The sequence below is a fragment of the Malania oleifera genome, chromosome 4 (assembly GCF_029873635.1).
Source record: "Malania oleifera isolate guangnan ecotype guangnan chromosome 4, ASM2987363v1, whole genome shotgun sequence".
Taxonomy (NCBI): Eukaryota; Viridiplantae; Streptophyta; class Magnoliopsida; order Santalales; family Ximeniaceae; genus Malania; species Malania oleifera.
The window spans coordinates 53,640,067-53,712,155 of NC_080420.1; the positions used below are offsets into that span (position 1 = coordinate 53,640,067).

The 72,089-nt window shown below is 34.4% G+C and overlaps 1 protein-coding gene across 1 annotated transcript; it reads left to right on the forward strand.

Moving 5' to 3' along the window:
- Positions 1 to 10,930: 10,930 nt before the first annotated feature.
- On the forward strand, positions 10,931 to 38,932 carry LOC131152862 (phosphoglucomutase, cytoplasmic). The gene is made up of 18 exons (XM_058104799.1): positions 10,931 to 11,394; positions 16,986 to 17,067; positions 18,625 to 18,680; positions 21,574 to 21,687; positions 21,797 to 21,859; positions 24,213 to 24,332; positions 24,421 to 24,521; positions 26,330 to 26,389; positions 26,488 to 26,587; positions 26,777 to 26,934; positions 27,016 to 27,111; positions 36,269 to 36,332; positions 36,434 to 36,515; positions 36,615 to 36,790; positions 36,871 to 36,947; positions 37,680 to 37,812; positions 38,237 to 38,353; positions 38,463 to 38,932. Exons 1-18 carry the CDS (start codon positions 11,314 to 11,316, stop codon positions 38,532 to 38,534), a joined length of 1,752 nt encoding a protein of 583 aa, XP_057960782.1. The 5' UTR covers positions 10,931 to 11,313; the 3' UTR covers positions 38,535 to 38,932.
- The last annotated feature ends 33,157 nt before the right edge of the window (positions 38,933 to 72,089 follow it).

A 72,089-nucleotide genomic window follows, 5' to 3' on the forward strand; every position in this document is an offset into this window, starting at 1 on the left:
CATTTACTTCTAAATCCTTTTTATTTAAACTATTTTTATGAGTTTGGCCTAATTCTTGAGTTGTTATATCTATTTTTTCTTCCAACTTCTTAATACAAGAATTTTTTTATTCTTCAATAGCTTTGAATGATTCAAGTTGCTTCACTAGATCTTTATTTTGATCTTTCAAATTTATATTTCTCTTAGAAATTTTTATGAATCTTTTATGCAAAGAAAACAACTCAACTTGCAATTCCTTATAGGAAGGCATGTTGTCACATGACTCATCGCACGACTCATTTTGAGATTCTATAAAGGAATAGTAGGAGTTTACCTCTTCATCATTCACTATGAAACATATGTTTGTCATCTCTTGTCCGCTTGATTCATTTTTCTGTCTCTTTGGAGCTTGAATCATCTCATGTAGCTTTCATAGCTTCCTTCTTTTTCTTCTTGTCTTTCTTGAACAACGAACAATCTAGTTTGATATGCCCTAGTTTCTTGCAGTGATAACATATTGGAGGTTCATTCTTACTTTTATTTTCCTTCCTACTTGTCTCTCCTTTTTCAGGTTTCTTTTTATTGAACTTCCCAGGAAATCTTTTATTTCTTCTATAAAATTTTCCTAGTCTCTTAGTGATGAAAGCCAATTCATCTTGATCTAAGTCACTTGTCTCACTTTCTTCTTCACTAGAGCTGTGGCTAGAGGCTTTTAGTGAAATGGATCTTTTATGCTTTGGTTTAGTATTCCTTTCTTTTAAAGTCATTTCATAGATAAGAAGTGAACCTATGAGTTCATTTAAAGAGGTAGTCTTAAGGTTTCTACCTTTAGTGATAGCCATAACCTTTGGTTCCCATATTGAGGGAAGGCCTCTTAGGATTTTTCTAATCATTTCGTAGGTAGTATAAGTTTTCCCTAAGGCACTTATGTGGGTAAATCTGGTGTACATACTTGATATTGTTTCATCAAAATTCATCTTGAATGCTTCATATTCGCTTGTTAACATGTCTATCATGTTGTCTCTAACATCAATAGTTCCTTCATATGTCACTTCTAATTTGTCCCATATTTCTTTAGCCGTTGTGCATGCCATGACCCTATTAAATTCGTTAGCATCTAAGGCACAATATAAAGCATTTATAGCATTTGAATTGATTTGAAGCATTTTATAATCTAAATCGATCATATCCTTTTTTTCTTTTGGAATCTGTTTTCCATCAACTGTTTTGGTGGGAATAAGGTCTCCATCCATAACTACTTCCCATGCTCTCCAATCCATGTGTTGGAGATAGATTTGCATTCTCTTTTTCCAAAACGTATAATTATGTCCACAAAAGATTGGGATGAGTTGAGGATTGGCCTTCACCGAAGGGTGCTACTCCTCTATTTGCCATTTGATCTTTTTATAGTTTCTTGTTAAGAATTACTATAACTAAGCTTTGATACCAATTGAAATTAGGAATAGCTTCCTAAGAGGGGGCGGGGGGAATTGGTTTTAAAAATTTTCTTTTAGAACTAGTTCTTTTAAGTTGCAAATCTAAGAAACAATCACAATCAATCACAACAAGATCAAACTCTCAATTTAAGTAACAATATATGTGAAAATTTGCTGCACTCAGTTTAAGCCCTGTATCACAATTATTTTTCTTCCCAATGTTCAGCTTTTAAATAAACTTTCAAATTAATAGGTCAAGGATAATCAATCAACGTAGTCCCTTTCGGTTTCCGCAATCAATGCTGATTTATCCAAAATGAATTACCTTTCGGTCTATTTAACTACCAAACATTCAGAATTGAAATTTAAAATAACCACGCAGATTATATCCTTGAAAATTAAAGAGTAAAGTAGAGAAAGAAGAACACAAGGATTTTTACGAGGTTTGGCTTCAACACAGCCTACGTCCTTGCCCTTGGCCAAACCGCCAAAGGATTCACTATTACCGTTCCTTTATCAGCCGGAACAAAGCAATTACAAGCACTCCTTGGATAAGGCTAGAGCTTGCCTTCTCCAAACAATCTCCCCTTGTTTGGTCCAATGATTCAATACTCAAATCATCAACAAACCCTGTTACAATTATAGAAAAACAACACGTACAAACACTTGCTCCTCAAAGAGCTGATTAGTACAAGTTTAAAACACTAATGCACTTCTAGTAAATTCAAAATATAAATTTTTAGGATGAAGCTCTTAGAAATTTATCATTGTGGATATCTTTTAATGAAAGAATCAACAATTCAATGATCAAACACAGTGAGATTCAGCAAGAACTTCTTAATTTCGAGCAAGGATGAAAGTAATATGAGGCACTTTCAGAATTTCAGAGTGAGAGAGAGTATAACAGCAGATTTTGAGCTCTTAATAATCTTGATGTATAATTCAATGAGTCTTGGGGGTATTTATAGATGTATAAAACCTCTTTGCTTGTTCCTCAAAGGATACTCAGACTTGTTTTCATAAAATAAACTCATTTAAGTTTCCAAATTTTTGAATTTAAAAAATATATCCGATGGAAAACAAAAAATTTCCACGAGGCAGACGACTGTGAACTCTTGACAGTCGTCTGTCCATTAATTATAACGGTAATATTCATAGGCAGAAAGGTGGCAGTCGTCTGTCCCTTGAGTGGCAGTCGTCTATCATCAAAATATAAGGTGACAGTCGTCTATCCATATGATGACAGTTGTCTGTCCATGTGAAATTTTGAGCCTTTTAGTAACATATAAGGTGGACAGTCATCTGGTGAAACCTTCATAGACTTCTCACCTTTCACTGACAGTCATCTGTGAGAGCCTTGATAGTCATCTATCAGGCTTCTGTGTTTCAACTTTAAGTCTTTAATTTAGTTAGTCGTCTGCCTATAACCACACAGTCGTCTGTCAACTAAACAGATTTCTTCCTTAGTCACTTTTTGATTTCTCTCTCATTTTTACTTGGAATATAAATTTGTTTTAACTTTGAAAACATGTTCCAAGTTATTTTCTTATGGTCTCTAAGTCTCTTTATTTAATGAGCTTCAAAATGAAAACTTCATACTTGAATAAACTTCAAGTACTTTACAGAGACTTGTCCTAATTTTTCAAAAATTCTCCTTTGTTTTGAACTTTCTTTGTTGCTAATCTCTAATCTCACAGAATATTTTGAACTTTGAGCTCTCATGTTAATTTTCTTTAATCATTACGCTTTTATGGTCTTCAGACTTTGTTCCATGCTATTAGTTATTGATTCATGCTATATGAGTACCTTCAATCTGAATTCCTGAGAAAACACAACATTCAACTAAAGCATGTTAGATCCTACTTATTTGTTAGCATCAAAATGGAGTATCAAACCTAGTAAGGCCAACAACTATTGATGGAGCACACACGTCGTGCAACCCATGTTAATTTAAAAACAAAAAAGTAATAAAATTATAATTTATACTATACTAGATATAAAATAGCAAAGACACTAAAACATGTGAAAGCTTATATTTTTTTAATCAAAAGATAAAATGGGGAGTATATGTGAATCTGAAAAATTATTATTATTAGATCAATTATTTACAGAAAATGGGTTTGAAGGAGAGAATAATACGTCTGTGAACCCTTGATTTGAAATTGAAAATGATTCAGTCAAGTGGACTTGGGATAATGCTCTTGGTTCAGACAGCAGGAAGAGGGGGAGGGTAATCCTAAGAAGCTATTTGAAGAAACAAAGTTTGGTGTTCACTATTTGAAGAACAGTGACTTCCAAGTAAGATACTTGACTGAGAAGTGATCATTGTACCAATAATGTGTTCTTCCCACTCCATACTTGTTTAGATTTATTGATAATAACTTATTCCAAAGGGAGGAGTCACTGCTAGTAGTCCGTTGGTACACCAGATAGGGAGTGAGGGAGGTGATAGAGATCCACACTCTTAGAAGTGGTGAAGGGGGGAGGCGTAGGAATAAAGGTAAAGGTAGGGGGCACAAATGAGTTCAAATATGAGGATTATTAGTTGGAATGTTAGGGGTTTAGGATATGTTAGGGAGAGGGAGCTGATTAGGTAAGTTTCGGTTAAGATACTCCCCTAACATTTTCTTATTTCAAAAAACTAAACTAGAGAGTGTAAAACAGTTGTCATTGCTCATTCCAAAAAACTTAATACTTGAACACAAGTCCTCGGTGAGTGACATTTGGCAAGTGTATAACACCAAAAAATGCATATCACCGCATGATTAGAGTGCATGTTCGGAGCACCGCACAAGCCCCAACACACATATATGCGTACATCGTACCTTATCGAATATCCATTTGTAAACACCAGATTGCTATAAGAGGTGAATGTATTTAAATACCAACCCAATGACATCTTTCAAGTGCTCTGCGATTCAGTTAATAAAAATCAATGTCACTCTAAATAGTCAATTCACCTGTGCATATTTGAAACTGTGATATACCACACACACACACACACACACATACATAAAAGCAGACTTCCATAACTAAATTCAACATAGACAAGTTGTATGTAGTCAAGTTAAACAAAAGGAGGATAAAAAATCCTAACCATTTCTAGCATTAGTGAGGTCAATCGTCACTACAAAAAAGGAAAATTCAAGAGTCCAATCCCCTTCACTTGCATAGAGACTCACTACCCATCCTATGTATTTGTCATGAACATAACAAAATTGCTTAGGAACAGGGAAAAAAATCCAATGAAAGGTGTAACATGAACCTTCAAAAGCACAACAACAACCATGAAAAGTTTATATGGATAAAACAAACTCAGGAAAAAGCATATGCAGAACAAGGGTGCCAAATTTTCCAATCAAACAAGCAAATTGGTTGAATTTCATAAAGGTGGGCAAAGCCAATTAGTAGGAATCAAAAACTATAGTGAAAAAGGAAAACAAAATGCGAATAAATGCCACAAATAATAGCTGACTAGAACCCCATAAAAATCAAAGAAAAGGAGAAATTTTTCTAGAAAAAAAAACTTGCATAAGCATTAAAATTGTATAAACGAAGCTCGAAATCAAGTTACCCACCTCCATGATAAACAAATAAACTAATAAATGCCAAATGATCCCATATTTTCCACTTTACTGCTCCGATTTTGGTTTCCGAAACACTTTTTTCCTTCTTTCAAGTTTCTTCAGTAACACAGAGAGAAAAAGTGAAGAGGCGAAAGATGGGTAGGTGGGAAATGGTTCCACGCAAAGCCCATCTTGCACTCATTGCCCGAAAATCTCACTGAAACCATACGGAAGCTAGAGGGTGACTGCAGACTGCAGAGTCTCTACTTTTCCTCTTTATATTTGTACACGAGAGAGATGACCCAGAAGAGTGATAAGACTGGAGAGGGTGAAGGAAGGGAGGGAGGGAGAGGCGTGTGTGTTGTGGAGTAAAGTAGAGGAGAGAGCAGAGAAACGAATATGAAAAGCGCCAACCCCAAGGAGTACACAGTTAATGCCCGAAAAAAGAAATGAGGGAGGAGGGAAAGGAGGGGAACGTCATGGAGAGGGAAAGGAGGGAAAAGGAAGATTGGGAAAGGAGAGAGCAGATTGGGGAAATCGTGTGCGCGGAGAGGTCTTTTTGCTTGTGTTAGAGTATCAGTGGCATTTTTAAAACCCTCACTAAATCTAGACTATTAGTGACGAATCCTTGAACCGTCACTAATACCCTATTATTAATGATAAATTTGCCAAACCGTCACTAATATTCTTAACTAAATTATTTTATATTTTTAAAATAAAAATACTTTTAGTGACGAATCCTTGAACCGTCACTACTACCCTATTATTAGTGACGAATTTGCCAAACCATCACTAATATTTTTAACTAAATTATTTTTATATTTTTTTTAAATAAAAATACTTTTAGTGACGAATTTGTCAAACCGTCACTAATATTCTTAACTAAATTATTTTTATATTTTTTAAATAAAAACACTTTTAGTGACGAATTCTTGAACTATCACTAATACCATATTATTAGTGACGAATTTGTCAAACAGTCACTAATATTCTTAACTAAATTATTTTTATATATTTTTTTAAATAAAACACTTTTAGTGATGAATCCTTGAACCGTCACTAATAATAGACTAATAGACGAATTTTTGAAACCATCACTAATATAGTTAAATAAATTGTTTTATATTTTTTAAATAAATAAAATTATTAGTGACGGTTTATAAACCATCACTAATACTAGTTATTTCTATTGTACAAGACTATTAGTGACGGTTTATAAATCGTCACTAATAAGAGACTTTTAGTGACACATTAAAATCATCACTAATATCCCGTGAATCGTCGCTAATATTTTCCTGGGATAGTTTATATGTGAAAAGTGGTTTCTTGTGATTGTTTGCGCGGGGAAATTGAGTTTTAGTGACGGAAGTATTAGTGATGAATTGAATTTCATCACTAAAATGGCACTATTAGTGACGGTTGTCAAAATCGTCACTAATACTTTAATATTGGTGGCGGTTTTTTAGAAGAGTGTATGTGTAACGACCCGAATAAAATGGTATTTAAATAATAAAGAGAGGGAAATGAAAACCGGAAACAGAAGGAGGCCGTCGACTTCGTCGACGAACGCTTCGTGTTCGTCAACGACATTGAACTTTGGAAGGACTAAAGGAAAAAGGGGGGTCAGTAGGGTTTCATCGACGAACACAAGGTTTCATCGATGAAGGCTTTAAAGATTTCGTCGACAAACACAGGCTTCGTCGACTAGAAAATACCGAGAGGGGTTCTGAGGTAACCTGAATTTCGTCGACGAATACAGGGTCTCATCGACGAAATTTGTAAAGGACTCGTCAACGAAGGTTGGCCTCGTCGACGAAATCCTCTGTTTTATAAGTATGAAAAATCCAGGGAAAATATCATTTTTAAGAAGCCTCTCTCTCTCTCTCTCTCTACGACTCTCTCTCCCTTCTCTCTTCATTTTCGGCCCCACCGGTCGTCGGATTGACGATCCGAAGCCACCATGATGCTCCTGGCGGAGTTCTCTCCAAATCTGCTAAAGCGGATCGTGGGAGAAAGCTAGTTGGAAATCATCCGAGAGTTGAGGTAAGGCTTTTTAAGCCATAATTGGTCTTGCGATAGTTATAAGAAATGTTGTACACATGAAAATACTGAAGTTTAATACTGGGGGTTTTCAGTTTCGGAGTATTGGTCAGGAAACCCCTCAAGTGTTAAACTTGAATGCTTTTGGGTAAAAACTTTCTACTCAATATGTGAGTTTTTGACAGTTGAGGAAATATTGTATGCTTAGAAATACTGAACTTTAATTTTGAGATTTTTCATTTTCAGGGTGTTAAGTTAGGAACCCTGCGGGTGCGAGGTAGTTTTACTGGGGGCTTTCCAGGAATCAGGTGAAGGGATAAACAAAGTTAGTTTCCGTTTTGAGAAAATGCTTATATATATATATATATATATATTTATCATTTGATTTATGGAAAATGTATTTGTTTATATATATATATATGTTTTATATTTGCAAAATATTGTGAAAATGATCATATGTTGAATATGTGGAAAATCTATTGTGTGGCATGAGTAAAAATGTTGTGAAATACTGTTTTTCTGGGAATGCGGATGATATGGAATTTTTATGATGGAAAAATTGGCATACGGGCCGAGATTTTTATGTGATTTGCCGGCGTACAGGCCGTGCTATATGACTATGATTGCCGGCGTATGAGCCGTATGTGATTTGCCAGCGTACAAGCCGTGCTATGTGATTACTGTTTGCTAGCGTACAGGCTGTGCTATGTGTAGCTGGCGTACGGGCCGAGCTATGATAAAATGTGAAATACCGGCATACGGGCCGATGATTTTCATGATACATGTATATATGTGAAATGATATGATTGATGTGAAAATAAATGAAATGAGATATTTATGTATCACGGTTTTAGTATCTGTATATAATATCAGAACCTGGTTGGCTTAGTTTAGGCTAGCACTTGTACGGTACCGTTGCTATATGTCCATGATCCTCATGATCATGATATTTGTGTTAACGCCGCTGTAAGGAGTGGTGTGAGATTGGATGGTCGATGTGGTTATTTTCGAGAAGTGTGCTATTATCGCCCCTAGTGTACGGACCAGTCTGGGTAGACCCATCGGACCTACAGACTAGACTATTGACTTGGCAGTAGTCGGCCAACCATTGTCAGGTCCCGCCTTCGGGCCACACAACCCAGTCATGTGGGGGTAATACATGACAACAGCCAGCTAACATACCAGGATTGTTTTATATTATTATTATTATGACATGAGTTGAGATATGTTATGAAAATGCAGTATGTTCTGCCATGTTGATTTATATATATATATTTTCCCAGATTTGATGAAACAGTACTAAATGTGTTATATATGATATATGTTGAACACGAATTACTCATGTTACCACACACTAGTATTAGTTTATTTTCCTTTACTGAGAGGTATCTCACCCCTAAATTTCATTAACTTTTCAGGAGCTCCGGATAGGAGAGCGGGAAAAGCCCCGCAGAATTAGTGTTGTTTATCTGCCCTCTGCAAAGGGTAAGTCTTGGTAGGGACACTTAGATTTTTGAGGGAATTGTCCATAGATTTATTTTTGGGATGTATATACTGAGAGTTATTGGTTGTAGTACTCTAGTATGTATTGGGCACATTATGATGAGATGTATATAATTTTATACTTTTTGTTGCGTAGGCCTCTGCTATATGTTTTGTTATATCCCTGGTACCCACAGATCCAGGTGGATGGCGACCTGCTGAGCTGGATTGTGGGATATGTAGTATTGATCTTATGATTGATAATATAAAAAAAAAATGTGAAAAATGAGCAGGTCGTGACAGTATGCTAAATTGAATGATTTAATATAGCTTCAATAACATGATTTCTTGAGTGCATATGATGTCATTAGGTTTTGTGTGATAATCTATGAATGCTTATTTGGGTTGATAATAGACTAAATGAATGAAATTTGAACAACTCTTAATTAATGAATCTGACAATGGATCCTCGAATTGGCCAGTTATTATCCTTTGTAGGTTCTTGATGTGAGGCAAATCTTACAACTTTGATGGAATATCCGATGACTATAAGGTGGAACAATATTTTAAAAGCATGACAAATAAGTTTACTAAACAAATCTTTTTAACCTTGAGACCATATTGTTCTACATAATGCATGAATGCGTATGTATGTATGCTCAAGAGAAAATGCAATTGTATGCTTATTATGCTCTAAGATTAACCATAATTGAACAAGTTTCATAATTCACTTGGAGACTTGGAATGAGGTAATCTTGATAAAAAAAAAAAAAATTATAAACCTCAATGAATCCGGCGATGAATCCTTGAAGTAACATGTTTTTGTTCATCACGTGGTTATTGAGGTGAGGGAAGTTTTACAGCTCTAACGGGGTACTTGATAATTGTAAGGTGGAACACTATTTAAATGAAAGGTAAACTAAATCACCAAATAATCAATGACTATTCTTTATTAATGTTTGAACATCTCAAACTTATTATGGTACTATTCGAAAGACCGGTATGTAGGGAATGCTCTCACCTTTCCCTTGCATAACTGAACTCCCAAACACGACTTTGGAATGTAGATTATAGACTCTTAATTCCTTGAACCCTAGGATTAGTTAGAGACCAATTAATTGATAGTAATTAGGTGAAGTTAATCACACTTAGGAAAAAAGGGTTAGTGACAACTCTGTGAACTTATAAAGTGTAAGATAAAGGACAATAAACACATATTTGGATAACCATACTCATCGAGGCGTTGAATCCTCGATCCACACACGTTGATAGCAGGCAAGAGAGAGTGCGGGGGCAGGTTTATAGAAAAGGAGTTATGGGTATGGGTGGGGGAGGAAGGCGAGGAGAGGTTGTGAGAGAGAATGGGAAAGGAACAAAATTCAAGCTGTTACTATACGTGAGGAGAGTTAAAAGTTAGGGAGGAAGAGATTGAAGGTGCGAAGGAAGAAGATGGGAAGGTAGTGACTAGTGAAGATCAAGTCCCATGTTGATGTTGGAGTCAAAGGTTAGGGAGATAATTTTAGTCAATAACAACAAAATGCATCAAAATCAATTAATCAAATAATTAATATTTAATTAAAAAATTCAAAATCCTAGAAAATCATGATCATCATTGGGAGGCCTCACACTAACATGTTTTAATTTTATGATGTAGATGTGCGAGATATTTTTTATCTTTTAATACTTTGTAGTTAAAAGAATTTAATATAGTCCTAATTTTATTTTATTTGACAATCCTCAGAAGGTTTAGGGTTTGCTTATTGAGAAAAATGTTTCTAATTTTTAATTTTCCAAAGAATTGTAAAAATTCTAGCCTATTTTTTTTTGTTTTTCAAAGTTTGAATGAAAAAAGATGAAAAATATATGGTTTGTTTAGTTGCATGAAATGATTTTTTTTTATTTCTAAATTTCAACATAAGTAAAAAAAAAAAAAAAATGCAACTTGAAAAAGCGATGTCTGGGATCATGAATTTTGGAGTTTGGATTTGAATATTTTTTTTTGTTGTAAATTTTATACTATATTTTATCTAAATTCATTTGAATTCTAAGATCTAAATTTTATGCTCCTAAACAAAGTTTAAAAATAAAAAAAAATTATAAAACAATAAAAAGATGATTTCTACCATTCACACATAAATTTAAAAAATTTAAAATAAACGGTTGTTTTTGTAATTATTTGAAAAGTTAGAAACAACAAATAAAATTATTTTCAAGGTGAATAGTGTAATTTTTTTTGTTTATTTTAAATTTTTATACAAGTGTTGCCAGACAAAAAGATTAGTTATTTTTTTTTATAATTTTAAAAATAAAATAAATTTTAAAAATTATTTTTTACAACTAAATAATGACTTAGTGATCATAACAAATTTTAGAATAACTCATTTTTATTTTTATTTTTTATATTAAACCAGAAAGAATTTCCTATAATTTTCCTAATATTTTGATTAACCGGGATTTTTTTTTTTTTTTTCTCTGCTAAGCATTGATCCATCGGGATTGCGGTGGCGCAGCCGTGGGAAGCGCTCTCCCCCGGGCCCTGACAACCCGCCTTTGAACCGCTGTTGTCCAAGCACGCTTACTTGCGGTTTCAAAACTTCCCTTATTATCTATCCCCTTCCTGTTTTCGTATCCCCCTCACTCACTCTCAAAACAGCTCTCGCCACCTCCCTCTGCAAAAGAATCTCCTGTCCCTTCCTCTACCTTGTACCGACACTCCCCATCCTCCGCTCACTTCTGTCCCCCCCCTCCCTCCATCTCCCTCTCCCTCTTAAATCTCTCCCCTCTGCTTTTGAGCTCACGGAGAGGAAGAAATGGTGATGTTCAAAGTTTCTCGCGTGGAGACCACGCCGATCGATGGCCAGAAACCTGGAACCTCCGGTCTCAGGAAGAAGGTGATAGATTTTTATGCGTGGAATTGTTTTGTTTCTTGTTTAATGTTCGATCTCGTTTTCGTATGGTTCTAATTGTTTCGGTATCTTGCTTTGAAGTGTAGATCGTTCTGCTTATTGATTGTTCAGTTTGTGATTTGATCTCTGAATATGTAGATCGTTTAATTGGTTCTTTTAAATTGGGTTGTAATCTCGAGCTGTATACGATGTGTCCATTTGGTCTGCTGTGATTGCCGCACCTATCTTTTAACTTGTTTCTGCTTTCTGTTTAGGAGCACCTGCAGATCACACTTTTTGGATCTGGGAGTCTTTATGTTAATTGTTAAAAAATATTCCGATATCCATGATAATCAGAGAAGGGCAGTATAATAATAATAATAATAATAATAATAATAATAATAAATCGATGCAGCTGTTTTTAACTGTAAAAAGTTAGTCAATGGTCTTATATGATGTGGGAAAGAAACATATTTTGTGATCATCTCACTGCATTGATTTGTTTATATATTGGTTGAAATTCAACTTCTTACATTGTTTTGTTTATTGACTTTGTTCTCATATGGGAAACTAGGACGTCATTCTCAGGGATGATTAACAACCATAGCATGGAGTCTCTAAGAGAGGCCCCCATGCCATACACCAGGCTGAAAAATATGTAAAGTTAAAATCATTTTATTTAGCCTATATTATGTTAATTGTTAGTGAAAAAATGATGATTGATAATTACCTTAAAGATGTGTTAGATTGAAATGTTCAATTAAATGGTCATTTTGATAACTGCTTTATACTTAACATGAGTTAAATTATAATGATCAAATAGCTGAAACACTCGTATGATCATGAGAAAATTGAATAGAACACAATCAAAATTCCATAGATTTAAACAAAGTCTAGTAACTATTATCAAATCATGATCACCACAACAGAAATCTATTAGAAATTATATATAAAAAAATGCATCCGCAGATTTTATATCAATATTATTTAGGTCCCAATTTCATTGATTTAAGAAGTCTACTAAGAAATCTCCAGTTATATATTACATTAAAGTCTTTGCTACTTTTTCACTTAACTGAATTACAAAGAACACAATTAGAGCTCAACATTTGCTGCAAATATATTTTACATTTTGCTTAAGATATTGTTGAAAATATATATTTCACATTTCACATGTAATACTGTTCAAAATGAAGGGAAGTATTGAGATTGATTTTCTGCTAACTCTGATTTTGTTTTTCTGTTTTCTTTCATCTCCCCATCCAGCCAATTACAATAAATTTGAAACTTCAGTAGCGTGTTTGTGTGATTTTGTGGGAAAGAGCTCCATCCCCACACATTTACGCACCTCTTATGAAAGTTACAACTGCATATATATTTCATTTGGTGATAAAATACAATGATAAGTAAGAAAAAGTTAATGTTTACGGTCACCAGACCGTAACTAATACATGGCCTTAATGCTTTACAAACTTTTACTTTTTACAGTAGCTAGCCTCCTCCTTACTGCCAGTGGCACACCCACACTATCCAGCAACCATACTTTGAGTAATTGAGTACAAAGTAGCCAGCCATTAAGTTTAGTGATTCCCATAAAGATGTTGAAAAGGAAACTCTTAGTACTTCTGAATAAATTGCTAAAAGAAATGAATGTTTACTAAATAAAAAAATCCTAGATAAATACCTTTGTGTTGGATGGAAATAACACTGAAAAATGCCTTGGAGGTCCACTGCATCCTCACTGACAAGAAGCAATTGATCTAAGCCCCGATTCAAATACTTCCAAATATCATCATCTCATGCATTGCTCTGTTGATGAGTCTTCTTAGATTTGACCAAACACAATAAAGGGACAAAACTGTAAAGGACCTAACTTTATCCAAAATCAGTGAGACAAATCCTTGTCAAATATCCAAAATTCAATGGATTACATTATGACAAATAAAAAAAGTCCATCTTAATTAATTTTGCAAAACAATGCTTCTTTTTTTGTAAGCACAATCTCAGATAAGTGAACAACAGCCTATCCTTTGGATGAGGCCAAATTAATTTTTCAGTTTTGAAGATGAAATCATGAATGAATACCTTGAATCAATGAATCTGATTTAGAAACAATGAATGATCACGATCAAGCCAATGGAGAGCCACAACTTGGGAAAGTAGTCTAGAGGATAGCTACTGTCTGAGAAGGAAAAGTTAGATGCACCCTAGAGATTTATGTTTTGACATGGACTTTGGTTTTCTATCCCCATAGTCCCATACTGTCTCTTTTTCTCTCTCTTCTCTCTTAGAGCTCGCTTTTGGGGTTTTCTGAATTGGTTTTGAATGGAAGCACAAGAGACAAAGGGTAGGGAACTGCTTCCTTCTTGGACCTTCAACTTTCATGTTCAGATTTGATTTTTAGAGGGAATGATGTTTACCATAGACACGGGCATAATCAATTTTTTTTTGGATTTTATTCTGCAATTTCAGGGATTTGATCTTGCTTCCTAATTTTGTTTCCTTAGTTTTTAAAGGAAGTCCTCTATAAAGCCTTCATCCTGTAACATTTGGGATAGCTGGCATGATTGAGAATTTAAAAGAAATAACCAATTGAGTTTTCACCTTTTGCCTTTATTTTCCCTTTTCCTTCTTTGTCTATCTCTCTCTCTCATTTTCAGTCTAATTGCCTTTAATTCCATTGCTTTCTGTTATTTTCCTGCCAATTTTCTGTGCTAATGAGTCTTTAATTAATTGGTATTAGAGTTTTGGTTACTCCACCCTCGTTGCAGTCACTCACAACCATCAGCCTCTCACCCATCAACACCACATCCGCTCATCCATCAACACCATTATTGAGCCTTTGTACTGACATCACATGCGACACTCATATACTAACTGTTGATTACCAACATCTCCTCACCATCACAAGCCCACTATTGTTGGAAATCAATCCTTGCTAGAGCAAGCAGCTGCGTTAGCATGTTGTTTTGGCCATCATTGCGTGTCAGCTCTCACCTGCTTCTCTTACTGCGTGCCACATGGTAAAGGAGACTCGTCTTCATTGTAGGCATGTTGAATCTATTGAGGGTGATTGCAACTTCACCTGTATACCCGAGCATTACCCAAAGCACTTTTTTAAAAGAAATTGCATACCCTGGGCACACGGTCCTTTTGACATTATGTATCATCTCGGCTTTAATGCTTTTATACTTGAACTATTTTCTATTTTGAGCATTAGTGCTATATTTGATGTTGATGACTACACCTTATTGAGGTGCAATTGAGCTTTTATTTGTGCATGCAGACGGTTCTCCTTGTGGATCAGCTCCATCATCATCTTTGGTTCCTTTATCCATTTCTTTTGCCTCAAAATTTGTGTTAAGATTATTTTAGAGGATGAGCATGTTGTATCTATACATGGGGGTTATACCATGTGAAGTGGACCGATCACCCACTTCCGAATCCACCTAGTTTATCAAGGATGAGTTGTGTTGCCTTGTTCTAAATATTTTTGAATTCTATATCCATTTTTCCTCACTTTAGGTGAGTCTTTTCCCACCTTGGGGGAAATGATGGGGATCATACCTGATATAATTTCGCGTTTATCATATGTGTAGGCATAATTTAGGACTTAGTTTGTCAGATTTTTATTATGTAATCTTTCTTTCAGGGATTTGGAATTGTCTTCTAAGTGTGTTTCATTGTTTAGTTTTTGGGAAGAAATGACATTTGGGATAGCTTGCATGATTGAGAATTTAAAAAGCCTAATGAGTTTTTATCTTTTCCTGTAATTTCCTCATTTCCTTTTAACTTCTTTATTTTCTGTTTTAGTTTATATACATGTATACTTATATTATTTTTCTTGTTTTTTCTTGATATTTGAATTCTATTCTTGTATACATTTTTATCAGTATTCTGCATGCAAAAATTGAGAGGCCAAGGAAACAACAATTGATCATTTAATGTAAAAATTTCTTGCTTCTGTGGTTGTGGAGCTTGAGCTTGAAAGTCAAGGAAGATTGGCTTGTACTCTATAGTTGAGAGCTAATTCACATTATATAAATCTTGTGGATTTTAAATGACAATTGAAATGGTTCATCTTCACAATTCACTTGCTAGAAGAGATAGAAAAGGAAACAAACAGGATAAAACCAAAAAAGAATTAAAAAAAAAAGGCATTGTTCCATTTTGGTATTTAATGTCAATGACACTTCCAATAATTTGCTATATTTGTGTGCTATCTCTGTTTTGCAGTATGAAACCATAATACTAATAACATTTCACTCAAGCCTTTTCGTGACATGATCTAATGACATAATGTTATTCCTTTTAAAATATGTGGCATATCTTTGTGATTAGTGCATCATTCAGCAAACTGTTCTAATGAATTTTCTGAGCAAGAGTGAGAAAGTAAAGAAAAGACTTTAGTCAGTGTGCTGCAAGTATAATGAAAGAGAAGTTTGAGCAGAAAATGATTCTCCCCTAGATCAGGGCGGAATGAAGAGGAATAGATTCATTCCTTTCAGTTCGGATTGTGGAAAGAAGTTGAGAGAAAAATGGTGAGGGTCACTTTGTTTCTTCCACAAATTGGGGAAAAATGGAGAGAAATGAATAGAAATTACTAAAAGTTTTGAATCTCCAATAATTTAAAGAAGTGGGCCTGTAGCAAGCGTCGTTGTATGTAATGGTATATTCTTGTTTCTTTCCACACGTCTCTCCTGTTGAGCCAAACAAAGGACAGAAATAGGTTTCTTCTATACTTCCCTCCAACCAAATGCAATCTAATTGCATCCATGAAATTAAAGCAAATAAATAAAAAAATAAGCAGACCTTCGAACAAGAGAATGCAAAGTCATAGAAGCAGCAGCCATGAAGCAGCAAGGATGAAGCACCAATCAAGATCTTTGGACATTCTGAGAAGCTGCAACCATAATGTTTGAGTAAAGAATAGCCTTCAATGATTGTTTCAGTCCATTAATTATTGAAATGGCAGTGTTCTCTTCAAAATTGAATTAAAACAAGACCATAGCGCTTTATTTGGAACTGTTGAATTCTCTCCTAATCTGGAATGATGTAGACATAGATATAAGTCTAACAGCCTAATTTTTCTGGAAAAGCAATTTGACTAGGTGAAGTCCTCTAAATTAAGAACTCCGGCCATAATGAGAAGCGAATCCAAGAAAATCCAGAAGCAAACCCATGAATGTTTGAAACAGCAGTAAGATCTACAAAGTTGTTGTGACATTTGAAGAGTGTTGAAGACCCTACTAGTCTGATGAAGACCCTACTAATCTGAAATGATGAAGACATATATGTGAAGACCTACCTGTTCTGAAACCAACATGGTTCTTGCTAAATATTCAAGAAAAGTTCCAACCATTCCACTATTTTTTTTTGTGAAAACCAGAAAATAAGGCACCATCCCCCTGCTCCCCCCCCACCCCCCCAAAAAAAAAGAAAAGAAAAGCATTAAAATATAAACACCATTGAAGAAAGATTGAACGCCGGGCTATGTCTATCTAAATTTTTGTAAGGATATTCACTTCTGTGTTTTTATTTTTCTAGAACAACTTCCTATCTCTCCATCTAATCTTGTGTTGGCTGGACTTTTGTAGGTTAAAGTATTCTTGCAGCCTAATTACCTGCACAATTTTGTTCAGTCAACATTCAATGCTCTTTCCGCAGATAAAATCAGAGGTAGGGGATCTTTTGTTAATGATACAGCTGACTAGTATACGTATTAAGATGGTAGGGTATCAGGTGATGTTTTGATTTCTTACAGTTTTCATCCAAATTACGATTGCAAGGAGATGTTTTGGTTTTTGGGGGCTCATGCATTGAGTTGAGGTTTGGCTTGAAAGCTCAAATAGCACATACAACTTAGGCTCAAATGTTGAGACATACCTTCTGTTTGAAATAGTGCCTCTTCCTAAATTTGTGATTTATTTGCATCTGATTAATGATTTCTGTGTGAATTCATTGCCTGAAGTATCTAAAATTTTAGAGTAATAGAATGTTTGTCAAAGTCAATGTCTTAAAAAAAAACTAGTTATAATAGAAATTAGTTATTAATTCTTAATTTTTAATTCATCTTTTATATTTTTTATTGCCATATTTTTCTAGTTAAAGAAATCATGATATGTACCTGAATCATTTTTGAGAAATGTTCCTTGCTGATTGAGATGACTCTCTGTGCGTGCGGCTGCATGCGTGCACTTGCATGTATAGAAATATATTTTGCATCCACTTATTTCTCTATTATTTTTAGAGAATTAAAATCATCTTCCTTGTCAAAAAGTAGTAAAAAGATTCATCTTTGCTTTTCCTCCCAACTTGATAATGAGTATAACATCTCTTGGTTATTCTTCTAATTTTCATAAAATTTTGTAATGAATTATGCACTATTGGTCCCCATTTTTGAATTCTATATTGGTTACAAAATTTGTTTCCTTTATTATTAATTTCAAAATTCTCCAATTTTCCTGAAATGTAATCAATGAAATTATGTAATAGTGTTCCTCCATTGTAGTTTATATTGATGAAAAAATTCATTATCTTTTTATTTTTTATTTTTAAAGCCATCATCTGCATCGGAAGAATTTTATAGCAGCTTTTTCTATAGAACTGAATCTGCTATTTTCAATACTGAAGAAAATTGCTTTGCTTTGTGCAGAATTAAGTTTTTTTGGTTTGAGAATATAAGCTTACTAAGTTGGATGGTGTACATATGTTATCAGTCTATGTCTGGCCTATGGTCCAGTCATGTCTTGTAGTTCATTTTTGTTACATTTCTTTTAGCCTAATTGTAGGCAGCCACAGCCATGTCCAATTTTTCTGTGAAGCTTTTCACAAATCTCTGGGCAGTTTCACTAAATCCATATTAGTGCAAAATATGGAATTGTTGTTTAATTGTTAAGACTGGAGATTTTAATTAAAATGAGAACCATTGTTTTCTGGCTTGCAACTTATAATTTCTTTTGAGTTTAGTACAGTCCATATACTGTTGATTTTGATTTTTTTTTTTAAATTTATTTTATGAGTTGATTTTTATTTAATGTTGTCTACTTTGGTAAACCTTTCCACCCTTTTGGACTCTGAAGTGCTAAAAAAATATTTTAATTTCTTCCATTGGGAGAAGGAGATTTAAGTTTGTATTTTTGTGTGGAATGCAATTTTTCGTCTTACTTTACTCATTTAAATTTTCTTGAACACAGGAATTCAATTTTCGATTAATCTGAAATTGTATGAATGCAGGCGCAACAATTGTTGTTTCTGGTGACGGCCGCTATTTTTCAAAGGATGCCATTCAGGTAGTTTTGTAATATTGTTTTTAAATAAGCATGTACAGTTTGTTTATTTATTTATTTATTTTTTAATATGATTTATGCTTTTATCTTTATTTTGCTGAACCAACAAATTTGCATATGCATATTTCTAGTTTAATGTCATGTTATTATTAGCACTGTTGTCAGTATTGAACTTGAATAATGGATTCTTACTCGATACTTTTCAATGGACGTATAAATATACTAATGCTCAAGCTAAACAGTCTTTCATGTTATTTTATGGAGATTTCTTGAATAGATTATTTTACTTCAAACAAATTCAATCAGATGTGCACGGATTGTCATTTTTTTAACTTATCTCTGGGGGTTGGGAGTGTCTCAAAATTGAGCTGGGTTTCATTGGGCATTAGGTTAAGCAATTTTGCGCAATTCCATGATAATATTTATGCATGCATTCAATGTCACCAGGCCTTAATCCTGTGGTATGCATGGGAACATTCATGGAACTTTAATTTAATATAATTTGTATATTAGTTGTGTGGGATTTATAGAATAATTTATGTAATAACTGAAAAATCAAAAGTATAAACTAAATCATAATTGAAAAAGCAAAATAAAATAGAATCACTTGTGATTGAATTTCTTTTTATATTGTTTTAACCAAAAATTAAATATTTGTATAGGTCTACTTGCATAGAGAATATAATCAAATATAAATAAATTGACTATCTAAAATAATCATTTTGCAGTAGAATTCTGCCAGCAATATAATATTTCAACTTTTAGATATGAATTCTGCTAACATCGAGTAGAGTTGAGAGGGTTATGTCAATTATTTCTAGAATAAAATTTTAAAAATCCAATTTTTTTGTTGGTAGAACCTTTGAAAACAATGACAAGGACTTGAATTAGTATTAGAACATTTTAGGATGAACAAAATTAATTGATAATAATGAATAGAGGGCTTTAAATGCAGGAAATAGTAACTCAATTAGGTTAAGAATAAATAATATTAATTCTTACTGCTTGTAGTGTACCTCTATACCTACATACACAAGTTTAGCAAGATACATGGAAAGAACATTGAAAAATTAAGAGTATGAGAAAAAACATAAAAACAACCATGTGAAAAGTAGAATATAGTTAATAGAGCAATTTTATTCCATTCCCAACTTAGATTTAATTTAGAACTTTGTTAATAATTAAATAGTCTTCCAAATATTGTTACTTTATTATTTTTATTGAATTATTTGAGAGAGAGAAAGAGAGGAAAATAAATGTAAAAAAAAAAAAAAGAAGAAAAGTCTCCTATTGACATGTGCCCATACTTTATTATTATTTAATTATTTTTGAGAGAGAGAGCATTAAAAGGAAAACAGAAAACAAGGAAAAGAAAAAAAGAAAGAAAGATGAAAAACCTCATGTCGACGTGTGTTCACTCTCTTCTTTAGGTTTAATGTATAGATAGATAGATAGATAGATAATGTTCCATAAGTAAGGAATTACTTGATAATTTTAAACTAATTGGAGTAATAGAGAACTTTAAGAAAATTAGATGTTAAGCACTTAATCTTTTCAATCACATACATTTCCTATTTAGAATTTCATATTTGTGTGTTAGTATTCTGATTCTTAATTTTGGATTATTTGCCTAATGAGTCTTATATCAACGACTAAACCTGATGTTCCACGGGTGGTGTCAGCATTATTAATTCTTTTCTGACATTCTGCACAACCTATGACAGCACCCTTAGTAGGTTGGAGTGTTGTCAAATCTTTTCTCACTACATCGTGCTAGGTTATTCTAGGTCCAGGCTACCCTTCCTATGACCTCTAGCGTCCCTAAATCACTCTTTCTTATGGATTTAATGAATACTAGCCGTGCACACATAGCTCTATGGTTTTTTTTTTCTTTTTAATTTTTTTTTTAAAAATATAAAGAAAATAGTCAAGGGTTGAAGAATATTTTAATTTTTAATTTTATATTTATTATAAGGGTATTTTAAAAATTATAAGGATAGTTACAGGGGTGTTTTAGGATAAATATGTGTAGCTATAGGGGTAGATTTGACATAAGAATAAGGGCGTTTTGAGATATTTATAAGTAGTTACAGGGTTATTTTTGGATAATTATGGGTAGTTATATGGATAAGTTGACATTTTTGAAAGAAGGCACGAAAGGAGGAATCTTCTTTATAGTATTTAGAGACTATGTATTAGTAAATATATATTGAGCAATATTTTTTTAGTTGGTTGGTATATTTAAGCATATTTATTACCTTATAATTCCATTTCCAAATGCATTGCTTTTCAAAAATTTAAATTATGTCTTTTCTAGAAATGTAAACAAGATAACAGTTAAGAATATAAAATCAAAGCATATTTCAAGAAAATAAAAGTTAATTTTGCTTTCCAAATTCAGTGTTTGTTTGAAATTTTCTTGTTACATGTTATATTGAAGAAAATTTTGTCAATCTTTTCTTTTAATTTTTTTTTATTTCTTAAACTATTAATTGGAATTATCATAGTTGGGGCAATTGAGAAAGGAGTTGCCGTCCATGCCATAGTTGAGGCAGCAGTCATACACTTCAGCTTTTATATATATTAATGTATGATATTTGTATGTGCATTCTGTATTTACTCTCATGCGACAATGGTGGTTGATTCATTTGAATGACTTTGGATATGAATGGAAAATTATTGTGATGCCTCTACTGTGCCTGAATCCGAAGCCTAGTTATTGGGGCCTCGTTTTAGCATTAGTGGTAGCTAGGTTTCTGTTTATGTTATTTCTTGTCAAGGGTGAATAACCTGTTTCTAGGATTAGGCATGGTTGAGGCTCCCAGCCTTCCCTATCCTGTTATTTGCCTCTAAATGCAGGTTATTAAATTTATTTTGTTTTTATAAAAACTGTCAGATTATTGTCAAGATGTCTGCTGCAAATGGAGTAAGGGGTGTTTGGATTGGTCAAAATGGATTGCTTTCGACCCCTGCTGTATCAGCTGTCATACGTGAAAGGGTTGGGCAAGATGTAAGCCAATCTGCTTCAATTGGCTGTATCTACTTGTGCTTGCCCCAACAATTACACTTTTCCCTTTTTGAATATTTTAATAATGTCTTCTTGTTACCTCCAAAATCAGGGATCAAAGGCCTCTGGGGCATTTATACTCACTGCAAGTCATAATCCAGGTGGTCCACATGAGGTAGGTGCAATCTGGCTTTGTCTCCTAGTTTTTTTTTTTTTTTTAATTTTTTTTTCAGGAAAATAGTTCTGTTTGTAATTAGAACTGTTACTGTTTCACCGTTTTGACATAGAGTAACTTTACTTCCTCATAGTTCTTTGACCATGAGGCATTCTCCTTACTGTAGAAAAGCTGGACTCGATTGCTGCATCCTCCTGCAGTCCACATGTCCTGTTTGCTAATGTTCTAAATTTAAAAAGTAGGAATGCAAAAACTGCAGGGTCAGAAGTGTTGTAATAATAAGAAATCAGGGATCCATTCTCTGCTGTTGATTGAGAACTAGTCATCTGTACTGTCTGCTTCATATGCATGAAATTCACTCTGTAAAATGCGCCCACTCTTCTGTTCGAAATTGCACATAGTAGGATGAGAGAAATTCGCTAGAATGCATCTCTTACGGAACTTTATACCTTCAGTGTCCATGAAGTCATGAACTAACCAAATAAAAGAATGGGCAAATTATTAATGCACTTTCATGGTTCTATGCATGGATAATGTCAGTGCTGGCAATCACTGGAAAATGGAAACATTTGTTTTCTTAACATGCTTTATGATCTTTGCATGTCTATAGTTCCAATTAATCATAGTACATATTGGTGGCTGATGAAGATAGACTACATTAGCTTTTTATCAAACATGTCTTGAAAAATCCAGCAGTTGCCCCTTGGCATCAGATTAAATATGTCAATTAAAAATTATCAATCCAGACACTAGTGATAATTTTCTCCAAGCTCTAAATATCAATTACAAGCCTACCTGTTTCTTGTAGTTTTTCCCCTGTCAAATAGCAATCATAATAGAAATTCATGTGGTTGAATTTAAAGTGCTTATGCCCTAAATAAGGGTTGTTTACTCCTGTTGGCATTTATGAGTTACTGCTTCTTTTGTATAAAAATACATACAGATACATACAAGGATACAACAGACTATCCTATGAAGCATGGACACGACACAAATGTCTGACAAACACATTGACATGTCAAATAACAATTCAAGACAGGACCCAGCAATGCCATGGAGATAAAAACCATATATGAATTTTTACATGTTTAATTCTGGTCTTTGAAAAAAGTAGTATTAAGGCATCATTAACCTGCAATTTATGTTGACAAATATGGCCTCTTTGATTTTCAGACTCTTCATTGATACATGCAAGTTACAATATTATTTAGACAATATATCTTATTTTTTTGTCAAGTATAAGAAAAGAAAAGGGCAGCCTGGCGCATAAAGCTCCCACGTTTGCAGGGTCTGGGGAAGGGGCGGACCAGTACACAGCCTTACCTTACATTTGCGCAAGGGGATGTTTCCACGCCTTGAAACCGTGACCTCCAAGTCACATGGCGACAGCTTTGCTGTTGCGCCTAGGCTCCCCTTCTTATTAAATATAAGAAATCTCTCAAAATTTGATAATATTACAACAAGGCTCCAAAATTTTTTTAATTTTTTCCTTGTACTAATACCCATCATGTTATGCAAGTCTTGGACACTTCAAATTTGTTGTGTTCCATGCTTCTCCAGATATAAAAACAAGACTAACAAGCTTGAGAAGTGCTTGATGTGTGTCAGGGCTGTGTTGGAGTGTCGGTGCCCAGTATGTGTTGGACACCGACACTTCCCCTTGTTGAAGTGTCGGTGCTTTAGAGGTGCTATCACCATATGGATATTGATAATTTCAAAATGTTCACTTTTTTTTGTTTACTTATTTTTTTTGAAATAGATAAATGTAATTGTACGATGAAAAAGAAGCCAACTCTTTGTTCAAAAGAGAAAAAAAAAGGTAGCCAACTTTTTAAAAGCCGAAGACAAGAAGCTAAGCTCTTAAAAGGCTTTCACTCGTTTTTATCACTTCCATCACTCTTTCCCATTTATGGTTGTGTTGCTATAACAGTTACATTCCTGGGAATTGTAAATGGTTAGCATAAACTAGGTCTATATGTTGGCAGAAATCAAGATTTGTAGTGAGGAGATAGTGGATGCCGTAAAGACCGTGAATTTTGGAATGCCAATAAAATATTTACACCACCTGTGTTCATGGGATTACATACTAGTGAAAATGTATAGCTTTAACAGACCATTGTTCAAAAATAAACTTTTTTCCACAGGATATATCTCTTAATCTATGCAGTTCATTGAGCAAATAAATTGGATGGTAAGAAAAATTTAATGTCCTTTTATTAGTAGGAAATAAAATTTGAAAATGTTATTTGAAATGCAAAAAGTTTGTGCTGCTGTTTTGATTTAGAGTACCTAGATGCAAAACTCCGTTGACACAATGACAGTCATAATATTTTTTCTTTGTTATTTATTGCAGGATTTTGGAATTAAATATAACATGGAAAATGGTGGACCTGCACCGGAGGGTATTACTGATAAGATCTATGAGAACACAAAAACAATAAAGGAGTACTTAATTGCAGAGGATTTACCCAATGTATTACATGCATTATTAGCAGTTCATTATTTTCATCCCATGGCAACTGCTTATATTTTTCTTTTTTTGTGCTGTATAAATAATGCAGGTGGATATCTCTGAAATAGGCACTTCCAGCTTTGCTGGGCCTGAGGGACAATTTGATGTTGAGGTCTTTGATTCAGCAAGTGATTATGTAAAACTAATGAAGTAAGCTTATGGGATAAAAAATTCCTACCTGTTTTTTATGAACAGAATTTGTTAAATGCTCATCAATTTCACTAATTTCAATTCAATTCAGTTAAAGCAGTGAAGGGAAGTTTTTAATTTTTGGAAACCATAGTAGTTACTAAGGGCCTGTTTAGTTGTGGAAAACATTTTCAATTTTTCATTTTCTGTTTTTTAAATAATTTTAAAATTTTATTTTTTTTAGTGTCCAAGATTCATATTAAAAAGATGGAAAATAAAGAGTTTGTTTTATCATGCAAACATTTTTTTTTTATTATTTCTAGATGTTAAACTAAGTACAGAACTTTTTCCATTTCCCAAAAAATTATGTAAGGTAATATTTGGGAACATGGGTTTTGGGGCTTGGATATGGATTTGTGTAGTTTTAAAAAAACTCAATGCAATTTTATAGTATATTTTGTCATAATCCTCACAAAATCAAAGTCCAAGATTTGAATTCCATGCTCCCAAATGCAGAGAAATCTAGAAAAAAAATAAAAATACGTTTTCCAAATTTTCTACATAAATTTAGAAAATTGGAAAACAAGGCGGCATTTTTGTAATTATTTGAAAAATAAAAAAAAATTATTTCCAAGAGTAAAATGTGTCAAAACCTTTTTTTGTTGGTCATTTGTTTTATACAAAAATTAGCTAACTTTTTTTATACTTGTTTAAAAAATTAAATTGGAAAATAAGAATTGTTTCCCACAACTAAGTGGGCCTTAATTATTCTTATTTTTCCTTTTGAACTGCTTTATTTTCTTGCCATTGTGTTATCAATTCATGAATTTTCTTGTTTGCAGCTTATGCTTCCATATTAGGGTAATAGGTAACGTAATTTACCCTAAAAAAAAATCACTGAAGTTCTTTAAATGAAAAAGTCGGATCATTAATTCCACCTGGGTCCTGTTGGGCATCATAGGCTTAAATCTCTTGGTTTCAATCAGCCATAAGATTCGGTGGGACAGTGGCCAGGTCTCTATTCCACTGGGTCTTGTACTCGTTGTAATCAGCCCTTTCCACAGCTATGTTCTCCCCTTTGGTTGCTTCATAAATGTCTTCAGCACATAGAGTGACAGTGCTTCACAACCCATATAAAAGGACTGGGACTGAGGTGAAATTCATGAATGACTCTGCTTGAAATATAAAGTGGTGAAGATGTCAAGAATCTGGAAATGCACTCATTTTGTGTTGTGTGTGTGCCTGTTTTTTCCCGTCAAATATTTCAACTTTTTCATCCACAAAGCAGTGAAGAGGCAAAGTTTTTTCATGTTTCATTGCTTGAGATCTCTTGTCCCTTTCCAAAAGTATTTGTCCGCATTCACACATTTGGACTATAACTTGTGATTAATTCATCACAGATGATTATTTAACTTCTGCAAATGGAAGTATGGAACTATTGGAATCCTAATGAGGTACTGATATATCAGAGTCATCATGTGTAAGATCACTCCATACAGTGAATCCTTGGATAAAAATTTTCCATTTGTTGTAAAGTTCCTGGTGTGAGAGGACTGGTTGAGATATTCATTCACTGATCTTGCGGTAAAAGTGGCTACATCTTCAATTTAGTGGAATCCAGATTGAGAAAGTAGAAGAGCCTAGTGTCCTAAGTCGTGTCCAGTGGAAAAGCAAGCTCTCTTATTTAATTGTTATACATTTTTTTTTTTGGATGGTATATCAGCCATTCTAGATTTTCACTTGTAATATTTTCCATCCTTGTGATTTGTAGAATGAGCTTAAATAAATTATATACAATCTGATTCTTATTGTTTCTCTCTATGAACCAGGTCAATTTTTGATTTTCAATTGATCCAGAAGCTGCTTTCATCTCCAAATTTCACATTCTGGTAGGTAGATGAGCCGGCATCATTTGTAAATTTTAATATTTCTGACATTTTCTTTTTGTTATCTATTGAATGCCATGATTTCTGTTCATTGTTTGAAGCTATGATGCACTTAATGGAGTTGCTGGAGCCTATGCAAAACGGATATTTGTGGAAGAGCTTGGTGCACAAGAAAGCTCATTATTGAACTGTATACCAAAGGTATCCTAAGTTCATGGATGACATCTTTGTCTGTGAACTATTTGATTATTTATTTAGCTATGCATGTGTATGTATATATATATATATATATATATATATATATATAATTGTGTATATGCATGCATGCATGTATTGTTTTGTTTGTTTGTTCTTTTTGCCCTTGTCTTATGCTTGACTGCATAAAAACAGGAGGACTTTGGTGGAGGGCATCCAGATCCCAATCTGACCTATGCAAAGGAGTTGGTTGCACGTATGGGATTGGGTACATCAAACACTCAAGATGAACCACCAGAATTCGGTGCTGCAGCTGATGGCGATGCTGATCGCAACATGATTCTTGGTAAAAGGTAGCATTGCACTTTTTATGTGAACAAAGTATTTTTTCTCTTGCTTTATACTAACCCGTCTAACATCTCTTGCTTTGTTAGATTTTTTGTTACTCCATCAGACTCTGTTGCCATCATTGCTGCAAATGCAGTTGAAGCTATACCCTATTTCTCTGCTGGTCTAAAGGGAGTTGCCAGGTTCTCTGCTTTCTGTTTTGCTTCCTTAGGAGTGTGCTTGTTTGTGGTATGTTTTCTTGTTGGATCAGGGAAATTTAAGATATTGTGAATACAGCAGGCCATATATTGACTTAAGTCATGATTGGAAAACAAATTATTATGCATTGTATTAATCAAATAACTCATGAGCATGGGATTGCGTTTCAGTGGCTCATCTCCTTACCTTCCAGCCCTTCCCACACAGGTTGCTAGGATTGGATTCCGTTTGTGGCCATTTGTTTTTTCATTTGTTTGGGTGGCCCGAGGGGTTGCATATTTATATACCAGAAAGAAGAATACAGATGATTTATTTTTCATTAAAGACAAGTATCTTTCATATGTGTGTGTGTGGCTATTATTGTTTGGTTGTGTCCAAATTAAGCTGGGGCACTTTTGCATGCTATTCTTGTGCTTCCTACTGCTGCCCATGTGACAGCCTGAGCCTTGCACCATACGGTAGCAAGTGGGGCTGTTAAAAAATATTTGAAAATCTCAAAATCCAATCTAAACTGAGCCAAAATTTTGGTTAACAAATTTGTTCAGTTCGGTTTTGAGTCATTTCTTTTACAGTTTTCACTTTTCAGTTCAGTTTCAGCTTTTATTGTTCATGAACCAATGATTACCCAAACCGAACTGATATATGCATTTATTTACTAGTCTCATTTTCCATGCTTACCGTGTGGTGTTTTTAAAAAATTTGCATTCCTTGTAATTGGTGTTATTTATCATGTGTTTATTTCTTCATGTGCTATTGAGCTACAAGTGCTGAGGAGTGTTAAAGCTGATATACGTTGTTTGCCCACAACCTAACGGCTTAAGCTTTTTAGTATGTACAAATATTTTTGATTGTTTTGTATAAGTAAAGTGTGATTGCACACACTAAATCAAAACCCAAGCAAAATATCTATTATTATTATTTTTATTTTTATTTTTTAATTTTTAAGTTTGATGTTGTGAGAATTGGTTTGGATCGGTTTCACTTCACAAAACACACTGAACTGAATTTTTATTCGGCCATTTTTAGAACCTTGGTTTGGCCATTCGGGTATCTAAACCATTAACACCCCCAATAGCAAGCATGCCGACGACATGATCAAGCTCTCCAGCCCAATGTGGATTAATTTGGACAGAAACTAAACAATAATAGCTACATTGAGGCAATTAAACGTTCAATAGCTACATTGATCCGACATGCATAATTCAGTGGCCTGTACGCACGAAACCCTAAATATGGTATGCACACAAGTTGCAAAATCTGTCAACCAATTAGTGTGCCACTGAGATTACAGTATCTATCTTCAATCTTGTATGGTTGTACAATGTGAAGATACTGACCATTTGTTCCCCATTGAATTTGGCATTTGAAATCTGTGTGCGCTCGCACACGCGTGCATGTGATTCATGTTTGTGTTACAAACAAAGTGCACTCAAATCTCTTTTTTGTGGTTTGTAAGTGTCACCACATGCCTTTCTACAATCATGCCTTGTGTATGCATGAATTTTTAAATTGTTGTCGCATTTAAATGTTGAGGGCATGCTTTTAGCATCAAAATTGTAAATCTGTTTCCTCAGAATCTATTTTCAGTTTTAACCATAATTGTCAAAAGGAATTTCTTTTGTGGGGAAAATAATTCATGAGAAAATGGTGATGGGGAAAATCGTATTTTATTGTGTTGGAGAAAGGAAATAATTAGTGGTTATAGGAAGATATTCAGATTTTTGTTCAAAAAAATTGGAGCATCCATGGGTGAAATCTCGGAAATCATCCAGTTATTTCATCCTCTTGAGATCTTTGGTGGATAATAAGAAGGAAGATTTCTCTCTCTTAACTCCTTTAAACTGGAAAATCTCAGAACATTTGGCTGCAGTATAGAAATCTGGGGTCAGGGTGGTGGTTGTTTTATCAGGCAATTCATTATGCACGTTGGAAAGTCACTGCCAGCAATGTTTCGTGGCATAGGCTGTAGACAAGGGAATGTTATTGGTTTTTGGTTCTTACAATGAAGGTCTTCAAATGCGGAAAAGATTGAACAATGAAGAGTTTTATGAAGGGAGAAGGATGATGGTCAGTTTATGGTGAAGCAAATTCCTAATGTGGAAATTTTCATCAATCATCAGAAACAAAGGAGGTATTTTGGCCATCCATTACCAGTGTCAATTAGGGGGAATAGTTGTAATTGAGGAAAAGGAAATCACTGGAAAAGTGGGCGAGAGTGGGCTAGGTTGTCGCCTCGAAGCAATGCGCCATGTAGAGTGCGGGTATGGTGTCAAATATGTGAGGGTTCCCGCATCATTCTAGATGTGGGCGGTTAAAGAAGTTAGTTTAGGAGAACAGGATTAGATTAGCAACTTGGAATATGGGGTAGAAGCCCGGAGATAGTGGACACAATGATTAATAGAAAATTTAGTGTAATCTGCCTCCAAGAAACTTAAGTTGGCAGAGGAGAAAGCTAGAGAAGTTGCAGAATCAGGATTTAAACTTTGGTACACTGGAAAAGAAAAACATAAGAACAGGATAAGAATCATCATAGTCAAAGACTTAAAAGATAGTGTTGTAGATGTCAAAAAAATGGGGAATAGAATCGTCAAAATCAAGATGGTTTTAGGCCAGGAGATAATAAACATCATTAGTGCTTATGCTTCTCAAATAGGCCTAATAGAAAAGCTTAAGAGACAATTTTGGGAAGATATGGATGGCTATTTCACAAAGGATATTTAGGATTGAAAAAATTTTCATAGGAGCTGATCTAAATGGACACATTGGAAATGATAACAAAGGTTATGAGAGTATACATGGAGGAGATGGATATGAAGATAAAAATGATTCCGGAGATATGATCTTAGACTTAATTATGTCACATGATTTTATTAGAATGAATACTTGCTTTAAGAAGAGAGAAGAACACTTAATAACTTTCAAGAGTGGACAAAATAAATGTTAAATAGATTTTTTCTTAATTAGAGGGGTAGATCGTTTATTATGTAAGGATTGTAAAGTTATTCCAGGTGAAAGATTAACGTCACAACAATAGAGTTTTATTGTTGGATATATGTATTAAAAAATGGAAGAGAAAGGATAATATAAGTGCAAGAGAATTAGGTGGTGGAACCTAAAGGGATAAAATATAATAAAATTTAAAGATAAAGTGATCGAAGATGGTGATTAGACAATAGAGGATGGTGTAGATGCAAACACTCTTTGGAGTAGGATAACTCGCTCTATCAAAAAGTAACAAAAGATATTCTAGGTGAATCAAAAGGAAGATTCTCAGTTATCAAAGAAAGTTGGTGGTGGGATTAAGATGTCTGAAATGCTGTAAAGAAAAAAAGAATTTAGTATAAAACATGACAAAAATGTAGAAATATGGAAAACTTTGAGAAGTATAAGGAGGTGAGAAAATAGAAAAGGTGCAAAAAATACTGTTAGTGAAACTAAACATAGATCGTTTAACAATTTATGTGCTAGATTAGATACAAAAGAAGAGGAAAGAGACGTATTTAAACTTATTAGAGCTAGAGAAAGAAAGAGCAAGGACTTAAGTAATATAAAATGTATAAAAGTGAGGATGATATTATCTTGATTAAGGATGAAAACATAAAAGAAAGATAGTGAAGTTACTTTAGTAAGATATTTATTGAAAACCAAGTAAAAGGCTTAAACTTAGGATTGACAAATGAGGACAATATTAAATATATGAGATTTATTCACAAAGTTAAAATGAAAAGACTAAAAATATGAGATTATTCACAAAATTAGTCTTTAAGAAGTTCAATTTGCATTAAAAAAATGTAGATGGAAAGGTTGTAGGACCGGATAACATCCTAATTGAAGTTTGAAGATGCCTAGGTGATAATGGAGTTATGGTTAACTAATTTATTTAATACAATTATAAAAAAATTAAGAAAATATCAAATGAATGGAAGAAAACACTTTAATACCTAGATACAAAAATAAAGGAGATATTTAAAATTGAAATGATTATCGTGGAATTAAATTTATGAATTATACAATGAAACTGTGAGAAAGGGTAATTGAACAAAGATTAAGGTTAGAAATGAGGGTCTTAGAAAATCAATCTATTATGCCTAGGATATTTACTGCAGAAACTATATATCTTTTAAGAAGACTAATGTAAAAGTTTTTAGGGAAAGAACAGGGACTACTTGCATATGGTTTTTATTGACTTAGAAAAAGTTTTTATTAACTTAGAGAAAGTGTGTCGTAGGGTACCTAAGGAAGTTCTATGGTGGATTTTAGAAAAAGATGGCATATGTAGCAAGTATTATTGATGTCCTTAAGGATATGTAGGATGAAGTAATGACTAGCATTAGGACTATAGGTGGGAGGGACTAGGGAATTTCCATAGTGTATGCTATTTGCATATGATATTGTCTTGATTGGTTAAACTAGGTGTGGAGTACAATCTATGTTAAAATTATGGAAAGATGCTTTAGAATCTAGAGAATTTTGGGATAAACAAAAATAAGATAGAATATATGAAATGCAATTTCAAACATAGTAGAAGGAATATTGGACAAAAAGTTAAACTTGGTGGTCATGAAATCAATAACACTAGTAGATTTTGATACCTTGGATCTATTCAACAAGTTGAAGGAGAAATTGAAGAAGATGTAATGCATAGAGTTAAAGCAAGTTGGGTAAAATGGAAAAATGCTTTGAGCTTGTTATTTGATCGTAAAGAATAGTTTAAATTAAAAGGAAGTTCTATTAGACGACTAGAAGACCAGTTGTGCTATATGGAGTAGAATGTTGCGTGACTAGGAAGGAACATATCCAAAAAGTAAAAGTTGCTAAGATGAGAATACTTAGGTGGATGAGGGGCATAATATTAAAAGATAATTTAAGGAATAAACATATTCACGGTAAGTTAGGTGTAGCTCATTTAGAAGATAAGATAAGTTAGGGACGACTTAGATGGTTTGGACATCTACAACATATGCCACAAATAGTGCGCCAATGAGGAGTGAGCTAGTTATTGCGAGGGATTGGGGTAGGAATAGATCTAAAATAAATGAGCTAGTTACTGTAAGGAGTAGTAGAAGGGCTAGGAGTAGATCTAAAAGTAACTTGGAATGAGATAGTAAGAATTTAATTGCTCTGAATTTTTAGGAGGAAATTGCCCATGATCGTGTAAATTGGTGGAAAGGATTCATGTTGACTCCACCTAGTGGGTCTTAAGACTTACTTTGTTGTTATTGTTTTATTACATTTCAAAATTCACTTTACAATTTTCTTTTCTAGATCTCGAATTTTTAAGTTCTTCAGACCTTTGTAAACATCCTGTAATTTCACAAATTCTTTGGTCATGTTGTTTGCTTTACGTTCAAGTTCTGCAATGAGAAGATCTTTATTATTATCACTTGAAGTTTGAAATCTTAATGCATTCAACTCCATTTCCAACTTTTCATTCTTGTTTACTAACTGTTTGATTTTTAAATCATTTTCCCTTTCAACAAGAAATTTTGACTCACATTCTTTCAAAGATGCGTCATACTTGTTTTTTCAATGCAGTAATATCTTTTGTTAGCTTTAACAAGTGACTTATGAATTCTAACATATTCAACTTGCAATTCTTCATAAGTAGGCATGCTTTCACTACCAGAATTATCACATGATTCAATATCAGATGCATCATTAGAATTATCACATGAATCATTACTAGGATTATTTGATAAAGTAGAAGGCGACGAATTTACCTCATCGTCGGTTAGAGCTATAAAGCACCATTTTTCTCCTTCAAGATCCTTTGAGCTTGAGTCACAAGGAGTGATCACATTTTCTTGCTTAGTTGCTCTTTATTTCTTTTCAAGTTCTTCCCATATCTCTTTAGCACTATTACATGCCATAACTTCATAGAGAATGTTAGAATCCAAAGCATGCAGCAAGGTATTCATGGCATCAAAATTATTTGCATTAAGGTCCTATCATTATCATTTAGCTCAATTTCAGACTTGGGAACATTAATACAATCAATAACTTTCACTGGTAATAATTTTCCAGAACCTCCAATTCAAGGCTTTAACAAATATAGTCATTATAAATTTCCATTCGGCAAAATTTTCACCGCAAAACACTGGAGGATTTGTAGATAACCTTCCCTCATAAGATGGGGATGCACCAACACCAGCCATTATGATCTTTTTACAAACTAACGAATAAGTCTAGGTAACAAGGCTCTGATACCAATTGTTGACTTTGGTGCAATCCCAAGAAGAGGGGGGGGGTGAATTGGAGATTAAAAAATTTTCTCTTAGGTTCAACTAATCCAGCAGCAGTATTACACAACCTAGGGGCAGTTTAAGTATGTATGAAATTGCAGATATGATATATTAAACAATTTTCAGTACATGCACCACAATTTCAGTATTTCTCAACCAGATGCAATGCCATGTTAAATCAAGCATAAAGGTGAATATAATGCAGGAAATGTAAAAGTGATACCAAATATGATATCAGGGTTCGGCCAATACTGCTTACATCCCCCCCTTGGCTCACAAGTACAAAGATTCCACTAAGGCTCACTTTATGGGTGGAGCGGCACTGTATACAACACCTTACCAGGATGGTGTACCTAGCTTTTCTAATCGGGTCTAAGCCAATTCGGGGCTTTTCCCAGAGCAAGTCTCCCTCTTCTGAACCCACGTCGGGAATACAACAGATAATCAAATAAATTTTTGCGTACAGACAAAGTGCTTCTAAACAAGTAGATATGTATCACTATATAGTCCAGATAAATATGCACTCACAGATGATAGAATTTATGCTCAGTGCAAATGAAGTGTGCTAACACTCAAGATATTGTCTATATTCAATCAAGCACAAGAGTGAATTAACAAGTTAATCTTTGAAACATTGTATAGATGTAAATCTCAATAACAATTAAGGATTTCAAAGACTTTTACCAAGAGTAATCAAAATATCTTAGAAATGATTTTCTCAAAATATTTGCTTAAGAGATATTTGAAAAATCAGTAAACTTGTGAAAAAGATTTTACACAATAAAAAACACACAAGCTTGATGAGTCTTACAACAATGATGCAAAGACTCACTAGTTAGAAAGGTTTTCCCACACAAAGATTTATTAGTTAAAATCGGGGGAAACACCTTATGCTCAACTCTCAATTTGAAAATTAAATATACAATACAATGGGAGTTTCCTAACAAATGAAAATAATGTATAACCACTTAAAGAACTCTCACAAGGATTTATTTAGCAAATGAATGGTAGTATGTGAGGGTGTAGATTTTGTATTTGGAAAAAGCTCTCTCCAAAATACAGAGAGTATTTTTGTTAATCAAAGTGCTAATTAGTTGCTAATTTGAGCAAATAAACTCATATATATAGGCAGGGCGATATATAGTCAATAATTAAATTTGTTTTAAAATAGTTTAAGAAAATTAACTCTGGTAAAATTTTGGCCAACCCGAGAATTTCGGTTGATCGAGCCATAGGTTCGGTCGCCTGAACAGACACATGAGAAAAAATGATTTTTGAAATTTGGGTGCCTGATCAAGGGTTCGATTTGCTGACCAAGGCGATTTTTCAATCTGTTCGGGGTTCAGTCGCCTGGTCTTAAGTTCGGTCTACCGAACTTGCACATTTGGTCGCTCAGGGGTATTTTGAACGTGAAGTTTGGGCGCTCGAGTTGTTGGAAAAAGTTAGGGTTTGAGTTCGGTCGACCGTGGACACTCGAGCAATTTGAGTTCGGTCGCCTGAAGTCATGTCAACTTTTTGATCAGTCAACAGTTCGGCCTATCAAGGCAATTTGACTTGCCTGGTTTGGTCGCTCGGAGCCCTTATGATTTTAAGTTTAAGTTCCATTTTTTAATTTAAATTTACCCCTGATGACATGTGAGTGTAGTGGGGTCCTGTGCACTAAGTGTGTAGGAACCTAAGGTCAATCTAGGGCAGCCTGAGCATACACTCCTATCATGCATGATGCAGTTATTACAGACCATATTACGTTACAGTCCGAAATGAAGAATATAAAAATTACAAATACAAATTAAGCACAATATTCTTCATTCTCTCTTGGAGTCACCATACGCCATCATGATATAACGTTCTTTCAATTCCATGCGTAGAGTGTACCTGCAGGCAAGCTTAGGACAAACATCAGCACCAATGTATTTGTCATTATCAAAACGGGATATGACCAATTAGGTCAACAAATACCAATGATTTGCTTAGGTTGGAAGACATTCTAAAGCTTTATCTCTAGATTTTTGTGTTCTTTGTTTCCAAAGCAGTGAAACAAATGTGCATCTATTTTTGCATTGTCCTTTTTCATGGGGCATTTATAGGAAGCTTCTCGTGTGTTTCAAGAGAATTTTGTGTGCTTCTATTCTTTGCAGAGTTCTCCTTTAGAGTTTAATGGCTTGTGAGGTTTGAAAGGACGAAATTTTTATTTTTTATTTTTTTTTGGGGGTGGGGGGTGGTTGAAGGGTGTGTTACTTCTGTTGTCGGTTGGTGTATTTTGGTTGAAACCTAATATTCGTGTAGATTACACTTATATGGATATGTTTCAAACAGGTTAGTTTTCTTCTTAGGGCAACAATGAAATACATTAGATTCTTCTTTTCAAAACCCTTCGAAGATCTACCTCTTGCAACATGAAAATGTTCGATATAAATTGACATTGTAAATTTTGATTCCTAAACTTTAAAATCTACATTGATCGGAAAAAGTAAACAAAAAATGAAAATTCTACTCTTTATTTATTTATTAAAAAAATGAAAAGAAAACACAGATGGAGTGGTAGAAAGTAAACTTGGAATTTGAATTTTATGTGACTTGCCTTTTTTTTTTTTTTTAATAAATATAAATACAAAAGTGGGCTATTTTATTTTTCTTATGAAGGGATGTTGACCTATAAACCTGTGACGTTGCAAATAGTTATTTTCGTCTACTACATATAAATGTTTTATCTTGTGAATATTATGTTTTATATTTAAGAGTATACCAAAATATCATTAAATAATTAATGATTCATATTTGCAGTCTATCTCATATTGGAGGGCAAATATTTCCTTTCTTTGTGGAGCATGCCATGGTTTTTTTATTGCTGTATTTTTAAAAAGATTAACTTTTTCCCTTCTGACCTTGCTGTTTACAGGAGCATGCCTACATCAGCTGCCCTTGATGTTGTAGCCAAGAATCTGAACTTGAAGTTTTTTGAGGTATTGTTATTTTTGTCCAGAAGAATGAACTTCAGTTTCTGTGATGAATTAGGCCGTCTGGCTGGTATGGGATGCATAATTTTATTTACTGCCATTTCCAGGTGCCTACTGGCTGGAAATTTTTTGGTAACTTAATGGATGCTGGATTATGTTCAGTTTGTGGTGAAGAAAGTTTTGGAACTGGTAGGATTTTATGCTTGAATTAAACATATCAGTTAACATGCATAATTTATAAGTGGTAATATCTGAAACTCATATAGGGAACTTGTGTGATTGACACAGGCTCGGACCATATTCGTGAGAAAGATGGAATATGGGCTGTTTTGGCTTGGCTATCTATTCTTGCTCATAAAAACAAGTCAAACCTTGGTGGGGAAAAACTTGTGACTGTGGAAGACATAGTTCGCCAGCATTGGGCTGCTTATGGTCGCCATTATTATACACGATATGACTATGAGGTATTCATTCATTTACATTTCTTGACAAGATTTTTAGCATCTTGAATCATCTTCTAACAGGCACAAACTGTTTCTTAAAGAATGTTGATTCAGGTGCTGCCAAGGAACTAATGGCACACTTGGTCAAACTGCAGTCAACCCTATCTGAAGTTAATGAGTATGGCTTTCAATACAACTTTTTGAAACTTCTTTTCATTAAGGAAGAGTACACTGTCATGTTCTGTGTTCCCCTCCTGCTTAATTTCTTCTGGGCAATATGGGTTTTAGAGTGGGCATACATGATTTCTATGTTTTTGTATTTGTTATTTCTTGCATGCATTAATGACTCCAACATTAAAGTAACCACTAGCAGTCCTGAATTTTTTGTCTGGAGTTGTCTTCTTTCCAATATTATGAGTTGGTCTCTGAAGTATCAGAACTTGTAAATTGATGCTAGATTTTCGCTTCGAAGCTTCCATGCTATGCTGACTCTGCTAAGTTGTTGGGGCTTGTTGGAATGCTGTATTCTAAGCTAGCTGACCTTCTATGTTCTTTGGCTTTGTTCACAATCCTAGCTGCATTGCTGATCTATGCTCTTATTCAACAGTAGCCTGGCATGTGCCATTATTCATATATTTTTAGCAAAATAGAGGGCCATAGAATTCAGTTTGCTTGTCCTGTTGGTCCATCTTGTACTTCAAGATCAAAAATAACATTTTGCATTTTTGATGGGTAGCCAAACTGCAAAATATCCTGCATATTAGACTTGAACAAATGTTTGATACACAGACACAGACAAGCACTCTAGAACACTAAACACACATTTGGATCCATGATAGATGGTCAAAATGTCCAAGTTATTTTATGAAATTGTCTGATTTTTTTCTTTTGAACTTGTTTATCAATACAGGATTATTAAAGGAATACATTCAGATGTGTCTAATGTTGTCCATGCTGATGAATTTGAGTACAAAGATCCCGTTGATGGTTCCATCTCTAAGCACCAGGGCATACGATATCTGTTTGGGGATGGGTCACGATTGGTAAGTGGGTTCCCTTCTACTAACTGCTGTCAAATTAAAAACAGCAAGTCTGATTTTGGGTAGTGCTTTAGTAGCACAACTTCAAGTTTTAATCTTATTGATAAAATTGAGAATATTTTCTTGATTTATTATATTTCAAATATGTAAATATGGTCTTTCTGTTATTTTCCTCGGTTTTATTTTTTTGGATAAAAAATTGCAAAACCTTTCTGTCCTCCAAAGGATTCAATTGTTGGCGAGTAGTGCCTGCTCTTATTTTGCTGCAGTCCCTTTGGTGTAAGACTAGCTGCAAAACTGTAATTGCTCCTTTTAGCATTAAACAAAATTGTTTGAATTTTAAGATATGCTTTTAAGAACTATTACTATTATTGTTTTAGATTCTTGGAACTATTGTGATTTTGTTTCCTACATGCACTCAATTTAGGTTTTCCGCTTGTCGGGAACTGGCTCAGAAGGTGCGACCATTCGACTCTACATTGAGCAATATGAGAAGGATTCATCGAAGATTGGAAGAGATTCTCAAGAAGCACTTGCTCCTCTTGTAAGAGACCTCATCTTTAGTTGTGATATTTTATTGAACCACCTGTTTGTTTTTTGTTTTTTTGTTTTTTTTTGTTTTAGTAGGGCTATTCTGATGCATTTGATCACAGGTTGATGTTGCTCTCAAGCTTTCCAAGATGGAGGAGTTCACTGGTCGATCTGCACCCACTGTCATTACATAAATGTTTAATGATACCAGCCTAATTGCATATCTCGAATATGAACACAGAGTTGCCCTTGCATCGCCATACCACTGAAAGCTGTCTGGATTTTTATATGCAACACTATTGTTTGTCTTCGCTGCAGCCTTCAGTCTGGCGTGAAACAATTCAGGCAAAAAACATTTTGACTTATTTTTCTATCTAAAGAATAATTTGATGATTCCGATATTAATTTTCCATCAAATTTTATTCATTGCTATGAACCTAAACTCCCTTTAGCCAATAATTCAGTTGGGTCTCTTTGTCCGGGTTCAGTCTGGTCAGTTTTGAGCTACATTTTGTATGTAAAACAAAAATTTGGGTTTTAGAAACTTAAAATTGAATTCTCTTGATTGAATTTAATTGGTTTGGATTTCAAATGACCTTTCTGCTGCTTTTGAGATTATGAATTTGAGGTTTTAGATTAAAATTTAGATGAATTTGGATAATTAAATAATTTATATAAATTTAAATATAAGGTCTCTCCTAAATATGGGTGAGTGCCTAGTTGAGAGCTTCCATGTAATATGTTGTGGTTGTAGCTTAGTAACACTATGATAGTGAATGATAGGAGACCAGGAAAAGATAAGGTCACTAAATTGTGTTTGGTTTTGTATGATCTGAGTTCTGTGAATAGGCTAAATTAAATAGAATTAAACTGGATTGACAGAATTGGACTACATTGACCAATGTGCAAAATTTTTAAGTAGTGTGGTATAGTTATCATGCACTAATGTATATTGTTTGGTGCCAACAATAATATTAACAATTATACTAGTGGTTTTAGTTGACTAAAAGTTCACATTGAACTTGGACTTTGAAAGGTAACTCATTCCATGGCTCTTATCCCATAATTAGTGCATATTAAATTGAATTGGATGAACATTGAGAATAAAATGTCAATGAATTGTTGGAAGAGAATATGTTATTTTAGTAATTAGGCAGTGTGAATTGGGGGTATTTTTGTTTGCAAAATTATTTTATTATTAATAAATGATGGTAAACTTGGAGCTACTTGGCCTTCTTCATCAATGCTCCTTTCTTGTTCTCTTCTTTGTTTTTAAATATTAGGTATTGTATTCTCTTAATTGATCTTCAATATGTTTTGATTTTTTACATGGTACTAGACCCATGGTTGTTATGAGGTCCTAGTTCTAATCTTGTTACCTGTGTTTGTTATATGGTTGTTAGAGACTATCATATTCCATAAAATTGGTATTTATTTTTTATTACGGTGAGTCTTAAGGCTTGATATACATAGTTGGTCTAGTTTCATAAACTAATAGCTTAATTTTTTAATTAAAGTAGCCGTTCAATATGTTATTAGAGCACTAAACTTGTCTGAACGTTATTAATCTAGCATAGTTACAACCCTTCTCTTCTCTCCTTTTCTCTCCATCATCATCTTTTATATTAGGGATCTTTTTTTTGGCTAGTCATTTAGGGTTTCCTTTGTGGGTTTTGTTTATGCTCATAGCAATTTGCTTAAGTAAAGACACCAACCTATTATTTATGGTGGACAGTTGTAGTTGTTTTGATGGTTCCCTTGAATGTTGGCTGAGTGATGATATTGTGATTGTTGTTTTCATGCTAACATATGCTCTGGCTGCTTCCAAGTTTCTTAAGTATCTGTATGTTATTAAGTCTCTATGGTGCTTTCTTGTGGTAAACTTTATTTTGTGTGGTTAGAGGTGGTATGCTTCATTTTCTATCATCAAAGCCAACCATGATAGGATGGGAGAGAGATTATTTATGTATGAGTTTCTTCTTAGGATACTGTACTTTAGTTCTTGGTAATGGCCACATTTTAAACTTTGGGACTTTTGGAGCTCTAGAGGTGTTGTTTACTATAGTATTGTGTACTACCTAATATGGCATTGTTGCTTTGTTTGATATTGATGTGTGCTGATTATGGTATATTGGAGGTGGTTTTGATCACCTTTATAGAGAGAAAGTTTTAGTTAATGCTATTAATGTGCATTCATGGCCATTAAACTAGTTGGATCTTCCAATTACTAGTTGTGGTCGATATTGCTCAAGCATATTGACATGAATGAGAAATCCATCTCTATCTCAAAACTCCAAGGATTTTGAGGATTGGATGAAAGAGAATGATATATTGCTTGTGTGGTTGTGGTATAGCATAGAACCATGAATTGCTGTGAGCATAGTGTTTCATAGAACAACCAAAGTTGTATTGTCTTCGTGAAAGCTTCTCAGAAGATAAAAATCGAACTTGTTCTTTAGAATTATATGTAAAGTTTTTTAAATAAGACCATGAAAGTAGATCTATCAATGAGTTTTATAACTGAAGTTATGTTGGAGGAACTCAATATCTATCAGCAAGTTAGCTTAGATATTAAGATGATTTAGAGATCGGTACGTAAAGTTTTAGTTGCCAAGTTTTTGTCTAGGTTGAGTCCATCCTTGATTAGATATTTGCAGATGAATCCATGTCTATAAATGAAGCATATACTAGAATTTTAGGATTAGCAAAATTAGCTATCAATCTTCTTCCAAAGCTTCTTCCTATGATATAGTTCATACATGGTTCGCACTACTTCAAATTGTGTTAGGTAATTGTACTCTGGATCACTAATGGGATAATCATGGGAACTTAATTTAGGCTAACAAATCTATTTCTAAAGATGATTGTATTGTTGACTCTTCAAGTGCAATAGACCACTTTACTAAAGAGTTGAGTACATCATTTACTATGTCCCATGGGAGTATCAGTCTTATCTACTTGTCATGTGAAAGTATATCATTCTTGTTGGTTTCTTTCCATTTTAATCTTCCTTGCCATAGGTTATTGATTCTTGTGCCTCCTTCGACATGATAGTTAGTCCTAATTTATTCTTCAATCCTTGAAACCTCACTACTTTATGCTCTAAGGTTACTTTTTTAATGGTTCAGTTATATTGGTTTCTAGTTATGGCAATATTTTTCCGTTTCTTTTTATTCCTCTGATCTTTTTAAGTCATATCTACATAAATTTTATTTACACATTTTATTAATTAGTCAAGTAACTAAATCTTATAACTTTTCTATAGCCTTTTTCTTTTTCATCATGTTATTCATGATCTCCAAATAAAAAGAGGAATGGTGAAGGGCTTGAAAATGATGGGCCTGTACTATTTCATAGTGTGGTGATATTTCAAGTTCTTATCATATGTATTGAAGTTAAATTTTTATGATTGACACAAATTTGTTGTTGAACTTTCCTTCAATTTAATGAAGTTCTATTGTGCTCTAGTTCAACATTGACTTCCAGATAAAGTTACAAATGCGCTGCAAATTGGTCTCTCGATCGATTACTTAAATTTGCAAAGTTTACATTGTTTCCTATTTTACTTAAATTGATCGATATCTCAAATGGATCTTTGATCCTTCTTGACAAAATTTTCAATCGTTCAAAATTCAAAAAGAAGAATTAAGAATATTTATTCAAATGGCTAAAAATTGCTATTTTTGGAAGAATGAACGGTAATGCCATAAACATGGATCATCAAGGATGATCAAGCATCTACTATCATGTCTAAGTGCTAAGATAAGAACAAACCATTGCTACCATGTTTATAAATATCAATTAAATAATATATCATAAAGACGAACAAAAGGGAATTGAATTACACACACTGAAGATCATGCCATCATTTTCTTTTTGTTATTTTCTAATTTTGATCCTATAACTTTTAATGACACATTTTGCCTATTAGGTTGAGTTCTTTATGAAGAATCTTTAGCCTTATAGATTCTAAAAAATTAGACTCGTGTGTGAGCTAGAAAAGACCTCAGAGGTGTGCTGTGTTTTTATTCTTTTGTTTGGGTATAATTTCGCTAGGGGGTGTGTACTAGAGTGCTACAACACGGTGTTGTTTAGGAGTAATTGTGGTGGGACGGGTGTGTCCCCGAGTGCTACAATATTGTGTTGTTTGGGTGTAATCTCGGTGGGATGGGTGTGTCTTGGAGTGCTATGAAATTATGTTATTTGGGTGTAATTCTAGTGGGATTGATGTGTCCCGAAGTGTTATAACATCGTGGTTGGCCAAAGGGTCGTGTGATTAGGGTTATGTTGACCTCGGGGTGCTCTATTCTCCGTAGTGCTACAACACGTGTTGTTGGTGGTTGTCTAACAATGGTAGGACGTAAATCCTTGTGATTGTAATATTGGAAGTATTAGTGAAAAGGCCAAACTGGCTAGTTTAGGGAGTGGACATGGGTTAGCTGATTGAACCATTATAAAATCTTATATGCCACTCTTATCTCTGGAGGCCCAAAAGCAACATAAGAGGTGATTTATTGGGTTTAATAAAAATTTAAAGTGTTTGATTCCAAAATTTAAAGCACATTACACAATCCAAGCAAACACACTAATAAAAAGCAATTTAAATAGAGGAGAGTAGAGAAGAGAGATTGAAAACACATTTATAATACTCTGAAAGTCCAACTTATGTCCATTCTCTCAAGGTTAACCACCTTGAGGTTCCACTACACCCTTTGCCTTAATGTCGACAAGGACACCTTTTATAATCTCCTTGCTTTCATGGAGGCAATATCACCAAGTTACAAAAAAAAGAGTCAATTCACTTGAGATTTTGCTCACAAGGAATGCTTTACAAGTTTAATATCAAAAGGGAACTCTCGAAGAATAGATGAATGGATGACACTTTGAGTTCTCTAAAATTTCTCTGGAGGATGAGCAAATTTGAGAACGAAGGGAATTTTTAAGAGAGAGAGAGTTTTGACACTCGATAAATAAGTTTATAGTTCTTAGCTTGCTTTCTTTGGGCTTAAATGGGTATATATATAGAGTTTAGAGAAAAACTAGCTATTTTGTGCCCGTTATGAAGGTTTTTTGGTTAGGCCAGTAGATTTCTTATAGAGGCCGATTAACTTGACACTAGCCATTAAAGAGAAAAGCCAGACCATTACAAGCAAAACTTGGCAGATCAATCAACTGCCTTTAGCTTCTGTCTAGACCAGTAGACCGCTCCATGTGGGTTGGTCAACTGCTCTAGGCTGCAAAGTCTAGTTCGATCTCCTTTTGAATAATTTTTGTTAGTTTAAGTCCAAAAGTGTCATTTCTTTAGTATTCTTAGAGATTTACACAATAGTGCTCAATACAATAGGGAGAACAAATACAAATTTAAACAATTTATGTCTTCAAAAACTTCTCTCAATCCTTCAACAACTTTAACTCTAAATGGTCACCTATAAAATTACGTATTTAAATAAAGTGTGGTTCTCATTCTCAATGATAAAAAAACAATAGTAGTTTTAGAAAAAAATGTCTGTCTTTATAAAAAAGTTTTAAGGTATGAAATAACCTTAGTTAATAAGGTTCCCAAACTTCAATGCCATTGATATGTCAAAATGCTCAATATGCTTAATGCACTATCATAAGAAAAATGTGATTAATATGCTCAAGATTCATTCATAAAGGTATATAAAATGACCAACTTAAAATGCCTTTCATTATGCTCAATAGATAAAAAGATATGCAATCGAAAATTTCATAAGAATGACATAAGAAAGCTCAAATTTACATGCTTTTCCCAAATAAAAACAATGCATTTTACAAAATTTTTGGCAAAATTTTAGCTTAAAAATTCAATAATCCATATACATCAAGCTGCACAAAAGTCAACAACTTAGTATTGTTCAACAATTTGTTAATAGAGTTCTACAATTATAAAACATAATCATTGTTGACTTTTTGAATCCTATCCCGTTTTGATTATGATAAAACACAACTTCTTATTTGTGTGCTAAGTGTATGAACAAGTTTATGCTTCTGTAAGCACAAATGTTCAATGCAAAATGAAAGCCTTAAAGTATCTAAACAAGCACATCATTTGGCTGTATTCCATGTATATGTAAAGAGCGAAGCTTGGAGACCTTGGATTTTTAGGTTTCAATTATGCATGCATATCATCTGATTTGAATTGAAGCTCTCATATGACCTTAGACTGACCTTAAGCACTCTATATTTCATGGAAAATTATTTTACAAATGTGCAAAAATTATTTCAAGTGTAAAAATCAGTTTTGGAATGAAAAACTCCAAAATAAGTTTTTCAAAAACCCCTTCATGTTCCGTTGCATTGATGAGAACTTTTCTAGATCAATCTGTTCTCATCTTAAACATTGTTCAACACAAAAGTTGTGGGATTTCCTCTTAGCTTTATTTTTATACCAAGGATGTTCCATTTGGAATTTTATAGAAAACGTAATGACCAAAATACGAAAATGTGTCTGCGGTAGAAAATTCTCTTCATGTTTCTGTCGCCTCAATAGTGAGCGATTTTCTTAATGAATTATTTCTTATCTTAAACTGTGTTCAATAGGAAAGTTATGGAATTTTCTCTTGACTTTATGTTAATACCAAGAACGTCCAATTTAAAGTTTTTAATAAAAAGTTATACCTGAAATATTGAAAGGGGTTTGCAACCTCTTGGGAAAGGTGTAGAAACGGCCATAAAGCGGCTAGTTTTCAAAATAAATTATATTTTAACACCATAACGGTCATAAAACGGTTATATCTCCAATTTGCTTATAAATACCTTGGACAAACACTTGAACAAGTCAAGAAAATCATTTGGAAAGCCTACTTGCATATTCTTTGATTCGTACTCATATTTGAAACCCATTTTGAAGATCAAGTTCATACTTTCTCCTACTCTTTCTTTTTGAAAATCCTTTTGGGGGAAATATTTTTGAGTTATTCAAGAAAGGCTTGAACATATATTCACACTCATATATATTGCTTGAAAGCCTTCTTGCATTTGATTTTACAAAGGTCAATCTTGAATAAAATATTTCTCCTAATCTTCTTTTGAAAATTCTTTTTGGAGAAAATCTTGTGAGTTATACAAGAAAGCTTTGAGCATATATTCACTCATATATATTGCTTGAAAGACTTTTTCCTCTTGATATATTTCAAAGATCAAATTTATATTTCTCCTACTTTCTTTTTTGAAAATATCTTTTGAGGAGAAAATCTTTTGGGTTATACAAGAAAGCTTTGAGCATATATTCATTTAAATATACTTGCTTGAAAAGTTTCTTGAGAAAGGTTAGAGCATATATTCACACTCATATATTTTGCTTGAAAGCCTTTGTACATTTAAATATTTTAAAGGTCATTTGGAAAAAATCATTTCCTCCAAACTCTATTGAGCTTCATATTTAAAATCACTTGAGAGTGCATCTAAAAGTATTTTTCATTGTACAAATCAGCTTGTGAAGAAGCATTTCTTTGTGCGCAAAATTTATTTTACAAATCATTTGTATTTGCGGTTTGGGTTATAAACTGTTCTAAGTGAGGGGATATCACATGAAAAGGTAGCTCTGCCTATAAGGAGTGAGCCAAGTGAGGGGATATCGTTTGGAGAGGTGGCTCCGCCTATAAGAGTGGACCGAGTGAGGGGATATTGCTAGTAGAGGTAGCTCCGCCTATAAGGAGTGTGTAATGGGTGGCTCCGCCTATAAGGAGTGGACCGAGTGAGGGGTTTTTGCTTGGAAAGGTAGCTCCACCTATAAGGAGTGTGTAACGGGTGGCTCCACTCGGTTTGAAGGATTGTTATAGAGGAAATCCTTAAGTGGTTTGCTTGAGGCGTGGTGATAGCTGAACCTTATAGTCATTCTCTCTTTCCCTACTCTATTTAAATTTTCGCACGTATATGTTTACATTTATTTTGTTGTAATTGTTTTACATACTTGCATTTAATTTTGATTGGGATATTATTTGTGAATCGGTTAAATAATTAGCAAAAGTTTTTAAAAATCCAATTTGCCCCCCCCCCCCCTCTTGGGATTACACCAATCCTCATAATCATATATCTATACAAATATCAAATAATGTCACCATCAAAATCTAGAATCAAAATATGCTACAACCGCAATCTAGACAGTTAACAAAATCCACACAAGTTCACAAATTATATAGTGTATGACCAAAACATATATCCATAAGGGTAACAAAAAGACATAAGAAGTAAAACACAAGTAGTCACATAGGAGGTGTGAAGGAGACAAGTATTGATACAAGAGGAACTGCATCATCTATTGGAAATGGTAGTGCTGGTTTGCATGTATCTGGTCCACATGCTCAACCATCTCTTAGCAAAGGGAGGACACCTGTTGACCTTATAGGTCACACCCTGGTTTTGATAATGACAAACTCAATTGTATTTAATAAATATCCAGTTCATGTGCAGGTTTATACTAACATACATTCAAGGGCACGTGAAAGCTTGAAGACAATTTCATATTCCCAATTGTAATATCTCTAAGTGAATTTTGTCTGTAATAGTAATTAGGCTGTCTGTAATAGTAATTAGGGTACTGGTTTGTAATAAGCTCACACACATCACATGAATGATTTACTTTGTAAGCTCAAACCGAACCATAGAAAGACCTTAGAGTGTACCTTCGGGCGACCGAAGGTCGACCGACACCGGACTTTTTCAGTGTCTTCAAAATTGGACCCCAAGTGGCCTTAGGACACACACATATGCACATATGTTTATTAGACACTTAAAATTGATTGAGTTGGGACAATTCGGGACCGAAATGCACACTTGGTGCACTTTCGGTCGACCGAGCCAAACAGTTCAAATTGGCCCGGTCGATCGAAACCGGTCCGGGTCAACTATTTGACCCGGTCCCGGTCGACCGACCCCTTACAGGTCATTTGACCTCGGTCGACCGAACCACTTGGGAGTCAACTATTTGACCCCCCGGTCGACCGACCACTTTTTGTACTCCAACAACTCGGTCGACCGAAGCGCCTCGGGAGAATTCCCAACAACTCGGTCGACCGAGCCGTGCAGTTCAAAAAGGCCTCGGTCGACCGAAACTCGGAGATTTCAAAAATCGCCCTAACCCGGTCGACCGACCCCTTAGTTCAAAATGCCCTCGGTCGACCGAGCTACTTGAGTCCCGGTCGACCGAGCTACTTTTGGTCGACCGGACCTCTCGGGTTGCCCTGATTTTTTTACCGCGATTAAATTTTTTAAACAGGGTTAAATTTTCTTAAGTGTCATTAATCTTTTCTGAAAATTCCTAATAAGTCCCCAACGGTCAAAATTCTTGGTATGTCTATATATACTCCTTCATTTGGTGGATTAAGTAGGGATTAGCAAATAAATTAAGAAAAATTTTCTCTCAAGCCAAATACTCATATTTGCCTCCTACTACTTACATTACTTTGAAAACCTACTCAAGCTTACACTCTTCATCTATCCAAATCATTTGTAAGTGTATTGAGTCTTTTATTTTTGGTTAGCTCTTCATATAGCTGTGTATTTGAATCGATTTTTGAGAGCATAACCTAAGTTTTCTTAGGAGGCTTTGCCAATAAGCCTGCCCTAAGAAAGACTCTTTGTGACATCCCAAGTATTGCACTCTAGTTGCAATATCTTAGGAAGTTCATTTTTGTTTGGAGATTGCAAAAATACTTTCAAACATATTTGAATATCTTGTGGTGTTCATATTGATATATTTGGGAAAGGATATTCAGTGTGTGTGTGATATATAAATCTTTGTGGTATTGTTTGTACAAGTTTTATAAATATATATCATTTACCGAAAACAAAGATTATCTACTTTGCAATACAAGCACATACGCATTCTATTGATTGATAATATCGAGGCTTGCTTGGTATTCTGTGTGAACACTCTTGACTGAATATTTTGAAGTGCACAGATTATTATTGACACTCTCACGTACGTGTTACACTGATAGAAAACATAGTTGAGAGATTGACATATTTAGACCACACAGAGCTTACATTTTAAATCACTTGTGGTGTTTGTGGTTGTGCGCATTTGTGGTACATATCTGCTTTACTTGAAAGCACAATTGTATTGTACCTTTGATTGTATATCTGAGAGATTCCAGGCGTGGCCTGAGGGGGCGGTAATCCAGCCCGGTAAGGATTGGTGTAAAGGTTGAGGTCAGCCCCGCTAATTGACCTGGTTAAGGTTGAGGTCAGCCTTATGGTAATTTGACCTGGTTTGTATAGGTGACGCTCCACCCGTTTAAGCGAGCAAGGTATTGTGATAATCCTTGTGCTGGTTAGCCAAGGAGGGGACGTAGGCGGTTGGCCGAACCTCGATAACATATCCGCGTGTCATCTTCTTTTTACTGCTTTCTGATACTTGTGTGATTGTTTAAACTGCTTCATCTGATCTCTGGCACATTTACATCATTTGCACTAGATTGACCCTAGGCTTGTGAACATACTGCTGCTAGGAGGAATACTTAGAAGGTAAAATTTAAAAATACCAATTCACCCCCCCTCTTGGGATCACGGTAAAGCTAACAATTGGTATCAGAGCCAAGTTGCATAGACTGATTGTTATTTTGCACAAAGTTCACATATGGCTCATAGCTCCGTGACCCCTTTCCCTGAGGGACCATCTTCCACATGACCCCGTTTTTAGCGGTGCTGAATGACCCCTTCTGGCACCCGAGGCTGCGCATTCTCCTTCCGCCTACCGCTTGGAAGGTGTGGCGGGGGGGCTGCGGGATTGTCTCTCCGGCCCCTATGTCCTCTGCGACTTGAGGGTGCAGCTGGGTTCCCTACGACTGAGGATTGAATCCAACATGGGATATCATTCTTATCTTTTCAATTGAAGTATTCCTTCTTGTTTGGTTGCTTTCCGCCATTTTACTCTTTCCTTGCCATAGGTTTTTGATTCTTGTGCCTTCGCTCGACACGGGGTTGATATTCGTCCTAATTTATTCTTCACTTTGAAACCTACTACTTTTGCCTAAGGTTACTTTTTTTCATTGTTCCGTTATAGTGGTTTCTAGTTAGTGGCAATATTTTTTCCATCTTTCTTTTTATTTCCTCTGATCTTTTTATCATAGCTAACATAACTTTTATTTACAAGAATCATTTTATGGAATGTAGTCAAGTAACTAATCTATACTTGTCTATAGCCTTTTTCTTTTTTCATCATTTATTCATGATCTCCAATAAAAGACTGAATGTGAGGGCTTGAAATGATGGCTGTACTATGCTATGTGGTGATATTTCAAGTTCTTATCATATGTATTGACGTTAAATTTTTTTATGATTGACAGCAAATTTGTTGTTGAACTTTCCTTCGATTTAATGAAGTTCTATTTGCTCTAGTTCAAACATTGACTTCCAGATAAAGTTACAATGCTCCGCAAAATTGTTCTCTCGATCGATTACTAATTTTCAAGGTTACAATTGTTTCCTATTTTACTTAAATGGATCGTATCCAATGGAGGTTTGATCCTTCTTGACAAATTTTCAATCGGTCAAAATTCAAAAATAATAATTAAGAATATTTATTCAATGCTAAAATTTGCTATTTTTTTTGGAAGAAGGACATAGTTCCATGAACATGGATCAGATGATCAAGCTCTACTATCATGTCTACGTTCAAAGATAAGAACAAACCCTTGCTACCATGTTTACAAATATCATTAAATAATATATCATAAAGACAACAAAAGGAATTGATTACACAACCCTGACGATCATGAGCCCGCCATCCTTTTCTTTGTGTTAATGTTCTAATTTGGATCCGATAACTTTAATGACACCTTTTTGCCTAGTAGGTGATTTTTTTTATGAGAATCTTTAGCCTTATAGATTCTAAAAAATTAGACTCGTGTTGAGCAGAAAAGCCCTCCAGAGGTGTGCTGTGTTTTTATTCTTTTGTTGTGTATTAATTTCGCAGGGTGTGTACTAGAGTGCTACACACGTTTGTTAGGAGTAAGTGTGGTGGGACGAGGGGGTCCCGAGTGTACAATATTGTGTTGTTTTGGGGTTTAATCCTCGGTGGGTTGGGTGTGTCTGGATGCATGAAATTATGTTTTTGGGGGGTGTAATTCGGTGGGATTGTGTGTCCCGAAGTGTCTCTAACCATCGGGGTGGCCAAAGTCGTGTGATAGGTTTGTGTACCTCGGGTGCTCTATTCTCCGTAGTGCGACAAAATGTTGTTGGTGGTTGTCTACAAGTGGGCACGTAATCCTTGTGCTTGAATATTGAATATTAGTGAAAGGCCAAACTGGCTTAGTTTCGGGAGGTGGACATGGGTTAGCTGATGAACCCATTATAAAATCTTATATTCCAACTCGTTATGCTCGGAGGCCCCAAAGCGACATCACCGAGGTGATTTTTAATTGGGTTTAATAAAAATTTAAAGTGTTTGATTCCAAAATTTAAAGCACATTACACAATCCAAGCAAACACAATAATAAAAGCAAGTAGAGAAGAGAGTTGAAAACACATTTATATAGTCCGAAAGTCCAACTTCCGGTCATTCCATCAAGTTACCACCTTGAGGTTCCATACAACTACCCCCCTTGTGGCCTTAATGTCAAACAAGGACAAACCTTTTATAAAATCTCCCTTTCTTTCATCATGGAGGCAATATCACCAATTTACAAAAAAAGAGTCATTCACTGAGATTTTGTCACATGATGCTTAATGCAAGTGTTAATATCAAAAGGGAACTCTCCAAAGATAGAATGAATGGATGCACTTTGAGTTTCTCTAAAAAACATTTTCTCTGGAGAGAGCAGTTTGAGAAACGAAGGAATTTAAGAGAGATAGAGTTTTGACAACTCGATAAATAATTTTAATATTCTTAGCTTTGCTTCTTGGTCTTATAATGTGGATATTAATAGAGTTTAAGAACTATCTATTCGTGCCCGTTAATGAAGTTTTTTTTGTTAGCCATTAAATTTCTTATAAGCCGATTAACTTGGACACTACCCATTAAGAGACACGCCGACCATTACCGCAAAATTGGCAGATCATCAACTGCCTATGAGCTGTCTGTCTAGACCATAGACCCTCCATGTTGGGTTTTGCCAACTGCTCTAGGCGTGCAAAGTCTAGTTTCGATCTCCTTTTGAATAAATAATTTTGTTATTTTTAAGTCAATGTCATTTCTTTAGTATTCTTAAGATTTACCATATTTCCTCAATACAATAGGGAGAACAAATACAATTTAAACAATTGAATGTCTCAAAACTTCTCTCATCCCTTCCACAACTTAACTCTAAATGGTCACCTATAAATTAACGTATTTAAATAAATTGGTTCTCATTCTCAATGCTAAAAAAACATAGTATTTTTAGAAAAATGCCGTCTTTATAAAAAAGTTTTAAGGTATTGAAATAACCTTAGTTATAAGGTTCCCAAACATTCAATTTGCCATTGATATGTCACAATCTCATGTGCTAATGCACTACATAAGAAAATTGATTCATATGCTCAGATTCTTCATAAGAGTATATACATGACCCACCTTAAAATGCCTTCATTATGCTCAATAGATAAAATATATGCAATCGAAAATTCATAAGAATACATAAGAAAGCTCAACTTTACATGCTTTTCCCAAAGAAAAACATGCTTTGACAAATTTTTGGCAAAATTTTAGCTTAAAATGCAATAATCCATAGACAACATCAACTCACAAAGTCAACAACTTAGTATTGTTCGACATATTGTTAATAAGGTCTACATTAATAAAACATAATCCATTGTTGACTTTTTGAATCCTATCCCGTTTTGATATGATAAACACAACTTCTCATTTGTGTGTGCTAAGTGTTTAACAAGTTTTATGGCTCTGTAAGCCAAAGTTTTCAATGCAAAGTAACAGCCTTAAAGTATCTAAACGTCACACACATCATTTGGCTGTATCCATTTATATTAAGAGCGAAGCTTGAGACCTTGGATTTTTTAGGTTTCAATTATGCAGCATTCATCTGATTTGAATGAAGCTCTTCATAGTCACCTTAGACTGACCTTAACACTCTATATTTTCAGGATATTATTTTCAAAGTGCAAAAAAAATGATTTCAATTGTAAAAATCAGTGTTTGAATGAAAAACGCCAAATAAAAAAAAGTTTTTTCAAAAACCCTTCATGTTCCGTTGCATTGATGAGAAACTTTTCTAGATCATCTCTGTTTCTCATCTTAAACTGTGTTCACACAAAAGTTGTGGATTTCCCTCGTTAGCTTTATTTTTATACAGATAGATGTCATTTGGAATTTTATATAAGAAAACGTATGAACCAAAATACGAAAATGTGTCTGGCGTAGCAAAGTCCTCATGTTTCTGTCGCCTCATAGTGAGCGATTCTTAATGCAATTATAGTCTTATCTTAACTGTGGTTTCAATAGGAAAAGTTTTATGGAATTTTCTCTTGACTTGTATTTAATACCAAGAACGTCCAATTTTCAAGTTTTTAATAAAAGTTAGACCTGAAATATTGAAAGGGGTTTTGCAACCTCTTGGGAAAGTTAGACACGCCATACATCGGCTTAGTTGTCAAAATAAATATATTTTTAACACAACACGGTCCATACAAAACGTTATATCTCATTTGCTATAAATACCTTGGACAAACACTTGAAAAACAATTCAATAAAATCATTTGGAAAGCCTACCTTGCATATTCTTTGTTCGTACTCATATTTGCAACCGCATTTGAAGATCAAGTCATTACTTTTCCTCTCCGACTCTTTCTTTTTGAAAATCCTTTTGGTTGAATTATTTTTGAGTATTCAAGACAGGCTTGAACATATATATTCACACCATATGATTGCCTGAAAGCCTTCTTGTCTTTGATTTTACAAAGGTCTATCTTGAATAAAATATTTCTCTAATCTCTTTGAAATTCTTTTTGGAAAAATCGTGTGAGTTATACAAGAAAGCTTTGAGCCTATCTTCACTCATAATAATTGCGTGAAAGACTTTTTTCCCCTTTATATCGTTCAAAATCAATTTCTATTTTCTCCTACGTTCTTTTTTGAAATATCTTTTGATGAGAAATCTTTTGTGTTATACAAGAAGGCTTTGAGATATATTCATTTATAATACTGGCTTGAAAGTTTCTTGAGAAGGTTAGAAGCATATATTCACACTCATACTTTTGCTTGACGCCGTTTGTACATTTAATCTTTTCAAGTCATTTGGAAAAAATCATTTCTCAACTCTATTGAGCTTCATATGTAAAATCACTTGAGAGTGCATTAAACGTATTTTTTCATTGTACAAATCATCTTTGTGAAGAGCCCATTTCTTCTGTGCGGCAAAATTTATTACAAATCATTTGTATTTGCGGTTTGGTGTTAAGTGACTGTTTCTAAGTGAGGGGATATCACAATGAAAAGTAGCTCTGCCATAAGAGTGAGCCAAGTGAGGGGATCTCGTTTTGGAGAGGAGTTTGCTGCTCCGCCTATAAGAATGGACCGAGTGAGGGGATATTGCTAGTAGAGGTAGCTCCGCCTATCGGTAGTTGTGTAATGGGTGCTTCCGCCTATAAGAGTGGAGCGCGAGTGAGGGGTTTTTTGCTTTGGAAAGGTAGCTCCACCTATAGGAGTGTGTAACGGGTGGCTCCACTCGGTTTGAAGGATTGTTATATAGGAAATCCTTAAGTGGGTTTGCTTGAGTCTTTTTATGCCTGAACTCTTATAGTCTTCTCTCTTTCCCTACTCCATTTAATTTTTCGCCCTTATATGTTTACTTTAATTGTGTAATTGTTTACATACTTGCATTTAATTTTGATTGGGATATTATTTGTGAATCGGTTAAATAATTAGCAAAAGTTTTTAAAAATCCAATTTGCCCCCCCCCCTCTTGGGATTACACCAATCCTCATATCATATATCTATACAAATATCAAATAATGTCACCATCAAATCTAGAATCAAAATATGCTACAACCGCAATCTAGACAGTTAACAAAATCCACACAAGTTCACAAATTATATAGTGTATGACCAAAACATATATCCATAAGGGTAACAAAAAGACATAACAAGTAAAACACAAGTAGTCACATAGGAGGTGTGAAGGAGACAAGTATTGATACAAGAGGAACTGCATCATCTATTGGAAATGGTAGTGCTGGTTTGCATGTATCTGGTCCACATGCTCAACCATCTCTTAGCAAAGGGAGGACACCTTTAGGTAAAAAAATTCGCTCATAGATTGCATCTCCTCTCGAATGTGCATATGCTCAACAACTAGCTTTTCCATACAAATTTGGATCATTCAAATGGGCTTAGGTAGCAGGGGTATCGTCATCATCATCATCATCACAAGAAGTCACGTCAACATCATCAGAATCCTCACTATCATCACCAATAGAGTCATTAGGAGCTACAACGTCATTCAAGTGCATGCAGGCTGCTGTTGCAAACTCAAGACCAATAGGTGCTTTGGGAAAGTACCCAACTTCATGCACCCTACAAGAGCATAAAAACCGGGTGAGGAGCTTGCCTTACGACAAGAAACAAAAGATACTAGAAAAGGGTTGGAAGCATTCTATCATTTAGTTTAGAATAATGTGCCCAAGTGAAGATGGATACCGTTGACAAGCACATAAAGGATTTCAGATTGCAATCTAGTCATGGTATCAAAATGCACCCTTTGAGGAATGACATTGTGAACAATACTTTTTGTAGTAACAACCTCTCCGAGTTCTAAATTGATAGAATTCTGGTCAAGATGAGCATATATTTCATCATGAGAGGGGATAGGATGGGTGAAGCCTCTGTGAGATGAGTGATGATAAAATTTTTTAGAGTCTTCAACATTTAGACCATTAGAGATAACAATCTTGTCAAGGTAGAGGGGTGCATTTTGGACCCTAACGGTTATGGATTGATGGTCTTAACTAACAACAATATTTTGATAAAATTATAGAACCAAGGTCTCACTAACCTTCTGAGAAAGGCTCAAGAAATTGTTCCAACCTACATTATAGAACAGATTATGGATGTTGAGAATAACAATTTTAGGAAGAGTTAATGACTTACAATGGGAGAGTGAGTGCATAATGAACTAAAAGTTATTCTTTTTCACCTGCATCTTATATCTCCATCCACGAGAGGCACCAATGGAAGAATCCATGAAAGGGGAAAAAAAAATTGGTGAAAACAAAGAAGAAGTGAAGAGGAGGCTCTTGGATTGACAAAGGGAGAAGAAGATAGGGGAAGTGTTCTACACAGGAGAAGGTAAGAAATGGGAAGAAAAAAGGGATTTTTTAGGGTTTTTTAGATGAATTGCTGTGACTCAGTCTTCTACTTTGAGCAAACCGATTGACTGCTTAAAGCTACTGCCTAGGCTAGTCAATCGTTCCCTTTGCCAAATGGAATTTCTTTAAAAAAATTGAGAGAAAAGAAGGGGGGTTTTTGGGAGTAGGACTAAACACTGAATAAAAATTACAACAAAAATACATCAAATAGCCAAAAGTAACTTGCACTAAAAAGATCAATCACACAAAGAAAATAAGTACAAGAGAAGTTCAAAAGGTTCACTTTTACTAAGGGTTTCTGTTTTTTTTTTTTAATTTCCCAGTTTAATCTTATTGTCAAATTTTGTATCCCCCTTTTCACAAAGCTTATTTGTCCCAAATTTCAAAATTTTAATAAAAAAGTATATTAATAAGATGACAAACTTTCAAAGATTATTTAATCGAACTCATTCAAATGTCTTCAATTTAAGAAAATCTCATTTTAATGAAACCGTAGGCTAACAATTATTCCAATTTTATTTACAAAACCCAAAAACCTTTATCAAATACAAGTCTTCATGATATTCATTGAGTATAAACTTTCAAAGACAAGAGTGTTAGCCATAGGGGCTACATAATCATGGTTTATGTGTTTTGAGGATATTAACCTATTGCTATTCCTAGCGCATTCCATCTTTGTAGATTATGTTTAGTACAGGTTCAAGGGACAAATACTTGAAGTATTAGTCAAAAGGAAAAGATCGGACCAAGTTGACGATCGAAGTAGGAAAGATCAAAAGGTCACGTACTCAGATGAACCCAAGCACAACCAAAGGAAGCTTTATGTTGTATTATATGTAATTGGGGTTGTGTGAGGTAGAAACATGTTGTAACTCTTACGTTTTGTTTCATGCATGATTTCTGAGTAAGAGTTGAGCAAATGCACATGCATACAAGGATACTTGAGTTTACAGGATTGCACTAAAAGTCACAAATTCAATTCATAGTTTTCAAAGTTAAAATCAAAGAGTTTGTTAAAACAATCCTAAACTCAAATGTGGTTTTCAAAGGGACAAGTTTTCAACATCTTGGTTTCATAATCATTTTTATACTTAGTCCCAGTTTTATCAAAACAAGTCTTATGTCCTCAGGGTTCAAAGAAAGTAAAGTATATTTTTAATAAAGGACATACAAGAATATAAGATATCAAAATGGTTTTTCAAATGTGTTTTGTTTAACAAGATATCTTATATTCAAGGAGAAACTCATTTGGACAAGTATTAAACTTTATTAGACTTAATATATTTCATATACTTTTGTCTAATAATGTTTTAAGTGATTAAAAGGCTTTTTGGTTAGGTTTAAAACCTCAGTTATGCACCGATCACCTTTCCTGAATACCTTTTGGTATTTTGGGGCCTAATTTTTTCTAGAAGAGTCCAAAAAGTACGATCTTGGTGTCCCTGGAAAGCTAAGAAAAAATACCGCAACTTTTATGTTAATGACATTTTATGATTCAGGACACTCGTTGACTAGTGGGGGACACTAGTTTACAAGTGCAGGGGACTAGTTGATGAGCCCACCGGGCAGAATGATGCTAACGAGCAAGAACGACTGGTTTTGTTTGTTAATTGCTCCTAACAGTCTAATAACGACTAGTTGAGTATTTTGGCTATAAATACAATCTATTAGGCTTGTTTAGACATGGTTTTGAAGGCTTTTGATCATTCTTAGTGAGAAACATTTTTTTATACCAAAACCTAAGCACCTCGCACTTTGCATTGTTGTTTTTCATTCAAAAGTGCTCATTCTCTCTTGCTCTTTAATTGTGTTTGCTTCATTACTTGAGAGATAGTGTTAGGTTTGTTTTGTATTTAATATTTGTTCATTTGAGGAGAATCATATTGTATTTCCATCATCTTCTTGTAAAGGTTCTTTGTAAACTGTTTGGTGAAGGTTCTCTGTTAACCGAAGAGGCTCTTTGTGAGCGGGTAGGGATTTGTTTCCGAGTAAAGGCGCTTTATGAGCGTGGTAGGGATTTTTTTTCGAGTTGTAAGGCTTCTCCATTGGTGAAGGAGTTACTTAGTGGATTGTGGAATCCTTGGGTTGGTCCCAAGGCATGGATGTAGGTTTGGTGCCGAACCACGTAAAAATACCAGTGTTGATTTTCTCTACCATTCTCTTTATTTTATTTGTCTTGTGCATGATTAAAATTTACTTATATCGTGATATAATTTCTTGTATCTTGCCAAGAGTTTTTATTTTGTAGAGAAATACGCATTCCGTGAAACGAGTCTATTCACCCCCTCTCTAGACTATATACTCCCGGGGTTGGGATGCTCAAAAAAGAGGATATGCAATAAGTTTTGTTGTATTTGTGTGTGGCTCTTATACTTGTTGGGGTTCATAAACAAAGGAAGAAAAACATATGGATGAAAACTTTGTGTTGTGCAGCAGTGACTCGTCGATGAGTGCCCTGTGCTCGCCGACGAGTAGATACCAAGAGCCAGAAAATTGTGGAAGTTCTGAGACTTGTCGATGAGTGCTTTGGGGCTACAAGGAAAAATTCAAATTTTGAATTGGAACATTGAGACAGTTGGGTATTCGGATGGAAGCCTTCGAGGGGTTGTTATATATGTTCTTCTAGGCATATTTTGACTTGAGAGAGGGTGAGAGAAGGAGAGAAGATCATTGTATACCATTGTAGTTTGTATCCTTGATTTTCATAGTGAAAATCTTGTTGATTGCTCCTGTGGATGTAGGCTTTGCCGAACCAGGTAATTCCTAGTTTCATTGCACTTATCTTTGTTTTATTTTTATTGCTATAGTTTTGAAAGTATTCTGTTTTTTATCATTTAGATTGTTGCAAGTGTATGTTTGACGACCCTTTACAACAATATTGTTATTCCTCTGTGCATTATTTGAGAGTTGTTAATTTCACAACAATTGGTATCAGAGAGTGTTGTATGGCCTCTGCATTGAAGGATCTCATGGTGCAGCAAGGCATGGTGTAAGTTTTATATAGAATTCAACCAGATAACATAGATGCAGTGACTTTGAATGAATTGGGAGCAATCATTTGTCCTTGTTTGGCTTATGACGTGTTGTATCACCTCATGGATGAGAATACTCCAACATTAGTTTGGCCAAAACGGGAATATCGATATATGTCTAAGGGTTTGTCAAAATCTGCAAGTGTAGTGGAGGAAGATTCAAAATGTGGTGGTGGAGATATGCTATGTATTTCATCGGGTTCGGAGTGCTTCAGTGGTGATTCTTGGATCTTAGACATTAGATGCTTTTATCTTAGAAAATGATTTGACACCTATAGGTCAGTTTATGCTGGCTGTATTTTGATGGAAAATGATATTTCATGCAAAATATTTGTTATTGAAAATGTCAAAATCAGAATGTATGATGGTGTTGTAAAAGCCATATGTGATGTAAAGCATGAATTGGGTCTAAGGAAGAATATTATTTAATTGGGTATTTTAGACTATAATGGATATTGTTACAAGTCTAAAAGTGGAGAAATGAAAATGTGTGAAGGTGACTCGATAATGATGAAAGGAGAAAAAGTAGCAGGGAAAGAAAAAATAAAATCTATGCACTACAACATATTACGGTTATAGATGGAGTTGTAGCCGTTGAATCTGAGTCAGATATCTTGTGGAATATGCGATTAAAACATATGGGTGACTACACGTATTCAAATGTTTGGGAACTGATGATGATATCATCAAAGATAGACATATATATCGTGAATTTATCATGAAGGGTCTTGGTGTACTTCATGCAGTGGCTGAGGTGGAGAACTAGACCAGAAGAGAGATTCTCAAGTCAAACATTGGGGTTGAGTACGCTACTTTTGTTCAAGGAGTGTTGTGAGTAGGGAAAATCATATGCAGGGCTTGCAGCGTACTTCTTGGTGAAGTCAGTGAATATGACACGTTTTCGTGTGACCGATTGCCAAAGGTATTGTTATATGGGAAAGTTGTAGGTGAATTGTAGGCAGGTTTTGCGGTAGACTATTCGGTTGCGAGTGGATGTCCACAAGTGCACTATTCTAGTAATGAAGGATCTAGACTTGATGTTATATCTAGATAGTACACTTTTATAGGGTATAAGTAGGTTCAAGCTGGGTGATCCCATGACATACAAAGGGGTGATCGAGGACATGGTTTTTGGTGATAAAGTCATGGGGCAGCGTACTCAGGTAAAGGAAGAGAAACAATTGCTAGAAAATTGCAACAGCAACAATCATGTTATTCAGGTGGAGTTAGGGACTCAAGGAAGAAATGCGGAGAGTTCTATTTTTAGTCAATAATATCACGGTATGAATGGGCATGTGATGCAGGTAGAGTAACAAACTTAGGATAGAGATGACATTGGTCATGTTGTAGGGAGTTTTAACTCAAGAGACCAATAGAATCACGGTGGGCTCATGTGCACTATTAGACCACTACTCAGGTGTGTGAGTTAGGGGTGAGCATAATTCGGGGAAACCCGAATTAACTGAATTAACCGACCAATTTCGGTCGGTTCGGTTCGGTTACGATTTTACCAATTTTTCGTTAATCGGTTATCGGTTCGGTTAATATGAATTTTAATTCTGTTAACTGAATTAATCGAATTAATTAGTGATTCTAGTGATTCTAATTGCATACCCACAATCAAGATTACTGAGAAGATGAAAATTATTAAAGGATAGAAGATTGCAATTTGTGGTTCAATTTGCTCAGGTAAATCAAGCTTAATTTGTAGTATTTCGGGTGAAATACCCAAAATTTATGGGCAGCATAATAAGGTTTATGGAGCGCTTGGTTTCAAACAGGAACTATTAGAGAGAATGTATTGTTTGGCAAGGAAATAAACAAGGCCTTCTATTGGGATGTTCTAGAAGCATGTGCTTTGAGCTGGGACATTGAGACATGGGTAGATGGAGATTTAAGTACAGTGGGAGAGAGAGGGATGAATTTAAGTGGAGGGTAAAAGCAAAGGGTTCAACTGGCAAGGGCTGCCTGCAGCAATTCAGACATCTATTTTCTAGATGATCCTTTCAGTGCTGTTGATGCACATACTGGAGCACATCTCTTCAAGGCAGGCAACATGTTACACTATTTTCATCTTTGTTTTTCATGATTGATGCCACATCACCTTGAATTTTGTTAGCCATATTTAAATGGAACTAAATTGTATTTGTCTTGCAAGAATGTCTAATGCAACTTTTGTCTCAAAAGAATGTCCTTTATAGTTTATATCACCCATCAGTTGGAATTCCTACACGCTTCAGAATTAGGAACCTTGAGCCATGGTTTCAATATGGATTGTTTTTTTCTTGAGAATTAGGAGCTGCTTGTAGGTAACGGTATAAATTCTACTCTTATAGTTTAATACCAAAATATCCTTTTTATTAATAAAATTAATAAATGAGATGCTTAATTAAGCTGGAATTCGTAAAAAAATTTATAATTTTATTATGTTTTTAATAATTAATTTCAAATTATTTCGGTTAAATTCGGTTAACCGAATTACCCAAAAAGGTAATTCGGTCGGGTTTGGTTCGGTGAGCTTCCTTTGTTCGGTCGGTTCGATTATCAGAAATCATTAACTGAAAATTTCAGTTAATTTGGTTAATTAACCGAATTTGGCCAAACCGACCGTTTGCTTACCCCTAGTGTGAGCTGGTGAGGCTTCCAGTATGGAAGAGGATGATAGGATGCAATGGAGTGATGTATCTGTTGTGTGTAAAAATGACATGTTATTGGCTGGGAAGACTTTAACTGAGTCTAATTCGTTGGAAACTTTATTGAAAATTTTTTATATGAATGTGTTGGGTACAGCCAAGATGGGTCTTGGTTTGCTGATTCGCATGGATAAAACTACAGGGAGATTAGTTTTATCTTAGGGTGGTTTTGTGGACATGGCTATAAGGAGATCAGAGTTATCTCAAGGTGGCTTTATGGTTGGAACTGCAGCGAGACTCTGTTTACTATCTCAAGGAGGTTCTGTGGAGAATTAATATGAAATGTCTACCACTCGATACCCCAGGACGGGCTGTGATGTCTGGGATATGTAAAGGTCCCTCATTATTGTGTAATGGGGTGTTTTGGCAGGCAACTGAGTAAACCGTCAACTGTGAGATTTGTTGAAGACTATACAGAGGAAATTGGTGATAGAGGGTTTGCAGTAGTGTTTGTGTTTTCTGTTGTGGAAATGTATTTTTGGAAGTCTAAGGTGAAGTCTTCGGGTGTTGCATTTACAATTGTATCAGGGTTGATGGTAGAAGTTGAAGTTGCCATCAGCAAGTTCAAGCAGTGTTACTTGGACTTGGTGCATGTCTCCAAGTGCTAGAAATGGAGACGGTCTTAACAGAATGCTCTAAGTACAAGGTGGAGTGATTAGATATGTTTTTCATGTTCTCCAAAGGGGCGTATAATCGCCAAGGTGGAGATTGTTGTATTTGTGTGTGACTCTTATACTTGTTGGGGTTCATAAACAAAGGAAGAAAAATATATGGATGAAGACTTTGTACTGTGCAGCAGTGACTCGTTGAGGAGTGCCCTGTGCTCGTTGATGAGTAGATACTGAGAGCCAAAAAATTATAGAAGTTTTGAGATTCGTCGATGAGTGGTTGTACTAGTAGACTAGTGGTTTTCTCTCTTTCGTCAACGAGTGCCCTATGCTTGTCAACAAGTGCCCTGTGCTCGTCAACGAGTGCTCTGGGGCTGCAAGGAAAAATTCAAATTTTGAATTGGAACATTGAAATGGTTGGGTATTCAGAGGGAAGCCTCCAAGGGATTGTTATATATGTTCTTCTATACATATTTTGACTTGAGAGAGAGTGAGAGAAGGAGAGAAGATTATTTTATACCATTGTAGTGTGTATCTTTGATTTTCATAGTGAAACTCTTGTCGATTGCTCCTGTGGATGTAGGCTTTACCAAACCATGTAATTCCTGGTGTCGTTGCTCTTATCGTTGTTCTCTTTATATTGTTATGGTTGTAGAAGTATTCTGATTTTTATCATTTAGATTGTAGCAAGTGTATGTTTGATTCTTTACAACAATATTGTTATTCCGCCGTGCATTGTTTGAGAGGCGTTAATTTCACAACAAAGTCCAATTTCCATCATTCGTTCTTAATCAAAAGGAGATTTTTGAGTTTTTTAATGACAAGATATCCATAGTAAAATGTTCATACAAGAGTCAATTATTCAATAAGTTTAATTTTTATGAAGATATGCTCAATTTTTACTAGAGAGACAATCATGGTCAAAATCTCATCAAATATTCAATAATCTCGATTAGCAATTATTTAAAAATTTCAATATCAATAAGATTCCTAGTATTCAATGTGCTTAATATCTTAATAAATTCAAAAATCATCAAGATCAAAAATATTTTTACTTATGCTATCTCCCCCTCAGTCAATATCAAATGTTTTATAGGAGGGAGGTCTTAAAAATGAAATCCATTAAAAAATATCAAGAAATTCAATATGGTAAACTTTTACAAAAGGATATTTAATAAAGATTATTTCAACGATAATGTGCTCAATTTTCATTGCAAGATACCCTTATAAGTTCAATATCAACAACAAGGTATTCATATTCCAAAATGGTCATCATTCAAATATTTTTAATGTTACCAACAAAATATTTGATATTTTCAATCATGACAAGATATTCATTTAAGCATGCGTCACAAGTTCTATTCATTCGTATTCTTAAAATTCATCTCAAATTCAAATGTCAGTAAAAGATATGAACAAAATATCATACAAGTAAACTACAATCTCATTGCTAAAACCTCAGGAATAAAGGTTTTTGGCAACAAATTTTGTATCCTTGTCACTAAAGGGTGGTGGGAAATTATTTTTTTTTTGAATACGAGGGGAAATTGTTTAGCAGTGAAATATATATTTTCATCAATGAAATAAAGTTGTCACAAAAAATGTTTCAAGTGACAAACCCAGAACAACATCAGTTTTGTTTAATAATATTCTCTACAACCAAAACAACATCAATTTTGTGGTTAGTTTAAAAACCTTATCTTCCTTGCCCTGATTCATTATAATGCCATTCTTGTTGCAACCGAGAGCATCCATGCTTGCTGCCATTGCAAAGACCCATTTTTAACCCCTAATGCTTCCACTCCTCTTTTTTAAGGTAAGTTTGAACTTTATCTAAGCTTCATAATTGTCTAAGTATTTCATAGTATTAGATTACCACTTTACCTAAAAGTTTAAGCTATTAGATTGTGGGCCAACAATGTATATCAAATTTTAACACTCCCCTGCACGTGCAGTCCGATAGCAGCACATGGAGAGATAAACAGATGACAAATAATGTCACAGAATAAAGACGAGCGACAGTATTATAACCCAGGACCTCCTGGTAACCAGAGCTCTGATACCATGTTAGATTACTACTTTACATAAAAGGTTAAACTGTTAGGTTGTGGCCAACAATGTATATCAAGTTTTAACACATAGATTATTCATCACTTGACTCACAATTATATTAGTTGTTAACTAATTATTGAATTTTTGGTGGAAATTATTGTTAGTACATGCATTTATATATCTTCAATTTAATCAAAACATGTAAATACATTACATATTTTGATTGAACCTTTGAATTGGCGTAAATTTTTCACTATATTGTGGTGTTTTGAGTCAATCAAAAGGTCTTCATATAAATTCCCAATGGGTTGTGTGCACTGTTTACTTTGTTTTTAAGAAACTTCTAGGTATATTATTTTTTAGAGCATAAATTATTTTTTGAATGACAATAGGAAATCAATTTTACTTTGTATTCCTTAGGAATATGATTTGATCAACCCAACTAAACACATATGTGCAACACCTTTGGGTGGAACTCAAGATTGATCAATAGTAGAATATACACCTTGACATTCTTCATGACCAATATATAGACCTTCATTTTACAATGCAACAACATTTGATTATATTTTTGGCATAACTACTTCTTAGAAATATCAAAACTCTTGTTTAGTCGCAGGAAGTGAAATAGTACATTGCTAAGAGCAAGTGGGAGCCATTTAACAAGTAGGCTTCTATGCATTCTTTCTAGGTAGGCTTTTGCAAGTACTACATAAAGTTGTGGTTTTCATTTCATTAAAAAAGACACAAAAATTTATATTTCAAAATAAACTTTAGTTTTCCATTATGTAACTTTTTCTCATGGTTTTTTTTTTTTTTTGGTTTTGTTTATATTTGCAAATATGTTGGACTAATTTAATTTAGAGCTATGGATCAACCTCATCTTACATTGTTAGAAAAATGTGTTAACATTGTGAGTGTTTAGTTTAATGTTATAAAATTATGGATATTTTATTTGATATTTAGATATTTTTTTAATGTTGATTGAATATTAAAATGGGATATTGAATGCATTTTCAGCCTTATCAAAAGCATATATTGTATATTTAAGGTTATTGATTATTGAAATTGTATATGAACTACCATTTAATTTGAAAAAAAATAAAAAAAAAATTTTTGGTGATGAGAAATGTCACTAAAAGAGGCATCAATTTCCCTATCAATTTTATACTAATGAACTTTTTGTGTCACTAAAATCCGATGTCAACAAGTTTTTCTTGTCCCTAAAAATTTTTAGGAGAGAGAATTTTGTTTCTAAATAATTTTAGGACTATTTTTAATCATTAATGTCAATTTCCAACAAATTTCTTTCCTCATGATTTTTAGGGACAAAATTATATTGTCACAATAACCAAAGCTTTTAGGAACAATTTTTTTTTTCTTTTTTCATGTAAAATAAAAATATTTAGTCTCTAGATTCATTAGTAACAAAAATGTTGCCCCTAAAAATATATTTTGGTGACAAGATTGGATATTTGTCACTAAAAATATTGGATGATGAATTTTTAGGGATGAAGTTGTGATGATTTTTGTTTGTCCCTAAAATTCTTTAGCAACGAATTTTTGACTTTTAGGGATGAATTTATTCATCCCTAAAAAAAATATTCTTGTAGTATTGATAAATAAAGGATTGAAAAGGGTGAGCATACATAAATGGTCACGCTGGTGGTGGACGAATAAATACGCCAAGAGCGGGTTCCTATTACCATCTAAGATGTTGAATGAGTATAAAATTTTGATGCTTGAAAAAAAACCTTAAACCTTGCCTCCGTAGTAAGGTGTGGAGCATGCGATCAAGTTGTTATTGAAGGTGAAGCCTCCTACTAAAAAGCCCTATCGGAGAGGGCCTCCAAAGTTAACAAAATTGAGAAAGCAACTTGATAAGTTATTAGAATTGAGTTATATATAACACTCCAAAGCACTATTTGGAGCATCGATGTTGTTTTAGAGGAAACCTGATGGGAGAATGCAGATCAGTATGGACTACCATAATAAGTATCCTATTCCATTAATTGTTGTTTTGTTTGATTAGCTAAGTTATGCCAAGTACTTCACGAAACTTAACAAGTAGTTAGACTACTATTAAGTGAGGATAACAGATGGTGATGAGCCAAATACTACTTGTATGACGTGGTACGAGGCATATGAATTCTTGGTGATGCTGTATAGGTTGACGAATGCATCATCGAAATTTTGGACAATAGTGAATCAAGTATTATATGAGTACCTTTGTAATTTTTTTGTGGTATAAATGGATGAAATTGTTGTTTATAGCTTTACTCTAGAGGAACAAGAAGAGAATTTACAGAAGGTGCTCAAGAGGATGAATGAGAATAGGTTATACATTAGGAGAGAAAAGTGCTCCTTCACTTAGCAGAGCATCAAATTCCTTGGTCATGTGGCTAAACAAGGTTGTATCTATATGGAGATGGAGAGGGTGAGTGCTATTAAAGATTGGAAGATTCTAATGACAATGAAGGAGTTGCGTTCCTTTCTTGGACTCGTCAACTATATCGAAATTTCACAGAAATGTTCTTGATAATAACTACCTCATTGACAAAACTACTAAAAAAGGGTCATAAGTAAAATTAAATGGAGGAGTGCTAGGGATCCTTTGACAATTTGAAGGAAGCCATAATGTGAGATCAGATACTTGATTTGGTGAACATCATAAAGGCTATTGAGGCATAGACATGTGCATTAGACTATGCCTTTGGTGGAGTCTTGTCACAAGATGAGCATATTGTTGTGTATGAGAGTCGTAAGCTTTTATCGAAGCTTAGCGAAAGTATATGGCTTATGGGAAGGAAATGATAGTAGTGATACATTGTCTTTGTGTGTGATATCGTTCCCTACTTAGGTTGAGGTTTGTGGTAAAAGTAGATAACTTGATTTTTAGTCATTTCTTTACACAACCTAATTTATCAATTAAGTAGGACCACTAGAAAAAATTCCTTGTGGAATTTGATTTCTCATTTGCTCACTAGACAAGGTGGATGAACCAAAGCACGAAAGCATTAAGTAGGGAGGCCAAGTTTGCGACCATATAATTGGCAACACACTTGACAGTAAGTAAGGTTACTTGACAATGTGGAAGCGCACTAAAGAGAACCTTGTCAAAGATCTAATTCCAAAAATCTTACGAAGTTGGTGGAAGAGGTGAAAGCTCTCTAGTTTTGGTTAGAAGATAAATTATGGATGACACATAGTAACCAACTCTTTGTGCCTTGAGTTGGAGACCTAAGGAAGACATTGTTGAGAAAGTGTTATAGCACCATATTAGTAGACCATCCAAAATGGCATCAAATTTTGCCATTGATGAAATAGAGGTATTATTAGCCACACATACATGATAAGGAGGTTAAGTATACTCAAATTTGTCTTAATTGCTAATAAGACAAGGTGGAGCAAAAGAAGATCCTAGAGCTGTTGGAGCCTCTTTAAGTACCAACAAGACCGAGGGAGACTATCTCACTTGACTTTAACAGTAACCTACCTAGATTCGGGGAAGCAAGGTATATTCTCGTGGTTATAAACAGGTCTTCAGAGTAGGTACTTTTATATATGCATCGAAGTATTGTTCTATAGAGAAGAACACCCATTTATTTTAAAACATGTGGTTATGTTTGGGTGTTCCCTTGTAATGACTTGCCTATTTTTTTTCATATATATATATATATATATATATATTTATTTATTTATTTATTCTTTTTTCTTTTTCACATAATAACATACATAATAATCTTGCTAAGCTATCATAGTCATGATCAACCTGGACCCATGGGTACCAGGGATATATCTATCATACAACTCTGATACCTAAGCAACGGAAAACATAAAATTACATCCATGCCATAAAATGCCAGAAACCATACCAGAGTTCTAATGAATCTGTCATATATATGTACAATCATCCACAAAAAGACCCAAAGAGTATCCTAGGGTCATAATCACAAAAACCCTTTTGACCCTATCTTATCTACTTACTCGTCTGACAGGATAACTCAGCCAACTCCTACCGCTGCGGAGCTTTATCAACCCTTTTACCTGGATTTCCTAAAATGTTTGTATGACTGGGGTGAGACACCTCTCATTAAGGGAGATAAACTAATATCAATGTGTGGCAACATGAGCATTGTTTGTGATATACATACAAACAACACGTAACTCATAACTGGTATAAACAATTGTATCATATTTGAATAAAAACATGATTTAACATAACATAATTTAACGTACAAAATTTTTGTATTGAAAAATCATCTTATATACCATATCATACTTGAATTACTACCCAGGATAGATAGCTAATTAGCTATTGTCATGTCTTACCCCCCCCCCCAACATGATAGGGTTGTGCGGCCTGAAGGTGGGACCTAACAATGGCTGGTCGTTTATGCTAAGTCAAACATAGGTGTGTAAGTACGATGAGCCTATTCCACCTGTGTCAGACTACCAAGAGAACTAAAACACTCCTATAAAACCACATCGATTGCCATCTCCCACACTCTACATAAGATGTGTGGCAGCACTAACATATTCATAACCGTGAACATATAGCTCCGGTACCGTGCTTCATAAAGCTGAACTAAGCTATTCGGGTTCTGATAACATATAATACATTCCATATTAAAACATAGTTTTTTGTTATTTCAGAGTAATATTTGACATAAACATATTTCATGATTTCTTACATATTATACATAATCACAGCATCAACGCCGACATAATTCATAACGTAAAAATCATGACATTTATGCTGGCATAATTCATAACGTAAAAATCACAACATTTACGCCAACATAATTCATAACATAAAAATCACGGCATTTATGCAGACATAAGTTATAACGTAAAAATCATAGCATTTACGTCGGCATAATTCATAACGTAATAAACATAAATTCTTGCACTGTTTAACATAATTTTAAAACCATATTTCCTATACTATTTTTAAAATTTTACTGAAAACTGGTATAACATGCTTATCTTGGAAAACTCATAATATTTCAATATAACGTAATTTTCATGAAAATATTATACTCATGCCACACAAATATACATGGCCTTATAAACTCATAATTTATTTTGAAATCATATTTCCATATAAAGTATGTTAAAATCATTTCCCTGTTCAATAGCAGTATTCTCAAACATAATTCTATATCATACATATTTTCCTAAAAATAAATGTTGTTTAGTTCATAATAATTTCATGAAAAATACTGACTTAATTTATCCCTTACCTAACTTACTAAGAAGCTTACAAAAGTAACCAAACCTACTCCTATGGTGTTCCCAGCACAACACCCTGAAATTACATTTTCCCCAACAAAATTTCAGTATTATACTATCTAAAGCATTTTTCTCAGTTCAGAAATACTAAATACCTTATAAAACTAAAAATAACCAACTTATCCAGATTTTGGGATGGTGCCCAAGTTGGCCTAACCAACAATCTACTCCGGCAGACTTGAGGAGAATCTTCCCAAGAGTAACGTGGCGGCTTCTAATCAACGAACCAACAAAGAACGAAGCCAGAAATGAAGAGAGAAGGAGGGGGAGACGAAACTTAGAGAGAGAGAGAGAGAGAGAGAGAGAGAGAGAGAGAAATATCATGCAAAATTTCACGCTAAAATCCCGAGGTTGGTATATTTATAAAACACAAATTTGTCAATGAGACACGTCACCTCGTCGACGAATCCATGAAGGGAGTTTATCGATGAACAATTACTCCTCATCGACAAGTTTTAGGCCCTAAAATCAGCCTTCTTGGTAATGTCTCATTGATGAGACACGCGTCCACGTCGACGAGCCCAAGAGGCACATTCGTCGACGAACACTCTGCACTCATCGACGAGAACCTGTTGAATCCCCTTTTTGAAAAATCCTTTTCTCTCAGTAAAGGAAAATAAACTAAATACAACTGTGTGATAACATGAACATTTAATGTCATTATACATATACAATACATTTCATATATTTATAAAAATTCATCATAACATACTGCATAATCATATACTTTCGTATTTTCTAATAAATCATTCCATTCATAAAATATCTGTTATAGCTAATAATACTGAAAACATACCTAGGATGAATAGTTAGCTGATGTTATGTATTACCTCCCATGACGAGTTGTGCAACCCGAAGGTGGGACCCGACAATAGCTAGCCAACCACTGCTGAGTCAAAAATATCTGTAAGTATGATAGGCCCGCCACACCCTGGTCCGGACTGTCAGGTGGACGTCTACAACTCTACACTAAAAGCCACATCGACTATCCATCTCTCACCCCCTCATGGGGTGGTTAGCACCAATCTGTACATAGATATCTGATTTATATAGCTACGGTATCGTGCTCCTGAACTGAACTAAACTAACATCTGAATTCTGATAACATATAATATATGATAATATAGCATTTAACATAAAGGAATTGATAGCATTTTCTATAATTTCATAAATACGGCCTCATGCCGAACATTTCATAAATAGGGCCTCTCACCAATCATTTCGTAAATATGGCCTCGCGCTGAACATTTCATAAAAACCATTCTGAATAAATAAATCAAGTATCATGTATTTTCAAAATCATAATGTATTGTATTATTTCATAATTCCTAGAAACATGTTTTACTCGTAAAATTGTTATAACATAATACTTGTCACGTAAAATAATGTTCATGCCACACAATGCTGAGTAAAATCATACATTTCATTCTAAAATTACATTTCCCGTATAACAGCAGTATTTTCCCAAATATGCATTTTCTCAATAATATTCAAATATACCACATGCTTTCCTGAAAATTAATTTGTTGATAAATAATACTAATTTGCATGAAAAATTAACTACTTTAGTTTATTCCCTCACTTGACACTGGAGAGAAACCCCCTAAAAATTTCGGTCCTGCACTCGTAGGGTTCCCCGTTCAACTCCCTAAAAATAATAACTCTCAGAACTAAATTTCAGTATTTTCACGTGAGTATCATTTCCTATGACCGTGAAAAGATCAAATTTGGCATAAAAAGTCTTACCTCAATTCAGGGATGAACTTCAACTTGCTTCCACCAACGGTCCACTCTGACAGATTTGGAGAGAACTTCCCCAGGAGCGTCGTGGTGGCCTTAGATCGTCGATCCAGCGAACGACGGAGCCGAAATCGAAGAGAGAGGAGAGAGAAACCGTAGGGAGAGAGAGAGAGGGAGTGATTTTTGATTTTTTCTACGTTAAAACAGTGTTTCACTCTATTTATACTAGGGGCTTCATCAACGAGCCACGTCACCTCGTCGATGAGGTCAATAGGCAATTCATCGATGAATTCTCCCATTCGTCTACAAAATTCAAAGTCGCCCAAAAATCCTCTCAATATCTTCTCGTCGTGATGGCCCCCTTTTTCCCTGTTTCCATTTTCTATTCTCTTAATTATTATTTAAATTATACTTTGGTTCATTACATTTATGGTCTAATCACGTTTGTTATGCCATTTAAATAATTTAAATGACCAGTTATTTAGTTTGTATGCTTAATTGCTAAAACCTATCAATACTTTATACTCAATGAATCTGTTTGTGATATGAAATGCATAACTATCATATCTCTTGCATGTTGATAGTTATATTTATGTTTTGAGAATATTGAACTATATGAGTTGATTGTTGTGAATATATTGTAAATTTAAAACTCAATCAGGTCACCTCTATACAGGTATTTTTGGGTAAATGCTCTATTTTCAAACAACATTCTGCCAAAATTTCTAAAAATTTTCCCCATCTTATCGTGTATTTAAATGATTCATGCTCAAATTCCTTGCTTACATGCTTTATATTTATAGCCCTTTTTGCTGTTACCAAAAGGGGGAGAAAAGGCAAAACTGGGTACTTTGCTCAAATCTAAATTTAATTACCTACTGATAAATCATTTAATTTGAGCTTAAATTGTCTTTATGCATAAAGTCAGTGGAGCCTTTCTTGGCTATACCGACTTTTGCATAAAGTATTTGTCATCATCAAAAAGGGGGAAAATGTTGACCTTATAGGTTACACCTAGTTTTGATAATGACAAATACTCTTGGTATTTAATGACTTTCGAGTTTGTG

Excerpts from the sequence above, each read along its gene's own strand:
- LOC131152862 (XM_058104799.1), top strand. The coding sequence starts at position 11,314 with ATGGTGATGTTCAAAGTTTCTCGCGTGGAGACCACGCCGATCGATGGC. Across the intron at positions 24,333-24,420 it reads TTGCAGAGGATTTACCCAAT|GTGGATATCTCTGAAATAGG; the intron begins GTATTACATGCA and ends TAAATAATGCAG. Across the intron at positions 37,813-38,236 it reads TTGGGGATGGGTCACGATTG|GTTTTCCGCTTGTCGGGAAC; the intron begins GTAAGTGGGTTC and ends CACTCAATTTAG.